Genomic DNA, 72,089 nt, shown 5'->3' on the forward strand with positions numbered 1-72,089 from the left:
GACTTTAGTAGTGTAATTCATTACTGTCATTTTAAAAAACTGACTACTCTGTCATGCTTTTTTATTGACTATTTTGGTAAAGAGAAGAAACTCCAGGGTCCTTTAAAAACTTATAGCCATCACCTTATGGGACAGATACCAATGCAGCGTTTTTCTTCACTGCTAAATGTATACATATCTACTGTATTTTTAGAAGCGGGGAAATAATTGCAGGTGGGTAGAGTGGTCTCCGTGGGCCAACATTGGATTATGATAAATATCCTGTTAATCATTAGCCCCCTAAGTCTTGAACTAGTGCACCCCGGGGGCCCCAGGATATAGTATTAGGTCTGCTTGGTAACACAGGAAGGTCTGGACATTCCTCTTGCTTCGATGCACAGTTACTCTCCAAGCATCTTGGTTCCCTTTGGGGGAGGCTGAGAGAAATATTACCAGTGTACGTACGAAGGATTACCATTGAGGCCAGTGATCGCTTTGGTGAATCTGACTCTGGTGATGGGTTTAGATGAGGATTGTGACATCAGTTCCTGGCTCAAAACTCTGTTTTCAAGAAATAAAGGATTTGTCTTATAAGGTTTCACACAAATCAAGTGTGACTTCAAGAAGGCTGCCCTAGTTCCTCCTGGAGATCCCACAATTAACTGACTATTCCAAACGGGGTCAGATGTTTCTTGTTACCTTTTTGGGGTTGCTTCTTATTATGGTCACCACACATGCCTTTCCTCTAGTGGTTAAATACCACTGCCTCGATGTCCTCCACCACTTCCCTGGTCTCTGGGGACAACCATGGGAGTGGATTTCCATATGCTGGCATGCCACCCTCCAATGTACTTCTCAGCTTTGAAGAAGGAAAAGTCTTCTGGAGGACCTCATCAGCTGTAACTAGGGGCTGGGGATATCTCAAACAGGAAGGGGGTTCAGATGATGATAAACCAGCAAAGAAAAAGACAGGAGGGCTTCCCTGGTGGCGCAGTGGTTGAGAGTCCGCCTGCCGATGCAGGGGATACGGGTTCATGCCCCGGTCTGGGAAGATCCCACATGCCGCAGAGCGGCTGGGCCCGTGAGCCATGGCCGCTGAGCCTGCACATCCGGAGCCTGTGCTCTGCAACGGGAGTGGCCACAACAGTGAGAGGCCCGCGTACCGCAAAAAAAAAAAAAAAAAAAAAAAAAAAAAGAAAAAGACAGGAACCTAAAACAGAACAGGAAGAGCACAGACATATACAACACCCCTGTTACTCTCCTGTCCCCAACACGAGTCATGACACTTTAGGAGAGACAAAGAATGCATTATTTTCTCCCTTGGATGGTCTCTAACTGCCTGTTTTTTTAAGAGCATAATAAGAGTTCAGAACTCAAATTATTGTTTTATATTATATACTGTCATTTAATTATGCTTGCCATTTGTATCAAAGTTTGGAATAAAATACACCTGTGATATGTTTTTTTTCCCCCAAATTTTGCATTGTAAAATCAATTTAATGTCTTGTGACAAGTGTTAACAAAAAAGAAACAGAACAAAATAGAAAATACTAGAGTGCATTTCATTGCATGCACAAAATAAGGGTAAATATTGTTTTGTGAAACTTTTGTTTCATTCATATACAGTGAAATATAATAAAATATTCAATGATTCTTTGGATTTAACACTTTCAAAGCTCATATGGTAGACAGTTTATACTACGCCTATTTATTTTTAACATCACATTTGATTCCTATCTTGGTTGGAGCATTCAAGAGTACATACATGCTATTTTTCTATGAGCCTTGCCTACCTCAGAATAATTTTATTTCTTTAACAATGAAAATATAACTTAACTAAGTATAAAACTATTTTATTACAATATTTTCCCCATTATACTCTTTAATCCATTGTCTTCTGGGATTTGTATTATAGAGAAGTCTAAGCTCCTATTTTCTGATTATTGGATCACTCTTTTTTTCTTTTTTCTGGGTACATGTAGACTTTTCCCCTCTCCTTCTACTGTTTTTTTTTATTCTACTGTTTTAATCACAATGTTTACCAACAAGTGTCTAGAGGCAAGTCTCCTTTCTTTCAATCTGTCTGCACTTTCAACTTATATACTCATGTTTTTAGTTCAAGTGACACCTGTAATTATTGTAACTAGCTCAGTGTTACAGAAAAAGCAGTCCTGATTATCTCTGTTTTTCCTTTTCCTCCTCAAAATTATCAATTTCAAATTAGAATTCAAATGTTGAGTTCAATTCCCTCATGCTTAATATAGCCCTGCAGCTTCTATGCCAAAGTATAACTTGACTACTTCCCAAGGAAGTCTTGCTTACAAGCTAAACTCTACCCAATGAGAAGTGGGCTCCAGGGAGAGCCTGTGTCCTGATGGCAGAACAACAGCTCACACTGGAATTTTCACCACACTGTTCTGCTCCTCTCTCTTATCTGGCTTTCCCTTGGCTGCTCTGACCCTCACTTCCCACACCTCTGGCCTCCCTCCAGCCCAGGAGCCTGGATGCACTCACACTAGGAGTTTTGCACAAGTAGTTCCCTCTCTCTGGAGCCTCTTTTCCCAGATCCTCTCCTGACTGGCTTCTCATCATTCAACTTTTGCTCAGAGGTTACCTCCTCAGAGCAGCCTCGCTTGACCCCTCCTAGTCAAAGTCCTTTATGTCATCCTACTGCGTTTTCTTGGAATTTACCTCCACCTTATATTTTCTTGTTTTTGAATGTTTACTGTCTGTCTCTCCCTAGATACAGGAAACAATCTTATCTATTCCATCCCTGAAACCATGAGGTCTATAACACTTCCTGAATAATAGACTCCTCCCCTTATTAATGAAAAGTTCTAAAATTAAAATTATTTGGGCGTAATACATATTTTGTAGCTTCATAGTCTTAATTCCAAAATGCAATCATCATAGTTTATCTGAGACAGATTACATTTGCCCTTTCTAATTATTTTTTATCATAGAATTTACCACTAAGTTAAATTAAGTATTTTGTCTTATATATATGATCCATACCAGGACTATTTATTTGAATTGTACCTGTGTACATTTTTTTAAAATCATATTTTAAACTCTTAACATTCATTCTAAAAATTCAATGAACATTATCCCATATCTGTTATTCCATATTATACATGAGAAATTTAATAAAAATTTCCTGTACTTAAAAATGTATGTTTTCTTTGCCTATATATATATTTCCCTAAATATGTCTTGCTCCAAGAACTTTAAGGTAAACTAGTTCAAAATTATAATAAGTAGGACCTTTTAGGTGCTCAGAAGCATCTAAGCATTCTTCTTTTAGGTCAGTAAGTCATAATTTAGTGACTTTCAGAATCAATGAATGTGAAGGACCATCTCCATAAAACAAATACACATATGCAAAAATATGCATATAGTGTCAGTGGGTTTATGAAGTCCACTGAGTTTATTTACTAACTCAGATTAAGAACTCTTGCTTTAGATAATTTTTGTTATTTTATCTTCAAGTGATTTCATTTGCATTGTTTCATTTGTAAGCAGTTCGTAAGTCTTTAAGAAAGAACTCAAGAATTTGACTTGAATTCATGTAAGAAATTTGAACTTTTGTGACTCCTTCTTATAGAAATATTTATCATTTAACCTTGGAAATCAAGGTTGAGAAAGTCAAATAATTTATTTTTCGAACTTTATTTGTTTCTATAGTTATGGTTACACACCAAGTAATAGTCCCAGAGGGACAATATATGGTGAAAAGAACTAGATGTCTCTTTAATTCATTATAGCTTCTGTTCCAATATTTAAGATTCCACTTTAAATTTTCTAGTTTGGAGAAATAGATTGTATGCCATGTTCTTTCTCAAAGAAGTTAGCGACTCAGACTCTTGGTAGCACACTGACAAAGAAATCTTTGTTATTCTGTACCCTGACACAATGAGTGTAATGAGAGCTCTTCTCAACCAACATAATGTCCTTTATTATAAGCGAGCATGGTGGACATCACTGGTACAGAGATACATGTCCATCTTGCTTTAGAACTGACCAATCTCATGATCTGAACTTTGGGTAAAAGTAAATTACATGGTGGATTTTCCCAGACTGACTGAATCTGAATCAGTATACTTCTTTATACATGAATGTATGCAATATTTAGAGTCCAGATAGACTTAAGTAATATTTGTCTTATCATTATTTTATGCATTTTAGGCATTAAACTTTGAAAGAAAATAATTTTTCTACATTAATAAAATAGTGCAATCAAATCTTTTATTTATTTTTCTCATTAGACTGAAATAATAAACCAAATGAACAAAAAAAATGTCAATAAGATATTTAGCATGAAACATTTTCTCGGAAGATAATGTCAAGGATATTATGAAAATATGACATTGTTTGTAATTGAATTGCAGAAAATCAATGCATTTACCTTTGAAAAGCAGAGGTATTCATTGCCTTCAAGCTTCAGTCTAGGACCTTAGGCTTGGTGCTGATGGTCCTATAGAGATGAACTTCTGGTTTGTTATGAAAGAAAATGGAAGAATCTCTCTGGAAGGAAAACTTAGGTCATTTCCATCTCAACCATATCTACTCCATAGTGTATATGGAACACATTGCTAGTCCTGCCTATCGTTCTTTGCCAGAGTAGAAAACAGGTTCTAAATAAAATAGTCTGAATTATCATAAAGCCAAAAATAAGAATGGAATATTTAAAGTTATAATTCACTTAACTAGTGAACACTGAACACATTATCTTCTTTAGTCAGGGATCTGCAGTCATCTTTTGCATATTATATTTAGCCAACAACCAAATTTTAATTTTTAATTAGGAGACATTAAAATATAATTAGCAGCAAATAACAGAATGACAAAGCTACAAAAATTCATAAAGGTCAAAGGAAGCAGCATTTTTTAGCCACAGCAAGAAGTGTTCTTCCATGAATTTAGGGATTCATCATGAGCACTTCATCTACCCCATATTCACTTCCAAGGCAAATTTTCTAGGTGCGACACTGCGTTTTGACAATAATGATGATGATAATACAGGAATGGCTGTCAAAACCAGAGAGCTTACATTCTTCAGAGTCAAAAGATCCTCAAACCTCAATAAACACCACATATAAAGGAACATAGCAAATTTCAACACAGCATACACACAGCAAAATTAATTCATTTTCAGAGACCGAAACAATTTTGAATACACATTTTCCAGAAGGAAGCAGAGGGCAACAGAAACCATCTGCAACTGTCAAACCTGTGGAAGTGAAACAATGCATTACAAAATCCCCACAATATAGGAATAAGTGAAAAACATGTTTTATCCAAAAAAAAAGTTGTTTGATGACCCAACATATACTTATTTGTATATATTTATACAGAGAATGATAAAAATCAGCTTGCATGAAGCTCATAGTCTATCTACTTTGAAGTTATATCACACGTACTATAAGCAATTTACAGAATTTATCATTTGCATATACAAGAATGGCAAAATGAATTAAAATGCACTGAAATATAGAACACTCAAAATGTTTTTATATAAACCTCCCAGGATTGACAGGGATTGGCCATAATCAGCACTTGCCATATTGAACAAGAACTACAATCAAGAAAAAGGAGAAAAACCCAAGAAAAGGGGAAAAATTCAAAAAAAATTATCTTTTATTATTTCTTATTTAAAACAATGTTTTCATTGTTGACTCGCAGTGTTGAAAATTTTGTTCTTGCCCCCAGACAGGAATTTTCTTTGATGATAGTTTATGTTCTGTAGCCTTTTGATCTCTGCTTACTTCCTGCAGATAATGGGTCTTTTAGTAGGAAATCAGTGGTATCTGTAGTAAATATTCACTATACCGATGATGGTCAGGCCAACCCCTGAGCAGTCAGTGAGATGATGCTTTGAGTAGCCGAAAGAAAAGTAAAAAAAAATAGATCTTGCTATTAGAAAATGTTCTATCACTTCACACTAATTCTCTTGAAATAAAAGATCAGTGATTTGCCCAAGAAAATGTTATGAACAAAGTGAGATAGCCTCTTCGTTTGTTTCCGAAAGCAGGTGCTCCTTGTGTAGGTAATTAGAGTACAGTGGGTGCAGAGTGGTGCTTGGAGTTTAGGGTCAACTTTGCTGTCCGCTCCGTAGATTTTACAGGCGATTTGCTCTTTGCTTTAAGAAGAGAAAGTGATATTGGAAAAAAGTCAGCACTTTAGACTAAAGCAAAGCACCCTTCACAAAGCCACAGACAAGAAGCAGGACAGAAAGTCCATGGCTTGTAGCTATCCTCGCACCTGCGGAAGAAGTTATAAGATATTCGCTCATCTCGAAGATTTCCAATGCTCCTTATTAGGCTGTTTTAAACACATACATATATATATATTTAATTAGCTCGCCAGCTTGGCTCTGGTGCCCATGAATGTCTTGGCATGCACTGCAAATAACAACACATACAAAGTATTTCAGTCCCGGGAAGTGGTCTTGTTTGCTTTGTCTGTTTTCAAGCCATGCCATCCCACAGTTGGGAAGACTTAGAGTAACAAATGCAGATACTTTTCCCTCAAGTAATTCTCTGAGGATCATTCCCTATAGTCATTTGGTTGTTCCTATATGGGTGTCTAAAACAAATCCCCTGTTTTACCACTGTAAGCGTAAAACCACAGGAGATAAAACCCAAACCGAGAGCAGCAGGCTTCTCAAGGGCCTGCAGAACGGGTTCTGGAGTGGGTGCGTTGGGGTATCTGCTTTTAGAGGAAGATCTTTCTCAACTTTTTAATCCTTAAAATCTGAAGAAAAGTTAGTGCTATCAAGAATTGGAAATTTTTGAAAGCTCTCTGAGACTACATAAGGGAGAGAATGAAATAGTCTTTTTGCATTTTTCTTCACATATTTTATCCAGTAAGCTACAAATGATGTATTTAATACCTTTATTAGTGAGAAAACAAAAATGTGATGGACCTCAAAGCATTTCTTTTCTTCTTCTTTTTTTTTTAATTTAAGAAAGGTTAAAAAGGTTTGAAAGGGTTGAGGGTAGGAAAATTCAATCTTTTGAATATTTCATTTAAATCATGTTCAAGTCCACATTGGCAATGATAGAAATTGTGGTGAAAACACATGCTCTCAAAAAATCTCTGTAAATATTTGGGCTTCTAAAGGGGCTGTTTAGCAGACTCATATTCCTGTTTTCAGTTAGGTTACTTTAGTGTCATCATCGATTTGCCTTCGTTCAGGAGGTGAGTCATGTATTTAACACAGAAACGTAATGACTGAGGACCCAGAGGTTAGTAGTGGGTCTCTGGAGATTGTTGCTTCACTCAAGCTGGGTGACAAGGTTCAAATTGCAAAAGTAAAGTACAGTCCACATGCAGCTCTAAGTACAAAGATCATGCAAGGAAAACATATAAAATCTATGTAGAACCACTAGCATCAGAGCTTTCGAAAATTAAATATATGCCCTTGTTATCTTTTGAAGAGAGACTCTTTGACAGGGATTCAATCAATTAAAAAAGAAAGAAAGAACATGATTACATGTCTCCTTAAATTGCTAACCACACTTGACACAAAGTATGTCTGATGTTGAATAAAGGTTTAAAAAATGTTAAAAACAATAAAACCAAGGAAAATGATTTGCTCTTCAAAAACAATATTTTGTGAAATGGTTTCATTTTCAGCATGAACATTGCAAATGGGCTCAAACTTGCTGAAACTGTGAATTATGCAGCTCATTTCTCGACTAATCAACCCTTCACAGGAGATGCCCATCATTCCTGTGAGATTCGAAGGGAACAGCTATGTCATTCTAACCCAACATTTCCTATCACACTGTGCCCAGTATGTGCAAGTTAAAACAAAAGTTACATGAGCAGTATAACTGGAAACAAACCCAATGATATACTGTAAAGAGTATTTTAAAGTTAAAAATTTGAATAGCCATCAGATATGCAATAAACCATTGCAACACACCACTTTTTTTCCAGATTGTAATCATTCACCCACTCTAGGCACCTGCATTTCCTAGCATATTTTTCATTAAATGAAATTTATTTCTGTCAAGCCAAATATATATTTTTCTCCTGCACAGTAAATTCTAAAGCAAATCTGTTTTGTCATCAAATCACAGATTGTTTTGCTCTTCTTTCTAGGTTTTATTTATGTCTGGAATGAAGGGGTATGTGCTCCTTTATCTTTGTAATCCCAAAGACTTTGACAGTGAAATCTGAGAATCTAACATGCTATAATTTACCCTGTGTAATTTTAACAAATAATCATCATAGTCAATTTCATTCAAATGTACACTATTCTGAATATAATATTACTATTTATCAAACATGTTATGGTCTATTCTAGAGAAAATTAAGCAAATGTTTTTTGTAAAATGCAAACTTTGGCCATGCGTCGTACTCTAGTCTCATTTTTACAAATAGAAACATTTTACTGTTTTGAAACAATGAGATTCAGGATTGCAATCAGAAGCCTTGAGTTTCAGTTTCCTCTGCAGCCACTCATTTCTGAAATCCCAAATAAGATATTTATTTCTTTGATGTTTTCTAAAATGAGCATAATAATTGTTTGCATATTATTGTTTTATATATATGTTTTCATGAATATGCCAGACATTGTGTTTGGTTATCTCTTTTGCTTTATTTGGTTTCCTTTTGCTCTATGCCCAAGCCACACAGGATAACCTGTTATCCCCTAAGACGATCATGCATTTAAGCAACTCTTGCCCTCAGATAGCTGCGTTCCGTTGTGTCTGTTCCCACCAACTAGTTGTAAGCTCTCTCTCCTCTGAACTTCCTCTGTATTCTGGTTTTCCCTCTCTTGTGGCTTTAACATGGCTGACATTGACTTGTAATTCATTATATTCATATCTTACCTCACTGATTACACTATAAGCTCATTAAAGGCAAGGATGAAATTTTAGCAATTTTTTATTATTTTCAAAGTTTAAAACAATGCCTTGAGTTTTTAAACTTTTGTTCCCAACACAAAATACCCTGTGAAGAAGAAAGGGAAATGCTATTATCTAAATTACGGGAAGAAAATGTGCAGATAACATGCCTCGATGAAGATTAGCCTAATAGAACCTAGAGATTTCTCTCTGACTCAGAGTGTGATTTCATGATGTCCTTTGACTTCAACTTAATAATGATGCCTTTCATTTGTTTTTATGCTTATAGGTTTCCTCGGTGCTCTCTCAGGTGTAATTTCTCATGCCTTTGTAAGGTAGGGGGAGGGAGGATTTGCTCCATTTTGCAAATGGAGAAGTCTAAGAAGTCTTCTTAGAAGTTTAATGAGTACAGACACTTAGCTTCCATTTTTCAGCCCTTTTTATACGTCATGTGATAGCACATCACATTGCCCTCAATGGGATGTGGACATCGGGCATGGCCCAAGACAGTGTCTGTGACAAATGAGTTTGGCCAAGGAGAAATAGGAAAAAAAAAAGCCTCAAATATTTTATCTTCAGTATGTATAGTTATTATTTCAGAGAATAACAGAAAATTTCATCTATTTATTAAAAAGAAAAACAAAACAAAACAACAACGAATCACAACAACACAGAGTCGAGATCTTGGCATCCTCAGAGGTCAGGTAGAGAAGGAGACATTTATCACCATTTCCTCAGTCACTGCATCCTCCTGCCTGGTTTAACTCAGCACAGCCTTCCAGCCAGGAAAGCCTGCCTGGCCCTCATCTGTCTTGCCTGATGGAAGAACTTGGCCCACTTTTGTACCTTCCATCTACATTGCCATGTCTTTCCTGCATCTACAGCCATGTGGCTGGAAGACACTGGGCATACTGAACAAAGCTGCACCCTCTTCTCCTTCACATCAATCTGCCAAGTGGCTACAGTGGACTGGGTACCTGCTACATCAGGGAATATGCATACATGTTACATGCATACACTGTCTTAGTTCATCCTCTCATCAGCCCAGTAGAGTAAACATACAAGTCAGGAAAATGTAACTCAGCAGCATGGAATAACTCACCCTAGGTTACACGGTTAATAGGTAGTAAAGCAAAGGTACAGAAATGAAGAAAGAGCAATGCAGTCAGATCGACTCAGAGTCTGGATGTGCTTCTTTCTGAAACTCCCTGAGGCAAGCAACCTTCCTCACTGTCTCCACACCTGTTAGATCAAGATGTGAAGCTATTATTTAAGTGTACATTTATCTTTTCAGCGAAAATGCACTGGCTATAACACACTTGAGAAAAATTAGAAAACTTCTTTTCCCCAAGTCTGAACTGATAAATATTGAATATGAAAACACTATCCGCTTCTCTGTTTTCCTAAACATTAATAAGTCAAGTTTGTTTTCCTCCATATAGTGTGCCAAGTGTCTGATGATATAATATTTTGCACTTTTCATACTGTAGTCTTTTAAATCTTGAAGGTTCCTCCAAATTCTTTAAATATTTGAATGAGGTGGTTCAACCACTGTTCTTGCATGCCCTCTTCTTTCTATGAACTTCTCTTTTCTAAACTTTTAATTCAAATTTTATAGTCTGGGACCAGGAAAGGTTAAGTTGATGTTCAAAGTGCAACCATTAGTGACAGGAGAGAAAGACAACCAGAGCTCTTGGCCACCAGAAAAGATACGGGATATGGGTAATTAATTCAAAGAAGGAGAACGTTAAGACAACTAACTAGACAATTTATCCCAGCTATGTCTTGCCAGCTCTTCAAATATCCTCTTTCTCTTGGCTGGGATTATTTTGTGATGGGTTAATTTTCTCCGTGAGCACAACTCTTGGTTTCGATATATGGAAGAGCCATAATTCAGGGCACCTGTCTACAGATTTAAGTACGATTCTCATAGGTTTTTCTCTTTTCTTGTTTGAGCATCAGGTAGGGTCAAAAGGAACAAGAAAAGAGAAAGAACACAGTTTCTCTCCTGCTGTGGCTCCCTGGTCTGACTCCAGCATCTTTAGTTTGTAGAAGTGAATATTCGTGATGCTTATCATATGAAGAAACCTAAGAATGGAAATTTTCCAATAATAAAAGAAGCAACACTTAAATAATTGTTTTGTCTGTGAAGAGGCTAAGCTTATAAAGAATGGAGTGTCCGTTACAGCTCTAGGGACGGACAGGCCTTTGACTTACCTCTCTTTCATTACAGATGCCAGCTTTAAGATATGAAAAGAGCTGTGTGAGAAAATTTGAGCTAGCTTTTAATGCAATTTTTATTCAGGTTTGCACATACTAAATGATGACTTAAGGGGAAAGGTCAAATAATAGGATGGTTTTATTCTATAATTTTTTGAAAAGAATATCTTTTTATTAGATTCTTATGGGTCCAAGGCCGATTTCTTCCAGAAACCCATTTTTTTTTAGAAGAAACAGGCTCCATTTTGACCTAATACATAAATCGCCTGTTTTACTTTGCCCAGGCATGTCGGCAGCAGCTGTTTAAATTTCCTTTCCTGCTTTCCTTTAGTCAGCAAATTTCCACGTCTATTCAGTTCCGAGGCCTCTTACTGTAGCTGAGGGAGCCAAGTGCAGCTGTCCACATACACAGGGTCTAGGTGACAACGTGCATGGGTGATACCCCATTCACCACAGAATGTTCTAGACTTTTTTGCTTACAGCTAATCGCTGCAGGCTTTCAGGGTTCCTACCTTCTACAGCGACTCAAGAATGGGCAAAAAAATGATGCTGCCTCCTGCCTGCTAAGGCCACAGTGCATCTCTCAAAACAGCACATTTTCACTGTAATTTGACTTATTCAAGTAGGAACTGATCTTGGTGCAGACAGAGTGATGATTCGGACAACAGCAGCTAATATTTCTTTACCTCTGACCATGGTCCCGGGAGGCTGCTATATGATCGTTTTGCTGATTAAGGAAGTGAATCCGAGAGAGATTATATAACACACTAAGTTTGCTCCATGAGTACATGGCGGCCGCTGAGACTCAGAACCAGTTCTGTCTGACACTATAAACTGATTTGCATCATAATCTCAGCTGGAGAGACTTCATTCCAGAAAACTCTAAATTTTCTCAATTCTGCCTATTAGAAATATATGGAAATATGAGTGGTTTTGACAAAATGGGAGAATATAAATTCATGGAAAAACAAAATATTTTCCAAGAATTAAGTTTAAGGCTACATATATTTAATCACTGCTTTAACGCATAAATAAGAATGATTCATTAAGGGCACTCCATTTACTGGTGTATAAATAAATGCTGCTAAAGTGCTTGAAACTATTTACTCACAGTTTAAATATGCCATCTGTGGGTATGTTTTCATTAATGATCAAACTCTTTATTCATAATGGGAAGGTAGATATTCATCCACACCTTGTTGGAATGATCACAAATCCACATTATGGATCGCACACATGTGTAGCCTTGTTGCACTGACACTCTCGTTGAAGTATCGAGCTTGTCTGAGGGCTTAAAGAAGCACATTCAACTCAAGAATAACTATGAGGGTAAGTGGTGCCAATGTGGGATGGCTTTGCTGAGGGGCTGTGATCCAGAGCACTTATCCCATCACACGTGTGGACACTGTCCTAAGGAAGCTGATAAGAGGTGCTCCTATCTTTTACAATTTGCTTTAATTCAAGCATTGAGAGTGTAACATATATTTCTATGCAGATAGGATGCTGAATTCATGAAGAAATGCTCTCAGACTTTTTCGAAGCAGTCATATGAAATAAAACATAATAATCATTTATAAATCTCCCAGTGTATTGATTTATAAATGATGGTGCAGTCATCATCTCCCAATGACCGCACCACTGCTCATCACTTTGATCTCCCTCCAAACTGGGGGCTCAGTGAGTCACACAATGGAGAGGAAAATGATTACATGACATTTTATTTATGAACGTTATACGTGCTTGATTTATTTTATCAATATATTTATCAAGATCACACCCATTATGTTTAGAAAAACAAAAAGAATAATTTGATGGTCAGATTCTCCACCCAGCTCCCAGGAAATAAGATATAATGTTCTTAATTTCAATGCTACTAGCAATTTCTGAGGACATCACTTTCATAGTAGTGCTTTCAATTTTCATATGCACACATGTACATGCATGTATGTATATTTTGTCATGAGCTTCACCATCACACAACACCTTTATTATACTTTGTCTCTCTTTGTTTATTTGTTGAATATATTTTGTTTGTTAGTTTGTTTTCTCAGGAGCTGTCATTGGCCTCTTTTTAAATTTGGGAAATTTGAAATAATATTATTTTTTTCTTATAACAAAAGTAATGCATTATCAATGTACAGATGTTATCAATACAAACAAAATAATCAAATAATTAAAAATTGTAAGGTTATCTTGACTTTTGATGGACATTTTCATATATTTCTTGTCATTTTTATATGCACTATCTGAGGTTGATTTAAAATTTAGTATTCTTTATTTTTTCACTTTAAAGTTTTGTATCCTATATTTTTTCACATTATATTATATATTCTTCATTTTTTCACTTTAAAGTTTTGTATCCTATATTTTTTCACATTATATATTGGTTGTTTTCTAATTTCATTAAACATTTTTGAAAACATGATTCTAGAAGGTGCTTAATACTCATTGTATGGTTTTGTCACATTCACTGTGACACTTCCCTACTACTCTTGGCCCTTTGAGTATTTCCGGCTGTGGGCAGACCTCTGTGATATGCATGCCTGTTCTTGGGTCTGGGTCTGCCTCTCTCCTGAGCTCCTTGGAACTTCCTCCCAGGAGCATCATCTCAGGGACAATCTCAAGTCCTGTGACTTATCTTTCCTGCCAATTTTCCTCCAGAAGGGAAGTACCATTCACCTTGCAAGTAATGATACAGCAGAATGCCTGAATCACTGTAAGCTTGACACATGTTGATTTTTAAAATCTTTGCCAAGATTATACATGTCAAATGTTTTTAAATGACTAGGGATTTGACTGGGACTGCAGTAAGTCTACAAATACTTTTGAAAAACCTGACATATTTATAATGGTGAGCTTGTTCATCCAAAAACACCATATTTACTCATTTATTCAAACCTAAACTCTTAACAAATTGTTCTAATGGTTTTCATCTTTATACTACTTATTTGCTACTGCCTTAAAAAATAAGATATTTCATACCTTTTTCTTGTTCATACTATTGAGGATTATATATTATGCCACAAATATTTTGTTTGGTTATTGCTGTCATATGGAGAATTGATTAAATTTTATCTTTACCTTGATTTTGTCAATATTATTTGATCACATCTGATATTTCTAAGTCATTTGGAGTGGATCATATAACCACTGCATCTGTAAAATGGACATTTTCCCTTCTTTTCCTGAATATTAGACACAAATATTTCCTTGTCTGTTATACCACTTATTAGTTACACTTGATTTAACCAAACAAATGTTGAAAATTATTTATAGTAAAATGTTATTTTCACTTGTATATTTTGTAACTTTAAATCTTCAAAGTCTCAGACCTCTAATTTCATGCTGATCTTCATATGTCGAATATTTCTTTTCTGCTCAGCTCTTTAATTAATTGACGTTCATTTGGATATGTGTTGTAAATTGTAATAATATGTTTCTATTTGTTATTTATTAATTGAATAAATCCTCCCTTAGTTATTACATGTTTAATTCATCAGATATTATTTTATCTTACCAATTTTAGAGATTCCACACTTCTTATTTTCTTTCATTTCTATTCATATTTCTGTTCCTTTATGGCCCCCTTAACTCATGGTTATTTGCTAATATACTTTAATATCTGGTAGGTAAAGGGGAAGAGAACTAATAAGGGCCAAGCTCACTCACGTGCCAGGTTTACTCTGCTAGACATTTAAAATACATCATGTCACTTAATGCTAACACGACCCTTGGGGCACATGTGTCACTGCCTCAGTTTTCCATATAAAGAGCCTGAGATTCTGTGTGCAGCTCACTCAACAAACGAGCTGGTAGAGGGTGAATCAAGGAGTCAAATCTGTATCTATCTACCACCAGAAACTATGCCATTCTTAGTATAAGGTTCTAAATCCATTTTGTTTCTCTCTCTTTTTAGAGCTTTTAATAATATTCTCACATGTTTATATTCTCACATGTTTATATTTTCAGTTACACTATCTATAACTATTTTGTGATTTAAGAAATTCCAAGGGTCTTTTTGGAAAGCTTGAATTTAATTATGGTAGCAGCCAGTGTGTATAACTTCAGCTTCCTAAGACACATTCTTTATTCAGGTCACACAGTTCAAAGTCCTAAAAATCCTTTGGAATTTTATTATTTTTTACCAATAAAGTTAACCATCTAGTTAGAGCCTTAGGCAAGACAGCTGGTAGCTAGTATCGTATGTAGTTATGTTATGTAGGGGACAATTTATCATCAATTAACATCATTGTGATAGAAGGAAAAAAGGAAGCTCTGAAATTATGAACAATAAAACATAAGTCAAGGATGAAGACCCAGTCTCCTTTCTTTAACTCAGTCACCTACACACAGCCAACCAGGAAAATATTCGCCACAGTAGAGCCAGGTGGTGGAGACCATTTACTCTCATCATTTCATTGCTGCTGCTAATAATAATAGTATATAAGCACATGCAATAATAGTCATATTAACAGAGCAGCTAGTTGTCACTTATTGAGAATTGATTGGTGACATGCTCTCTATGTATGTAATTTCATTGAGTCCTCAAAACTCTGTGAGAATCATACTACAGTTTCCATTAAATAAACAAGGACTTGGAAGTACACGCAGCTCTGTGTGATGGCCACGAGGTGTGAACAGTCTCTCTCCTTAACAATTGTGCCCAACCCCTCTACTGGTGAGAGGCCCCTGCAGGTCTAAGGAGCATCTTCCAGTGGATTTCTGCTCCTTTGCAGCTGAAATGAATGCACCTGTGTCAGGCTATAGGTGGCAGCAGTGTTCCCTGGGAGAAGGAGACTTTGCCTTTCTTTTCTCTTGGAGGGCTCTTGTTATTTTAACCAACAGAGTGAGGTCTTTCCAGCAACTTCTCAACCCGTTGGTCATCTACCCAGAAAACTGCTCCTCTGGAAGCTTCCTGAAATCTCAAGGATCATGAAATCATTCGAGACAAGACCTTAAAACACTGGCAAATTCTGCTTCATGGCTCCTCGATCACAGAGCTCCTAGTAATCACAAATGAACCTGAAGGAACCCTAAGGTGGCCACGCACTGAAAAACCCCTCTGGCACACAGCGGAGCCTTGGTTTTACAGACCCAGCCAGTTACTGAATTTCAATGAGTTAAGATAAATACAGCTTGCAGGAGAATTTAGCAAGTATAGACTCCCAATCTACGTAATTCCGTAAATCCGGTTCAAATATAGCTCTAGCAGATTCCTTAGCCTGTATTATCCAAAGCATTGCCTCAAATCTATTTTTCACCTTATTCATAGATGCTTGATTTACATAGCAGCCATTTAACTGATAGAATTACAATGATCAAATTAACTAGCCTGTGTAAACAGCCAAGCTGGATCATTTAAACCCAAATCAACATTGAGGTCTGGATTATACAAGTGGCTCTCTACCTGGATGCCGTGCACCATTTCCTCATATTTTAAATCAGGAACATAATTTCCAGCATGACGCTCAGCCCCTTATCTCCCTCCCCTCAGCAGCTCTGAAATCTGTTGTAAGATCCTTCTTGCTAACTTTGGCCACTTTTGGAAAGCTGCCATGTTTGTCAGCCACAGAGGAGCTTCGGAGCCCTTGGCTTCTAGCAGCTGTAGCAGCAGCTGCCTCTGAATGCTCAGGTTCACATCATGTTGAAAACACAATCATCATATTTCTGAGTTCAGAGAATAAGTATTCCTGCTGAGTGACTACACGTGGAAACATAACTACACCTTAACCATGGCCAGTTTTCTTATGAGTGCCAGCTGTTGATCACAGGAGTGAAGAAAAGTTTCACAAAAGTCCATCACATTACTGGAAAATATAATAGCAAAAGACCAGTTTCTAAAAGTGTATTTTGTAGCATCACACACATGCACACACATCTCATAGTAAATAATAAAAATTGTTTTTCTCTCACCCATCAGACCTCTTTAGAGACAACGATTCTCATAATTTACTGCACATAAAAATGCACATTTCTGCTTCTAGACTCAGAAATTTGTCCTGGGATACGAATTTTTAACAAGCTCTCTGGTAAGTCTGGCACAGGACATCTGCATTTTGAGAAACACTGTTTAGGAGTCTTGATCATTTTTGCAATAGTGGCAATATTATCTATTTATGCAAATATAATTATAAGAAAAAGAAGATAAAAGCAGAGACATACTGGCCCTCACTCTTTTCCTTTTCTTGCCACACATGAGCTCCACGTGTTCTAGGCACTTAGAGGAATGCAAAAGGAAGTGGTGACCTTGGTAGCCAAGAAGTTATCTTTAGGGTGATCACCTACCCTATTTTGCCTGAGGGTCAGGCCTCCCAGAAAGTGGGACTTCCAGCATTAAAAGGAGAAAAGCCCCAGGGAAAAATTACTATAAGACACAACCAGGGCTTTAAAGTAAGTGTAAACAAACTGCTGTGGGGACCTTAATGAGGAAACAGGCAATTCTAAGACAATAGGAGAAAGAACATTTCTTTTTGATGAGAAAGCTAAGATAATAAATTTGATTTTGAATATTTGAGTTTAGGGGCCTGACCTGAATATTTATTGCTGTGAAACAAGCCCCTATAAAACCTAGTGCCTTAAAACAACAATTTATTATTATCTCTCAGGAGTCTGGGGGGGCAGTCAGCTGGGGCTGAAGTCAAAGGCTGGCTTCAGTCAGCAACGTGTCTTAAGGCAGCTGCACTTCCTACTCGGTGGCTGGCTCTAAGTGGCCACAGCAGAGGCTGGCTGTCCCCTTGCAGGGTAGGTCTGGAATTGGTTGGGGTGGCATTACTCCTTCCCATCTCACTGTCACAGTGGTCACAGGCCAGCCCAGGCTCGGGGTGGGGGGTGTGTGGACAAGAGGCACCACACGTCAATGGCTGGTGTCAATAACATGCAGGGGCTCTGCTCTGCACTGTGCTCGTGGGACAGACATGGGGAGCATGACGGGGACAGCGGGGTGCTCTCGTCCGGCTCTCTAGAGGGAAATCGGAATCGGAATACCAACTGATAAGTTTTCTAAGGAAACGTTAGCGGTCGAAACCACAGAAACAGATGAGATCAGGGCATTGAGAATGGGAAAAGAACTACATTTAAGAAAGGAATTTAGGAGGAGAAGCCCACAAAGAGAGGGGAACACTAACAGCCAACAAGTAGGGTCCAGAGGGGAGTTTAGGAGCCCAGCGACTGGAGAGCTTCCCCCCTGCCCCCCAGGACACGGGACACGGGAAGGGGAGATGGGAGGTCCAGGGGTGCAGGGGGAGGGCAGAGGTGTGACCTTTGGGGGGTCGGGGCTGGGCTGTAGTCACAGTTTTGTTGGCCTGTTGGCCAAGGTTGGGGGAGAGGACCCATAGAAGGAACGTAGATGGGGGGAACAAAGGGAGGGAAGTGGGGTGGTGGTGAATGGAGAGGATGTTTGGCTTCTGTAAGGAGTAGATGTTCTCCATGAGAAAGGAAGAAACACGTAGAGAATGGTGTAGTTTATTGAGGTATTTGGGGATCTGTTCTCTGTGCAGGTGGAACTAAACCACTTCATGCTAGAATCAGGAATTGTTACCCTCAGAGCACCTACAGGATACTCTTCAATGTCAGTTATGGGTACAGACAAAGAGCTGGAGAAAAGAAACATCTAAGGGATGGCAAAAGCCAAGTTCTACCTGTTTGCTTTATCATTTTTCTTCATTGTTTTGGTTCTAATTGCAGATTATCAACTGGAGGTAGAATTAAAAGAACTTAATGAGAGATATCATAAAGATACAGCCCAATGGGATAGGCACATGCTCACTAGCTTTTGGAAAAAATCTGGGAAAAGTAGATATATTGAATGATAGTTAAATCTTTTCTTTATCTTGTGATATGTAGATGGTAATAGATTATTTTTTCCATCTTTTTTAATGTAAATTTCTGCTTTAGGAAAACTGGGTAATTCTATGACAATTTGAACATTATATATGTGTATACATACAGAGTTATTTTCAGCTAATACTTTTCCTTCATAGAGACACAGAAATTCTCTGACAGAAAAAAGTATGAATTAAGAGTTGAGTATTCAATCTAAATAGTTCAGTCAACTAAGCCGAAAACTATGATGCAACTAAAAGGCTGACAGACCAGCCTTTGGTAACTGGTTGTATTACAGTGTCATATATACCACAGATGACGCATGCCTCCCTGTATGAAGTGAGAATAACAAAAGGCTAGTATAGCTTTTGGCCTGTAAAGGCAAGATTTTAATTTTTGTGTCTTCATCATGTCTTGCTTTTAACAGAATAAGAAAAGAAAGATGCATGGTTAATGGAATTTACAAATACTTTGTTTCTCACAAATGAAAATAGAAAAAAATATAAACCCTTTGAAGAATGGAAGTATGTCTTCCATTTTTGTGTCATTGTGCCTGGCATATAAGCTCTTGAAAGGATGGAGAGTGAATAAATGAGTGAATAAATGAAGCGTGGGTATTGAAATCAGCTTTATTTGAATATAACCTGAAAAATTATAAAGTGAAATTATAAATCAGGACGTGGGTGTTACAGGAAATATAATATTACATAAATATCCATCCCAAATATGGTATTTTATGCAATAATTGTGCAAGCACAGAAACTTACACATGAATAAAATTGGTGGCTGAGCCACCCTAGCTTCTGCACTAGAAGTTAGAAAATGTTAAATGTATATAAAATATTTTCCAGTATTCACTGGTAGGAAAATATAGAAATGAAAAATGTTGCTGTATTTCCAATTAATCTTTGCTATAGCAGATAATTTTTAGTGGAAATTACTTTGGATGGATATGGGCTTCCATGAGTCAGCATCCCCTGTCTCCTTTCACTCTTCCTCTAGGACAAGCAATGAGTGAGGCTGGTGATGGGGTGGAAAATGAGCAGTGATTTTTAGTTGAAAATTGTTAGAAGATGTGTAGAGTTTACCACTTAGCACCAATCACAATACTAAGAAAGAGACTAAAGTAAAACAGATCTTCTTAGAGTATGTTATTCAATCCAAAACGTAAAGAGTTTAGAAATAGAACATTTCATTCTATGCTTAGAATCCTTCAGTTGGGACAGGTAATCTGTCTGTTTGATTCCACAGAATGGATTTATGATTTCTGGCCTGGAATATTCTATGTAGGCTAATAATTTCAATTCCATGATTTGGAGTCCTCACCAGTTAGGCTGTAAACTGTCGGCTGAGGGGACTCTGTAATTTTGCATATAGTGTCTAGCTTCTTCTTTTGATGGTATGAAAGGGAGGAGGGCAATGTCTCCAAAGATATAAAATCTTTACCAAATAATGGCTACAAAAATTATAACTATTAGGGGTGTGTGTGTGTGTGTGTATATATATGGGTGTGTATATATATGTGTGTGTGTGAATATATATACATGCATATTCTAGCTATGGTTTTTTCTTTACTTTGGGATATAAAAGAGATGATAAAGAGGAAAATAAGGCAAAGTCACACAAATTTGGGTTCAGAGAGGCTAAGCTGTCTATTCATCAGACTGACATAAGTTGCCGTGACCAAGTCATGCTGGGATAGCTGCTCACCTACATTTAAAGGCAGGACAAACTCACAGAGACCCTGAGTTAAGCTCAGGACAAATCATCTCCATTAGTACGTGAAGCCCAAGGAGGAACCTAGAGCGGCACACATTATTATAAAAGTGTTGTTTACAAATAAGGATTTAAAGATATATGTACATATACATATTTCTCCATATAAATGTAAATATATAAAGATTTAAATATATATATATATATAAATATCATCCTGATAAAATGATGAGATTTTTTCAATGTAATGGCTAAAAAGAATCTGAATGGTAGCAATAGAATTTTCTATTACCAACAGTAGTGTCAATAATTCTTCAATGATAAACTATAAAGGGAAAAACTTAAAAATGAGAAATTATAGATTTTATGCTCCCTTCATCCTATAATATTACGTCAAGTGTGTTAGCGAAATACAGAACGGTCTGGGGTGGTGTTAAGTACTGCCTATCCCAAGGTTAAAACCTCAATGAGTTTCCACTGGCTGAATGAGCGCATAAATTAATGCTATTCAGAGCAGCTTTAACTTGCACAGCTGACTTAGGAAGCGTGTGACTAAGCTTGACTAAGCTTCTAAATTGGCATCGGAGCCACACTGACAGGAGCTGCCTTATCTCTGCACCACTTTCTGCCTTTCACCCCACCCCCCTCATTTCCTCCCATTATCATCATCACTTTCATCACAGGCAGCTGAAGTTTCTCCTTCAAAATCAGAAGCCCTTGGAGCTTGGTCCTGCTTAAGGCTACAGGTCCCTGAAAATGTGGTGTGTCTCTTTCATTTACATGTTGATTAAGTGAAAGTCTCTTAATTTGGGCTATTATCGATACATAAATCTGTAGAGAAAATAAACATGCATTTATAATGCAACCAAACATTACGTGATTTATTGTGCTTATAATGTGTAAACACAGAAGGAAAAGAAGTCCAGCTCTCAGATCCCCTGGACATGAAGCACTGCCAGCGACTAATGGGCAATTCACATCCTCTGGGAAGGCCAGCCTCCCTGGCTCTCATAGCTCATCCTCATTTCAAATGAACTAGGTCTCCAATTTTAAAACCGTCATACATAAATCTGTCTACTCTGACCATATTCCTGCGGAGGGTTTGTGAGGGGTAAAATGGGTTTCCATACCTGATTGTGGACTTTGTTTGGGGATTTTGGCTACCGCTTGAGGGCTGGAAGTGGAGAGCACTCGCTGGTTGGCAGAGCTGTGCATGCTGCCGGGAGCGGCCGCAGAGACATTCTTGCGAGGCTTCACATCCTGCAGCCACATGGGTGAGGCCTCGAAGGCCTGCATCCTCCGAGCATGGCTGTTGGCGTTGACTTTTAGGTAGGCCTGGGCTTTGTGTTCCTGAAGCTCTCCATAATTGGCGTCGGTCACCCTGCATTCATATAAGCCTTCATCCTTTTTCCTCACTTTGGAAATCTGAAGCTTGTGAGAGATGTCATTGCCTTGGACTTTCACTGTCTGAAAAATTGCAAGTAAAAAAATAAAGTGCTACATCAAGAGACTGGGTTCCAGTACCTTGTCCCAAGCTTGCTAACGCTGGAAAATTAAAGGGTCTCATTATTCTCACAGCCATAGGCTGAAAGCTTTTTATTTTCTCAGCAGTCAAATTGGAAGACCTTATTTATCCTATTTTACTAACACCTGGATTCACAAGATCATGGAGACATTAGTTCAATCCAGCTGGACTAGATTCCATTAGCCATGTGGTTCCCATTTCCCAGGCTGTGGGACCAGCTCTGCCATGTTCCCATCATGGGACTGGCCTCTGCCTGGTGAGCTCAGCTGAATGAAGCACGACTTAATGAGGCTGAGTGTATAGTTTACACAGCCTCTCTCACTTCTTCACTGCTGGCGACCGCTCTTGAGAGATCAAAAAGACATGTTGTTGGTCACGACTGAGTTTAAGTGAGAATGTGCTTTTTTCCCCACTTTGGGATGATTACTAAAGGGAGTGACAAAATAGACTTGGACAGTAATGTTTTTTTCTCAAATTGTTGGTGCAGTCTGACCTATAGTTATGGGGTGGCATGATTTAGGGAGCAGATTAATGTCACCTGAAATCCTATGGCTCAGAGTACATACCTCCTGCTACCATAGGGTCTGTGGGCTACTGGAAATTGAGATGCCATCAGTTAAACACTGCTTTGATTTTCAAAATAGAAATTGACTCTCGTTTCTACCAATAATTTATATGCCAGATTAACAGCAAGATTATATATAAGGTTATGTATAATATATAAAATTCTATAATATGTAATATATATATATATATATATATAAGCATCTTTATCAGAACTAGATTTGATATATATCATCCATGATTGACAGAATGATGGACTTCATAAGACATTCAAGATTTGAGGATTTGAATAATCTCAAAAGATAAGAAGTGAGGAAGGCATAAAGTTATTTCTCTACTGGCCCTTACACTTTCAAATAGCCATAAGTAATTAAGAAAATTTGGGAAGTGTTCATCTGGCTTTTACATATAGAGTTGTATATACAAATAGTTTCCAACATCTGAACCATAAGTATGCATTTATGTGTATGAAAAATTACATATGAATATTACTAATACTGTAAAAATAAAGGGAATCGATAGTTTCAAATATATTTTCAGCTGGGTCTCTGATTAAGGTTGGGGCAGAGTGCTTATATTATTATTATCCCACTTTACAGTATAGTAAACTGAGGCTTAGGTGGTTTGGGTCAGTGATTTTCAACACTGACTGCCCACTAGAATCATCTGAGGAGGTTTAGAAAATGCTCTCATTTGGATTAATGCAGAAACACTGTGTGCATCTCTGGGGGGCAAAGCTCATATCAGTATTTTGTGAAAGCTCTCCTGAGAATTCAAATTAACTGCTGGTTTAGGACATACGTTCAAGGTCACACAGCGGGTAAACTGGGAACACATTGCTTTCTACCTCAGTTTGTGTCTAGAACTCTTTCCAGTTTACTAGATTATATGAACTCTGGGCATAGATAATACTGTTAGCAGTTGTGTGCATGGCTACGCATCTGATTGCATGCTTCCCTAGGTCAAGATGTGTGAGGCTGCTTCACCACTGGTCTTTGGAGGGTTGGGGTATGGGTGAAGGATGAAAGATGAATAGGAAATAAACAATCTATCTAATTGTATGTGTATGTGAAAAATGAAATATTTAAGAAAAACATCGTTAATAATGGATCTTACCAATAAAGCTTTTCTAGCACTGTCAGAAAACAAGAGTTTCTGTGATATAAGAATAATTGAATTGAAAGATTCTAAAAAGTCCATGAGTTTATGAATAGAAACTGGAGTTTCTGGTTTGTATCTTATTTTTGTTTGATATTTTCTTCCATGTTGAGATTATACATTTAGATTGGAGAATCTGATTTTATTAGTATAATACATTTTTACACTTTTAGTTATAATAGCCTCAGAATAAATTTCTTTTTAAAATGTGGGTCACTGGATTTTTAGATTCTTTATACATATATTATTTCTAGTAATGGTAACTTGTTTACTAATTATCAACAAGCTGAGCAGTTGTACAGTATAAAGTGATTCTAGATGGCTTCATCTGAGGTGTAGTAAAAAAGATTTTTTTTCTAATTTCACTCACAATTATGAAAAGTAATAACCAGCAGAGTAGAAATACACCTCTGTATTATCAACAGGTTAACCTCCTCCAATAATGCTTTTATATTTATATTGGCTTTTGGTTTTATATTTACATTTATATGATTTTGAACACTGGCATTAGAAATACGTTGCATGCATTATGAATGACGTTGAAGTTGAGCCGTTTTCATTACAACTTCAACACTCTGTTGGATGCTCTAATTTTTTTCAGCCTGGGAAGATTTTCGTACCGTTAGTGTTTTACTTGCTATTGAAGGATAATTACTGGTATAATTTTGAACGGATATTATTAGCATTGCAGCCCTTTAACAGTTATGTAACTGTTAGTAAGAGCAAGAATAAAGTCTCACACACTTCTTTGGGTGGCAAAATGACTCCCTAGTAATTGTTCAAATATCTACGTCATTAAGATAAATAATTTTATTGTATGAACTCTGCTTCAGTGTGTATGTATCCAGTGAGGTAAGACACGACACAGACAGCGGGCTCTCATCCTGTGTATGCAAGTTGCCTGTTTCAGGGGCAGTAAGTTAATAGACTTTTGAAAACCTGAAATTCCTAACTAGTGCCCCCGGGCCCGAGGGCAGCCGTCGTGGTGACACTTACGCTGATCTTGGTCCCGTCGCCGTCGGGGTCCCGGTATGGCAGCAGCTCCGTCTGCGGGAGGAGGAGGGGAAGGGGGGTGGACATCGACGCTCAGACCGGGCCCGGCCTGAGCCCTCGGCCATGCAAACCTAGCGGGGGGGCGCTGCCCCGGGCCGCCCGGGGGCCGGGCTCGGGGACTCGGGAGCGGGGATAAGGGGCTCCGGAGGGTGGGGACTGGGGGGCGGGGGCTCGGGGAGCGGGAGAATTAGGGACTCCCGAGAGTGGGGATTCCGGGGTGGGGACCGCGGAGGCTGGGATTCCCGAGGGTGGGGAATAGGGGGCACCCGGGAACTCGGGGGGCTGCGTTCGGGTCAGGCCCCCGGGGCGCGCCAGTCTGCGGGACGGGACTCTGCGTCGTTCCCGGCCCGCGCCCCCTCCCTGCGGTCACTTCTACAGGCTTCCTCTCGCCCCCGCACGGCCGCCGCCTCTTCTGCAGAACTGTCTGCACCTCCGTTCAGACCCTCGTTTCCCCGCCCCTCCGCTCCTGCTCTGTTCTCCTCCCCTCCCCGCCCCCTCTCCACTTGGGTCTCCTCGGGTCCCTCCGTCAGTCCCCATCCCCTTCTCCCCTGTCACCCTTTCTTTCCTCTCTCCCCGTCTTCCGTCTCCCCCCGCCTCCCTCTCTCCCCGTCCACTTCCCCTCCTCTCTCTCTCTCTCTCTCCCCCTCCCTCCCTCCCTCCTCCCCCCTCTCTCTCTCCCCCTCCCTCCCTCCCTCCTCCCCCCTCTCTCTCTCCCCCTCCCTCCCTCCCTCCTCCCCCCTCTCTCTCTCCCCCTCCCTCCCTCCCTCCCTCCTCCCCCCTCTCTCTCTCCCCCTCCCTCCCTCCCTCCTCCCCCCTCTCTCTCTCCCCCTCCCTCCCTCCCTCCCTCCTCCCCCCTCTCTCTCCCCCTCCCTCCCTCCCTCCCTCTCTCTCTCTCTCTCTCCCCCCCTCCCCCCTCTGATTACGGCGGAGGTGAGAGAAACCGACGGGGGTGGAGGGCGGGGGTGATGGAAACACCGACATAATTCCTGTCCTCACACCACCGTCCCGAAAGGGACATTGAGTGTCCGGGGATGTATCAACACGGCAGTGCCATCACGGACAGCTCACAATGACCCGTACGAAAAGGAGGAGGCTATTCCCGGTCTTTAACCGGGAAAGACTGGACAACATGCCTTCCCTTGGTTTTAACGTGGTGTCACCAGGGCACGCGGCTCACCCCCTGGCATCCCTGGGCGTCCTCCTTGCCGAGAGAGCCAGGGGGCTCCCCATGGGCGCCCAGGCATCATCTTGGGCCCGACCCCAACTGGACACTCAGAGGTCTAAGTCAGTGGGTGGGACGGACGCGAAGGCGACGGGACTCCGCTACCTGTGCCCCGGGTACTTCGGCCCCGGGGTCCAGGTCCTCCGGCCCCCGCAGGAACCACCACTGGATCTCCAGGTACACCGAGGCGGAGCCGCTCTGGAAAGCGCAGGACATCTCCACATTCTGCCCCTCGGTTGCCGTCACGTTTCGCGGAAACTCGGTAAATTTTGCTGCAAAACAGAAACGCACCCTTTTGGAATATGCACACCACTGTTGACAGCGTCTTTTGAGAGCTCACTACATTTTCCTTCGACTTAAAAATAAATAAATAAAAACCGCAACAAAAAGCCCTCTGTGACATCCCAGAGGCTCCCCAACCCCCTTTCCTTTGCCTCTTTCTTGTCTTATTTTTGGTATGGTGCCTAAATCATTTTGTTTTTGATCAAGTCCAGATAATGGAAAGGTTAACAAGCTTGCCAATAACTCCCCTCTGTTAGCCAAGATGTCCACAGTTAGATACAAATACCTTTTGTCAGACTGCAGTATTCCCCAAAACTTACTGAGGGTTTCAGTGAAGTATATTTTACTTATATTTATATTTAAGTGTATTTGACAAATCTGTCAAGCTGATACAAGAGGAGAGCCTCCTGCCTCCAAGTTTCTAAACAATTTATGACTAACTGGACGTTTCATGTTAATAGAGAAGGGATCATGATTATCCGTCAAAATTTACATTCTTGATATATCATGACACTTTTTAGCAATTGTGATTCAAAGGCTACAGCAGTGAAACAAGTTGCACACTTTCTAAGCTGTGGATATTTCTTTCCAAATTAACCTTCATATTTGTTCCCATCAAGCAACTGTATTGTAAACTGTCATACATCGTGGGATGTAAGAATCACACACCTGGGCTTGGTTCAGATTAAAGATTGTTCTGAAGTTACTAGAGACATTTTTTCCCAGCCTTTTCATTACCAATCTTGACACTGCTAGTTTGCAAGATTCATGGAGTCATGGTGAAACTCACAAAAATATGTTTCCTCTCTCCCAAAGGCACTTCTCCAACATGGAATGCTTTGGATGGTTGTTCTTATCCTGTCTAAGAAATATTTTGCAAAGAGCTGATGATTCCCTAAAAGTCTTGGAGAGATTTGTGGCTGAAGGAAGTGCACAGCTACAATGCGAACTCATGGGGAGGAGGGCTGAGGGGGCTGCAGAGCCGATTCAGGGTGGATGGATGCACTTTGCCCCCACTTTTCAATGCGAGGCACCATCAGTGTCTCTTTCCAAAAAATTTTTTAATAAAATCCCAACATGACCTCTATTGAAATTGAACTGTATTTATACTTAGAGGAAATGGGAGATGTTAAGAAGACATTCTGATCCGAAAAGGACTCTTCCGTTCAAGCTGGAAGGAAGAGTGTGGCATTTCTGTTTGCAGAAGCGATGCAGTCCTCTGACAGCAGAGGTGTGATTTGCTCATGGTGCTGAAATGATCACTGCAGCCTGCGAAGTCCTAACAACTGGATTTAGCAGGCTACTGCTGCTGCTGCTGCTTGTAATGCAAGTCGTGCCTTTTTATGGGTCCTCAGAGGAGTCTGTCCTTTGATAAACACACAGGCAAACGAAGTCACACGGACCCAGAAAAAGGAAACTCTAAGCTCATACTGCCTACATCGAGGAGGAGAGCTGGCCATGGAGAGTCCCCAATCCCCAGCTCTGATTGCGATGATTATGTATGCACGAGTGGTCACCCTGTGCATGCACACAGATAGAAGGGACACACACACACACACACGCACACACATTCACTTATAACCCTGTGTTTGTGCTCACCAAGGAACCCACCTCGTTGTCGGGCACCAACTAGATCTGCTCTCAAATCTAGCAGGGCTACTATTTAATAAACTTTAAAGAATAATGCCAAACAGAACATTATTCCTCTGTTACTTGCTAAGCACCTCACCACATCTGCCTGGCCATTCTTTGAACACAGAGAAGACACACAAACACACACAGCGCAAGCAAATGTATATTTGCCAGTGAGCACAGACTTACCTTGAGAAGAAAGCCCTTGCTGTACATATAAAACGGAAAAGAAAACAAATCCAACATACGCCAAAAAGATCCCCATCGTTCCAAAAAAAAAAAGGGGGTGGGGGTGGGGGTCGTCACATTAGTGTAGCCAACAGCCAAAAAGCCCTAAAAGAAAGGGATGCTACTGTCTCGCGGGCTCGGTCTCAGCGCCCGGGGCGCGGCGCCGCGAACATCCTGCTGCTCGCCGGCGCGGACTGGCTCTAGGGATGCGGAGCGGGGAGCCGGCGGCGCAGTGCCGGGCTGGGCACCGGGCTGGGCTCCGGCGGGCTGCGCGTGCACACCCGGATCGCGGCGCCGGGCAGTGCCTGGCCACTCGGCCGCCCGCCTTCAGCTTCCTGCGGCGGGTCCGGCGTCAGCCCGCGGCGTGGGGCGCGTGGCGCGGGGACGGGCGAGGGGCGGGGACCTCGCGGGCTCGCGCCGGCTCCCCTCTCCGCGCCGCGGCGCCTTTAACTCCGTGCGCGCCGGGCCACGCTCCGTCTACGCTCGCCTTCCGGAGAGCGGCGGCATAGTTCCTTCGCAAAGTGCTTCTTCCCCGTCGACTGACCCTCTCTCGCCTCGGCGGAGGCTCGGCGGGCGGACCGCGGTGGAGCAGGAGGTTGGGGCTTTGCTGAAGACGGGAGGGATGGGACGGGGCGAAAGACACTGCTCTGGGGCGATGAAAACAGCCATTGGAGGGAAATGTCTGTTAACCAGTTATTAACTGCTAACTGGAATGAGCGCAGGCTATTATTTCACACGAATTTATTGCTGAGCAGCCTCTAGTGGAAGAGAAGCAGCTCATGCAGGGACCGTACCACTCTCGCTGGTGAATGGAAGAGACGTAAAGTACAAAAAGTCACGTCTTGAGAGAATGTTCCAGAGAGAAAACCCAGAGCACGTTTACTTTTATTTTTATTTTTAAATTTTTTTTGGCTGATTCGTATACCGCTCCGCCTTCCCAGCCTCCATCTCACGTGTATTTTGTATTGTGGAGTGGAGGAAGGGTTTCAAACACCATTAAGGTCTTTATTGCAAGGTCTATTTTTGTTTTGTTTTGTTTATTTGCTCTTTTTTTTTTTTTTGCCTGACACAGTAATGATTTAATGTTCCCTAAGATTATATTAATAAGGAATATTGTTTTAGGATGAAAAAGCCCAGTAAGTTTTAGGATTTGGAACAAATCTAGCTATCTTCCCTAGAGAAGACTTGAGAAGAAGAAGACTTCTATTTCTTATTAAGAATCTAAAAACAGTATCTGTCTCCTTAAAGACCCTATTTGTGCATATGAAGTCTAACCGTTAGTGCATTTAAATCTTTTTAACAAAATTAAAATCATTTGCCATCTAGGCACAGTACCAGATATTTCATTCCCACGCTTACTTCTATGCAACTCTGCCACAGATCTTTGGTATTATTTAGAAATATAACTCAGTGTTAACAATGCTGTCAGGAAACCAGTGCAGTATATGCATTTTCATCTTGTTGATATAAAATTTGTAGTTGGCTAATTCCTTCACTGACCAGAAAAAAAATTACCGTCAGATTATTAAACCGTTTATCCTTCTGCTGAATACAGCAGTAACTTAAATGATCAGAAAATTAAGGCACAGTAGCTTCATAACAATATTATTATTTTCTGAAGATATGTTTATTTTTCACTGTGGTGTGTGGCAGAATATAAGATGTGGAGAAAGTCGTGAAGGACATTTTATATCTGTTCATGTTTAGGCCAGCAAGACTCCATATCCTTCTATTGAGCAAAGGATTCTGAAGGATGTCATTTCAAGAAAATAAATCTTTTTATACCCAAACACTCTTTCATGGGGAATGTGTTCACAATATAGGAAAAAAAAATCTAAGTGAATCCCCCTACCCCATATTAAACACTATCTGAAAAGTAAACAAAACTTTGCAAGTATTAGGTCCTCAGAGGCTAGTCACCTCCAGCTTTAAATTGTATGCCTAACAAGATGTGTTCAGTGTTTATCGCAAGGTTTTAGCTTTCTTTGAACATTTGACATAAACATGAGATTAATATGTCATGAATATGACCTGACTTGAAGGCTATCTGCTTTTAGAACAGTGTCCAATATAAAGAAAAGGGCATCCATTTTAAGCAAGGGAAGTTCTGAATTAATTTAGCAAAGCACTTCAGTTCCTTTTAAGGGGAACTTGTCACTGTGACTGCAGAAGTACAATAAAAATAAGTTGAAAAATGTGAAAAGTAAAATGTGAGAAAATTTTTATAGGACAGATAAACCATCAGGCTACTTTAAATAGAAAATTATAAGCATTTAAGCAATGAAAGAAAGAAAAAGAATGATAGAAAGGAACAAAGGAAAAAAGGAAAAAGTAAGAAATTAAGAAAGAAGGAAGATAAAATTGGGAAAGGATTTATGCTCTTTTCCTTACGAAAAGTGCCAATACATATTTTTTTTAAGTTCTGCCAGTGTAGACCAAAATTTTTATCTTAATACCTGGTACATCATCTCAAGAACTGTAAATAGTGCTTCTAAACACATTTGTATTATCTCCTTTAGAACATTTGCCTTATTAAAGACAAAACGTCTCTGTATAAACAGTTTGAAATAAGAAAATTGAATTAAAAACCAAATACATCCAGTATATCAAATGACACAGTTCTGAGACTAAGGCCCATTATTTTAAATAAGTCCTTGTAAAACACTATATTCGCGGCAAGATTGGAAGTAACATATGAGGAAAGACAACTTGTCTGCATCCAGTTGTGGGAGAGATGTTCCCTGCCCATTTCTTCCTACCCGAAATTATTGCTGATGCCTTATCCTATAAAAATGATTGCATATCTCTTCTTTAAAAATACTTATTTATGGGCCTTCCCTGGTGGCGCAGTGGTTGAGAGTCCGCCTGCCGATGCAGGGGACACGGGTTCGTGCCCCGGTCTGGGGGGATCCCACATGCCGCGGAGCGGCTGGGCCCGTGAGCCATGGCCGCTGAGCCTGCGCGTCCGGAGCCTGTGCCCCGCAGCGGGAGAGGCCACAACAGTGAGAGGCCTGCATAGCGCAAAAAAAAAAAAAAAAAAAAAAAAAAAAACTTATTTATGAAATAGATGCTCCAAAAATAAAATCCTATGATCTCATTTTTATTACTGTGTTCTTGCCCTTTAAATTAGCTTTTGATTTCTTATTTTTCTTTTTTTTTTTTTTATTAGTTTCTGCTTTATAACAAAGTGAATCAGTCATACATATACATCTGTTCCCACATCCCTTCCTTCATGCATCTCCCTCCCTCCCACCCTCCCCATCCCACCCCTCCAGGCGGTCACAAAGCACGGAGCTGATCTCCCTGTGCTCTGCGGCTGCTTCCCACTAGCTATCTACCCTATGTTTGGTAGTGTATATATGTCCATGCCTCTCTTTCCCTTTGTCACAGCTTACCCTTCCCCTTCCCCATATCCTCAAGTCCATTCTCAAGTAGGTCAGTGTCTTTATTCCCGTTTTACCCCTAGGTTCTTCATGACATTTTTTTTTTTAAATTCCATATATATGTGTTAGCATACGGTATTTGTCTTTCTCTTTCTGACTTACTTCACTCTGTATGACAGACTCTAGGTCTATCCACCTCATTACAAATAGCTCAGTTTCGTTTCTTTTTATGGCTGAGTAATATTCCATTGTATATATGTGCCACATCTTCTTTATCCATTCATCCGATGATGGACACTTAGGTTGTTTCCAGCTCCGGGCTATTGTGAATAGAGCTGCAATGAACATTTTGGTACATGTCTGTTTTTGAATTATGGTTTTCTCAGGGTATATGCCTAGTAGTGGGATTGCTGGGTCATATGGTAGTTCTATTTTTAGTTTTTTAAGGAACCTCCATACTGTTCTCCATAGTGGCTGTACCAATTCACATTCCCACCAGCAGTGCAAGAGTGTTCCCTTTTCTCCACACCCTCTCCAGCATTTATTGTTGGTAGATTTCTTGATGATGGCCATTCTGACTGGTGTGAGATGATATCTCATTGTAGTTTTGATTTGCATTTCTCTAATGATTAATGATGTTGAGCATTCTTTCATGTGTTTGTTGGCAGTCTGTATATCTTCTTTGGAGAAATGCCTATTTAAGTCTTCTGCCCATTTTTGGATTGGGTTGTTTGTTTTTTTGCTATTGAGCTGCATGAGCTGTTTATAAATTTTGGAGATTAATCCTTTGTCAGTTGCTTCATTTGCAAATATTTTCTCCCATTCTGAGGGTTGTCTTTTGGTCTTGTTTATGGTTTCCTTTGCTGTGCAAAAGCTTTGAAGTTTCATTAGGTCCCATTTGTTTATCTTTGTTTTTATTTCCATTTCTCTAGGAGGTGGGTCCAAAAGGATCTTGCTGTGATTTATGTCATAGAGTGTTCTACCTATGTTTTCCTCTAAGAGTTTGATGGTTTCTGGCCTTACATTTAGGTCTTTAATCCATTTTGAGCTTATTTTTGTGTATGGTGTTAGGGAATGATCTAATCTCATACTTTTACATGTCCCTGTCCAGTTTTCCCAGCACCACTTATTGAAGAGGCTGTCCTTTCTCCACTGTACATTCCTGCCTCCTTTATCAAAGATAAGTTGGCCATATGTGCGTGGGTTTATCTCTGGGCTTTCTATCCTGATCCACTGATCTATCTTTCTGTTTTTATGCCAGTACCACACTGTCTTAATTACTGTAGCTTTGTAGTATAGTCTGAAGTCAGGCAGCCTGATTCCTCCAGCTCCGTTTTTCGTTCTCAAGATTGCTTTGGCTATTCGGGGTCTTTTGTTTTTCCAAACAAATTTTGAAATTTTTTGTTCTACTTCTGTGAAAAATGCCAGTGGTAGTTTGATAGGGATTGCATTGAATCTGTAGATTGCTTTGGGTAGTAGAGTCATTTTCACAATATTGATTCTTCCAATCCAGGAGCATGGTATATCTCTCCATCTATTTAAATCATCTTTAATTTCTTTCATCAGTGTCTTATAATTTTCTGCATACAGGTCTTTTGTCTCCTTAGGTAGGTTTATTCCTAGATATTTTATTCTTTTTGTTGCAATGGTAAATGGGAGTGTTTTCTTGATTTTACTTTCAGATTTTTCATCATTCGTGTACAGGAATGCCAGAGATTTCTGTGCATTAATTTTGTATCCTGCTACTTTACCAAATTCATTGATTAGCTCTAGTAGTTTTTCGGTAGCATCTTTAGGATTCTCTATGTATAGTATCATGTCATCTGCAAACAGTGACAGCTTTACTTCTTCTTTTCCAATTTGGATTCCTTTTATTTCCTTTTCTTCTCTGATTGCTGTGGCTAAAACTTCCAAAACTATGTTGAATAAGAGTGGTGAGAGTGGGCAGCCTTGTCTTGTTCCTGATCTTAGTGGAAATGGTTTCAGTTTTTCACCATTGAGGACAATGTTGGCTGTGGGTTTGTCATATATGGCCTTTATTATGTTGAGGAAAGTTCCCTCTATGCTTACTTTCTGGAGGGTTTTTATCATAAATGGGTGTTGAATTTTGTCGAAAGCTTTCTCTGCATCTACTGAGATGATCATATGGTTTTTCTCCTTCAACTTGTTAATATGGTGTATCATGTTGACTGATTTGCATATATTGAAGAATCCTTGCATTCCTGGAATAAACCCCACTTGATCATGGTGTATGATCCTTTTAATGTGCTGTTGGATTCTGTTTGCTATTATTTTGTTGAGGATTTTTGCATCTATGTTCATCAGTGATATTGGCCTGTAGTTTTCTTTCTTTGTGACATCCTTGCCTGGTTTTGGTATCAAGGTGATGGTGGCCTCGTAGAATGAGTTTGGGAGTGTTCCTTCCTCTGATATTGTTTGGAAGAGTTTGAGAAGGATGGGTGTTAGCTCTTCTCTAAATGTTTGATAGAATTCGCCTGTGAAGCCATCTGGTCCTGGGCTTTTGTTTGATGGAAGATTTTTAATCACAGTTTCAATTTCAGTGCTTGTGATTGGTCTATTCATATTTTCTATTTCTTCCTGAGTCAGTCTTGGTAGGTTGTGCATTTCTAAGAATTTGTCCATTTCTTCCAGGTTGTCCATTTTATTGGCATAGAGTTGCTTATAGTAATCTCTCATGATCTTTTGTATTTCTGCAGTGTCAGTTGTTACTTCTCCTTTTTCATTTCTAATTCTACTGATTTGAGTCTTCTCCCTTCTTTTCTTGATGAGTCTGGCTAATGGTTTGTCAATTTTGTTTATCTTCTCAAAGAACCAGCTTTTAGTTTGGTTGATCTTTGCTATCGTTTCCTTCATTTCTTTTTCATTTATTTCTGATCTGATCTTTATGATTTCTTTCCTTCTGCTAACTTTGGGGGTTTTTTGTTCTTCTTTCTCTAATTGCTTTAGGTGCAGGGTCAGGTTGTTTACTCGAAATGTTTCCTGTTTCTTAAGGTGGGATTGTATTGCTATAAACTTCCCCCTTAGAACTGCTTTTGCTGCGTCCCATAGGTTTTGGGTCGTCGTGTCTCCATTGTCATTTGTTTCTAAGTATTTCTTAATTTCCTCTTTGATTTCTTCAGCGATCACTTCATTATTGAGTAGTGTATTGTTTAGCCTCCATGTGTTTTTATTTTTTACAGATCTTTTCCTGTAATTGATATCTAGTCTCATAGCATTGTGGTCGGAAAAGATACTTGATACAATTTCAATTTTCTTAAATTTACCAAGGCTTGATTTGTGACCCAAGATATGATCTATCCTGGAGAATGTTCCATGAGCACTTGAGAAAAATGTGTATTCTGTTGTTTTTGGGTGGAATGTCCTATAAATATCAATTAAGTCCATCTTGTTTAATGTATCATTTAAAGCTTGTGTTTCCTTATTTATTTTCATTTTGGATGATCTGTCCATTGGTGAAAGTGGGGTGTTAAAGTCCCCTACTATGAGTGTGTTACTGTCGATTTCCCCTTTAATGGCTGTTAGTATTTGCCTTATGTATTGAGGTGCTCCTATGTTGGGTGCATAAATATTTACAATTGTTATATCTTCTTCTTGGATCGATCCCTTTATCGTTATGTAGTGTCCTTCTTTGTCTCTTCTAATAGTCTTTATTTTAAAGTCTATTTTGTCTGATATAAGAATTGCTACTCCAGCTTTCTTTTGATTTCCATTTGCATGGAATATCTTTTTCCATCCCCTTACTTTCAATCTGTATGTGTCTCTAGGTCTGAAGTGGGTCTCTTGTAGACAGCATATATATGGGTCTTGTTTTTGTATCCATTCAGCCACTCTGTGTCTTTTGGTGGGAGCATTTAGTCCATTTACATTTAAGGTAATTATTGATATGTATGTTCCTATTCCCATTTCCTTAATGGCTTTGGGTTCGTTATTGTAGGTATAGTCCTTCTGTTGTGTTTCTTGCCTAGAGAAGTTCCTTTAGCATTTGTTGTAAAGCTTGTTTGGTGGTGCTGAACTCTCTCAGCTTTTGCTTGTCTGTAAACGTTTTAATTTCTCCATCAAATCTGAATGAGATCCTTGCTGGGTAGAGTAATCTTGGTTGCAGGTTTCTCTCCTTCATCACTTTAATTATGTCCTGCCACTCCCTTCTGGCTTGTAGAGTTTCTGCTGAGAGATCAGCTGTTAACCTGATGGGGATTCCCTTGTGTGTTATTTGTTGTTTTTGCCTTGCTGCTTTTAATATGATTTCTTTGTGTTTAATTTTTGACAGTTTGATTAATATGTGTCTTGGCGTATTTCTTCTTGGATTTATTCTGTATGGGACTCTCTGTGCCTCCTGGACTTGATTAACTATTTCCTTTCCCATATTAGGGAAGTTTTCAACTATAATCTCTTCAAATATTTTCTCAGTCCCTTTCTTTTTCTCTTCTTCTTCTGGAACCCCTATAATTCGAATGTTGGTGCGTTTAATGTTGTCCCAGAGGTCTCTGAGACTGTCCTCTGTTCTTTTCATTCTTTTTTCTTTATTTTTCTCTGCATCAGTTATTTCCACTATTTTATCTTCCACCTCACTTATCCGTTCTTCTGCCTCAGTTATTCTGCTATTGATCCCATCTAGAGTATTTTTCATTTCATTTATTGTGTTTTTAATCGATGCTTGATTCATCTTTAGTTCTTCTAGGTCCTTGTTAACTGTTTCTTGCATATTGTCTATTCTATTTCCAAGATTTTGGATCTGGGAAATAGAATCTTGGATCAGCTTTACTATCATTATTCTGAATTCTTTTTCAGGTAGACTGCCTATTACCTCTTCATTTGTTAGGTCTGGTAGGTTTTTATCTTGCTCCTTCACCTGCTGTGTGTTTTTCTGCTTTCTCATTTTGCTTATGTTACTGTGTTTGGGGTCTCCTTTTTGCAGGCTGCAGATTCGTAGTTCCCGTTGTTTTTGGTGTCTGTCCCCCGTGGCTAAGGTTGTTTCAGTAGGTTGTGTAGGCTTCCTGGTGGGAGGCACTGATGCCTGTGTTCTGGTGGTTGAAGCTCGATCTTGTCTTTCTGGTGGACAGGTCCACGTCTGGTGGTGTGTTTTGGGGTGCCTGTGGCCTTATTATGTTTTTAGGTATCCTCTCTGCTAATGGGTGGGGTTGTGTTCCTGCCTTGGTAGTTGCTTGGCATAGGGTGATTTCTTATTTTTCTTTTTAAAGTTTAAATATGTGTATTGTCACAGCTACTTTTCCCCTAAAATTTATAATATAAATGTTTATATACTCCTTCCTCAGTTGGAGTTCATTCCATTGCGTTCCTTTGGTATCTTATTTTGATTTATTCTTTGTGTGTGTGTGTATAAAAACTTGTTTAACTTTGTCTTTCAAATACTGCTCCCTTATGATATCTGTAGGCATTTACAAAGGCTTTCAGAGCCATTGATCCATCCAAGAGCTAACTGGAGAGGGGTCTCTTCAAGTTCTGTGATTATAGACTATATCATTTCTTTCTCCTAAGAAGGCTTTGGGGCATTTTTGCATCTTGGACTTAATGGGGAATCACCATATTTCACCTGCATAGGCTCATGGTAGAATGATGCTTCATATTACATTTTCATCATCTCTCCTAAATTGGGGCTTAAGTGCCCAAGGTAAAAAATTTTCATTTTCTGAATAATTGGAAGACACAAAATTAGGTATTTTATTTAGAAATAACCTTTACAATAAAGCCAACTATGGAAGATCACCCTTAGGGATTGGAGGCATCAGCTTCATTTCTTCACCTCTTTTGCAGGCATCTCACTGGGTTATGGAGCTGAACATGCTTTCCCATTCCTGCCCCTAAAGTGCATCCCGCTGTGGTCTTGAACACATTCTTTGGAGAAGCTCAAAACTGAGTAGGAGAGAATATTTCAGGGTATTGAGGAAATTTTTAATTTGTAACCTAATGCCTTTATTATTTCTTTCTCACTTGGGGAAATAAGAGGAATTATTACAGAGTCTTTAAATATGGAAGCAATATTAAAAATCCAAAGAAACTCTATTTCAACTGAAGAAAGTGTCCAGGAGAAAGCCACTAACTCATATCAACTAAAGATGACCTTTTAAAATTTGCTTTCCACTGAATTCTAGAAGCCTTGGTAATGCTGTGTTTACCAGTATCCTCCACATTGTTGAATTTCCAAAGATTGACAGAGTCAAGGACACACAATAATGACAGAAGAAACAGCATGTATAATATTCTTTTCAGACATGCACACAGCGTTTCTTCACAAAATGAGTGAATTTCAGAACCGGAATGGAGCTCAGTAAGGAATTAATCCAAACCACTCATTCTACATGCGAAGGACTAGGGCTGCTGGTATAGTCACTAGAATCACAAAAACCAAATCAGGACCTTATTTCTTCAGGTTCTCAGCTCCAAAATGCTTAGAGGGCAGAGGATTAAATATTTTAAGGCAAACAAACAAAAAAACCCTTGTTGTTCATGCTCTAGGTTCTACTATTTATACTGAAAAAATGACCATCAAAAACAAAATTAATTGCACCCAAGCTCTTTCCTAGACACTAGTGCACAGGTCACATGAATTTTCAGGCTCTGAGAATAGTCTTTGAATCTCCTGTATACAACCTCTTGTTGCCTCGTATCTCATGTCTTATAGAGTAAACAGAGAGAGAGGATACTGATGGTTGTTGGAAGTGATTTACCATTTCAAAGAGCCGGGTGGCCTATATGGACTCTAACTGTCCATCATATGACTCCTGTTCATTTTACACTTCTGCGTGGGATTTCTCCCTTTATCTTTTCCTTTTGCACATGACTAAAATGTAAATTACTTAGATCTAACTTATATTCTGTGGAGCTCTATGTAACTTTGGAACTGAAGTTCACGAAGTTAGAATTCATGTTATTCATGAGGTCATGTTATGTCATTTTAAAACTGTAATGTGTGGCCTAGAGGTGACCTCTGGAAAGAACAAAGGTAAGCTTCACATTTTCTCTAAAAGTTAATATCATGACCCAGTTAGATGCCCTCTACAAACCCATGAACACTTTTATTTTTATTATGATATAGTTGACGTACAATGTTATATAAGTAACAGGTGTACAACAAAGTGGTTCACAATTTTTAAAGGTTATACTCCATTTATAGTTATTCTAAACTATCGGCTATATTCCCTGTGTTGTACAATATATCCTTGTAGCTTATTTATTTTATACATAATAGTTTGTACCTCTTAATCCCCTACCCCGATCTTGCCCCTTCCAAAACTCATGAACACTTATATCCATTTTTTTCTCTTAGGAGAGTTTAAAATGGGCTAATAATCAAATATAAGTTGTGTCTGTTAAGTTCTTCATTAGCAAAAACTTAACATGAATGGTATGTGTCCATCCTATAGTAAAATATCTGTAACTAGAAGCCACGAGGTAAAGAAAGCTCAGGATCTTGTAACTGAATCTACTACCTCCAGATTGTTTCTTCTTGTTTCAAAGTTATGCTGCAGTAGAAACACAGCGTTTATGATGTTAATTTTAACATATGCTTTTTATTCATTAAAAATTCTGTGGGTTTAATTAGACATGAATAACTACCTTCTACACCTATTTTTGTACAACGGATAATTATTTGGGGAAAGAAAACCAAAATACAAGAAAACCAGCAATTTTTGGTAGAGTCTATAATTTTCAAACTTGTCCATGGTTCTTTGCCTATATTTACAATTTGAAGGAAAGTTAATAATAACTTATAATAATGCTGTTGAAAAGCTTTCAAGAAAAAAAGAAACATAAACATTTAACTAGCCTTACATTTTTAAGTATATGTTTCCCAATTATTGAGTGTTATAGACTGAGTTCAAGGTTCCCCTCAGTATTGATTATCTCTACATCCTTAAGCAAGTGAAGTGACTTGTCATCCCTAGATGTTACCCAGTTTTCCCATAAATAAGAGTTCCTGTTTTGTACCTTGTGAGGAAAATGCCATGTACACAGTAAAGGCTCAGTAAAAGCTAGCTATTATTTTATTGTCATTTATCCCTATTTTTGACTCATGAGCCTTTTTATAAAATTCAGACTGAATGAAAAGGGAAGTCTTGTTAAACCTTACAATGAGTTTTTAAGAGGAAAGTATTGGAGTATTCTGGGCTCCTCCAAAGGCAAACAGTAGTAAATTAAAATCATGTTTCTGGGATAAAGAGCCTGATGTTTGAGAGAAACACTGGAGTTAGTTCAAAATGTCAACACTAAATAAAAAATACACTAGGGCCTTGAGGATGTATTCATGAGATGCGTATGAGGAGGTGCCAAGGCAACAGTCCAGAATTCTATATTTGATGGAGCCATGTTCTATCTAACACAGTTACATCAGGGAAAGGGCTTGGCATGACTTCAGTGTGTACCGAGGTCCCATCTGTGATCTAACCTGTGTCTGGAAACAGAGGATTTAAAAAAAATCTTTTGATAATGACCGAAGTCATGTTTCTGTTCTTCAGACATAAAGGTTTTTTTTTTTTTTCTCCCGAGTTGTACAGATTGAGTAATGCTTTCAAAGGGTGGTCATCTATTTTATTTCTAGTGCTCTCATGATCAATTGGCGACAACCAGAGATCCTTAGAGGTCAAGACCCTTTGACTACCATTGCATTCATTTGGCTTATTATCGTAGTTTTGTGGTTGAGTGCTGCCAGCAAGTAATTATTCCCATCAGAAAAGGAGCTCATTACAATGATGCCCTACAGAATATTGACCCCATGGCGCTGGTTTCATGGAAGCTGGTGACACTTCACTAAGGTATTTGCCAAAGTCTTCATGAATGAGGTGTCTTCCTATCTTTCATAAGGAACAGTGGGAAGGTTAATGTGTTTCATATAATAAATACATACAGCACTCCTATGTTTCTAAACATTTAGCTATCTTCCTCCACATTATACTAAGGAAATTTATCATTTTTGACTTTGCTGAGTGTAAGCCATCTTTAAATCCAAGTTTTAGTTACTGAGTCAAGTCAATTCTGAAGGTTACTTTCAACTTCTAATGCTACCACCTTAAATCTTGAATCTCATTTAGTGAGCCATTTTGATAAATTAATAAAAATATGATAAAATTAAATATCCATTTATGATTATTGTAAAAAATCCTTTAGTACACAAAGAATATAACAGAACTTCCTTAATCTTATAAGGAATATCTATTAGATATCAGTACTAAGCATCATATTTAATCACAAAGTCTTAATGCATACTTCTGAGTTTGTGAATTAGACAAAGATTTCCACAATCTTTACTACCACCCATCGTTGTACTGAAGGTACTAGCTAATGCATTAAGTTAAGGAAAATAAATAAAATAGGTAAGGATAAAAAAGGTTGAAACTATTAATATTTGCAGTTGATATGATTATATATGTAGAATATATAAAATATGAAGGTAATTTGTCAGAATTTATGAGTAAGTCCTGAAAAAATTGTTGGACAAGAGGTCAATATATCAAATCAATTGCATTGCTATATTCTAGCAATAAAGATTAGGCTATTACAATTATAAAAAACATATAGAATTTACAATAGAATAAAATTATCAAATACCCAGGGATAAACCTAAGGAAAAATATCAAGTGTCTTTATACAGAAAACTATAAACGTTTTGGGGAGAAATAAGGGAAGACCTAAATAAAATGAATGTACTTCCAACTTTATTGATTGGAAGACAAATGGACATATGTATCTATGCAATTCCAATCAAGATCTCAAGAAGTTATTTGCATTAGTTGATAAACTAATTTGAAATTTCTTTTGGAAATTTTTGAGTATAAAAATAGGCAAGATTAGAAGAAAAGAGAAATGAAGACTTGGTCTACTAGGTATATCAAGACAGTGTCAAGAATTTTTAAGATATTGTCACATTAGCATGATTACAAATGGACAAATGAAATGAAAACAGATCTATTCTACGGTAGATAGACATCTAGTTTATTGCCAGTTTTGAGTTATTAAAAGTAGTGCTACTGTAAATATATTTGCACAAATTTCTCTTGTATATATAGATATATACACATTCATATGGTATATACACATGGGAGGGGAATTACAGTTTGTAGTGTTAAGTACACCTTAGATTTAATAGATATATCAAACTCTGTTTAAAAATGGTAGCACCGGGGCTTCCCTGGTGGTGCAGTGGTTGATTGTCTGCCTGCCGATGCAGGGGACACGGGTTCGAGCCCCGGTCCGGGAAGATCCCACATGCCACGGAGCGGCTGGGCCCGTGAGTCATGGCCGCTGAGCCTGCGCGTCTGGAGCCTGTGCTCCGCAATGGGAGAGGCCACAACAGTGAGAGGCCCGCGTACCGCAAAAAAAAAAAAAAAAAAAAAAAAAAAATTGGTAGCGCCAATTTGCTACTCCTGCTACTACATAACATGAGTTTTCCTATATTGCTACACAGGCAGGCCAACACTTGGGAATATCAATTTCTTAGTTTTAGCTATTCTGATATTAGAATAAGAATGTGTATATATGTATTCTAAGAGTCTTGTGCAAATATATTTACAGTAGCACTACTTTTAATAACTCAAAACTGGAAATAAACCAGAGGTCTATCTACAGTAGAATAGATAAATAAATTGTGCCATGTTCATATATCAGACATCAAAGAAAATTAACAAATACAGCTATAGACAACAAAATTGACACACCTCATACACATATTGAGCACAAAAATCAGACACAGAAAAATATGTACTGTATTGTACTATCAATACAATTACAAGAAACCCCAGATATCACTACACCACACAACTAGAAGTCAATATTGAAATTGTAGGAAGTGGCACGAAGGAGGCTGGTCGTATCTATTTTTTGACCTGGGAACTGGTTCTATGGGTAGCCTCAGTGTGATAATTTATGGATTTGAACATTTATGTTTTCTGTAGTTCTCTTTAATAAAAAGTTAACAAGAAATTCAAAATCATTACCATTAAATTGACATCATTAAACATTCATTTTCACCAGCCTCAAACGACCCTCAATGAAGCCTGTAACTATGTTATTTTCACTGCAGCAATAGCAAATCTATTATTTTCTTAGTTGGGTCGCTCCACATTCTCCACAGTTACTATTTCAGACTTTTGCCGGCTTCTTCACCCTTCAGCCTCAGAGCTCCCCTTTTATGATGTGCAGATACCCTCTGTTCTCACTCCAGATATTAAATAGAATCTCTCAATCAGAAGAAAAGCTCATCTAACTTTCTGTCACCAGACACACAAACTTACCTGCAGGATTGAAGTTAATTATTTAAAGAGGACAGATTTATCAGTAAGAATTCAGTTTTGCTCAGAGTGATTAAAAATAAAAACAAACCCAAATAATAATAACCTTAAGCAAGATTGAACCTCATCTCTCAGTCCCGTAAACAACAGGGTCAGTGGAAGTCCGTGGTTCTGGGCCCATTAAGCTTTCTACTCTTGGGAGCCTCAGAAGGGCAGAATGTGCCTTTGCCTTCATGGTTCAGCACGGCCACATGTGCATTCCAGACAGCAGCATAGGAGAAAGGAAAGGACACGGGACAAACACGAAGATTGGCGGGGGACTTGTGATGGACAATGCACGTTCCTCTAGGTCTGCTTTTCTGTTTTACTGATTTTCTATACTTCACTCCACACTCACTCTATTGGAATCACTTTTTCCCTGACCATCCTCATGGGCCAAATTTAGAATGGTTCTAAACTGGCTCTCTCTCCCATTTGTAATACATTTTATCCATAAGAGCTTCTATAAAGTGCAGCCAGCTCCAGTGCAAACAACCCATCCATTTGCACAAGTAAAAAATGACATAATATACTCACTCTATTCATTACTTAATCCAGTGTAATCTAGATTTTGCCAACAAAAATTCCCTGAAATTACTTCACCATGATGATTTAAATCTCTCTTGCAAAATAAAACCCATAGACATTGTTCACGTCTTATCTACTTTGATTTCTTAACATCATTTCATCCTGAAGGCTACCCCATTCTTCACCAACTGTCTTTTCCCTTGATTTCTGAACATCTTTCTCTTGATTTTTTACCTCCAATCAAAAAACCCACACTCCCTGATGGTTTTCAGGGAACTGTTTATAAAGGCAACATTTGAGGTGAGGGCTGCATGACTTTCTTCTGATTGTTTGGTAGTGAGATAACAGGAATCTTAACTGTCAACCTTCTGGTTCCAACCAGTCTGGGGTCTACATGCTTGTGCTCAGCATGTAGTCACCATCCTCCACATGGGTAGGGGTCTTCTTAGTTTCTGCAGAACAACCCAAAGATATGCATCAGATTGTTATGTTTATCTCTTGAGGAAGAACTAGGACTCTGTTTTATCATTGACTATTGTTTAACCTCTCATTACTTTTCTGATTGGATTGCTTTTCCTTTGTTTCTGCATTCCCTCACTTCCCTGATTAGTAACTACTTAAGTCTACTCTTTGGAACTAAGGGAAGACCTAAGAGACTAACACCTTTTACTACAAATAAGAAACAGAGAACGCCTGGGAGAGCCCTGGAGGATCCTGCTCAGTTTCACTCAGTATCTTGTTTTCAAGACCCTGTTTTCCACCCTCCACTAAATGTCAGTACTGCTAAGAACTCTGTTCCATGCCACCTTTTTTTTTTGTTCTTTATCTAATTCTTAACAGTTTTAGTTACTTCAATTTCATTACACTATTGATAACTCCCGAGCCTGCAATTTAATCTAAAATGTCTTTCCTGAGATCTAGGACCACTTGACTGTTGAAAATATCCAACTCTAATGTCTCCCAGACGCACTAAACTCAGCATGTCCAGGACTTATCTTGTGATCTTCTCTCCAAATCTGTACTTATTTTGCTTTCTAACTCAGGAATGGCCTTAGATTGTAAATCACTCTGCAATTAAAAGAGCTGCGAGTCATCTCGCTTCCTTCGTCTTTTTTTCTTTCCCAGTGTTCAGCGAGCCAACAAGTGCTGCTGATTTTACCTGCTATTATTACTCAAATTTCAATTCTTAGCTTCAACACCAGGTCACTAGAATCACCTACCTGAATCACACACAAATTTCGAATGTGATCGTTTCCCTCCACTCTTCACTACCCATGTCTTTTCCACTCTGTAGTAATAAGGTTTTTCCAAAACTGCAAATCAGATATTGTCACTATCTCAACATGATCACTGGAATAATTGCTGCAAAGTCTTAGGGTGACTTCTATGACCAGATTCCTGCCTACCTCTTTAGCCGTATCTCTTGCCACTGACACATTTAAATGTTACGTTGCTTCTCATACTTGGTGAAGAACTATGCTTTGTCAGCACAAAATCTTCTCTCCCTGAACAATACCTTCCCTACTCCCACCCCTGCCATTTCTAGTCCCCACCCCAACCCTACGACTCTAAATCAACATAAAAATAGTACACTCCCAATCCTTTCATAATAGAATACACTGTCCTATGATTCCTAATCATCCTGTATTTCTCTTGTAAAACTTGTTATACTGTTTGGTAATTGCTTATTTAATATTCTGTTTTTCCTGACAGACTATTAGCTCTGTTGATGCAGAATCTGAGTTATTTTGCTCAATATTTTTTCTTCAGTTCCTAACTTGGTGTCTGTCAATAAAAAAGTTGTTCCTGGGAAGGAATAGCAAACACAACTCAATAAAACATTATATACTTAGAAACTGGATGTATTTTTTGTTCAATGCCTGGACCATTGCTGAGATAAATACTTGCTCATTAAATAATGAAACTAGTCAAAATCTATTATCCTTACTTCAAGAGATTTTGGAATATGTGCCCATGTCAGTGATTAAAAATACATTAAGAGGCAAAGGCACAAAGACAACTCAATGTAGAAAAGATAGTATTCAACAAATGGTGCTTTAATAATTGGACTTCTGTATGTAAAATAATGCACCTAGACATATACACTATACTTTTCACAAAATTTATCTCAAGAAAGGATAATAGACATAAATCTAAAATGGAAAATTATGTAACTTCTAGAAGAAAACAGGAGACAATCAATGTGACTTTGGGTTTTGTGATGATTTTGTAGATACGAAGCCAAAAGCATAATCCATGAAAAAAAATAGTTAAGTTGGACTTTATTAAATTTAAAAATGGTCCGGGAAGATCCCACATGCTGTGGAGCGGCTGGGCCCGTGAGCCATGGCCGCTGAGCCTGCGTGTCCGGAGCCTGTGCTCCACAACGAGAGAGGCCACAACAGTGAGAGGCCCGTGTACCGCAAAAAAAAAAAAAAAAAAATGTATACCATGTGAAAGACAGTCTTATGAGAATAAATAGACAAGCTGCAGACTTGGAGAAAATGTTTGAAAAACATATTTGATAAGGAACTTAACAATATTTGATCTCAAACATACAAAGACTCTTAAATATTAACAATAAGAAAACAACAAAATTAAAATATAACAAAGGATTTGAACAGACACCTCACCAAGGAGATGAAGATGCCCAAAGGGGATATCTGCAGACAAGACACGCAGAGTGAAAACAAGCATGTGAAGAGACACTCAGCATCTTTGTCATCAGGGAGATGAAACTAAAATTATAATTATAACCCTATACCTATTACAATGGTTAAATCCAATAAACTAACAATACCAATTGCTGATGAGGATGCAGAACAAAAAGAACTCTCATTCATTGTTTGTGGGAATGCAGTATGGTACAACCACTTTAGAAGACATGTTGGCAGCTTTTTACAGAGCTAATCATGGCCTTGCTGTATGATGAGCAATAGTGCTTCTAGGTGTTTACCAAACTTATTTGAATACATATGTCCACACAAAAACCAGCATGCAAAAGTGCCATATAAAACTTCATTCATAATGGCTAGAAGCAAGTAAGATATATTACAATAGGTTAATTGATAAATAAAATATAGGACATCCATGTAATGGAATACTCTTAAGCAATGAAAAGGAATTAACTAATAAATCCATACAACAACATGGATGAATCTTAAATGCGATTTACTAAGTGAAAAAAAAAATCAGTCTGAAAAGACTACATACAGTTTGATTCCAGTTATATGACATTCTGTAAATAGAACAGTGGTTGCCAGGGGATCAAAGAGGGTGACAATGTTGACTAGATGAACATTACATTTTTAGGGTAATGTAACTATCCTGTATGATATTGTGATGGTGGATATATAATATTATGTTTTTTTGAAAACTCATAGAACTTTACTGCATGAAGACTGAACCTTAGCATATGAACATTTAAAAAATCAAGTAGAAGTTTGAGGGTTCCGGGATGGGATGCAGAATATAACAAAGGGATCTAACTCTATCACACGTGTGTGAAACAAATTTGCTGAATGTAGTGGGGGAAAGGTGCTGACCTCAGTAACTTTGGAATGGAGTGGAGTCTGCAGGAAAGTCTAACGAGAAGAGGAAATGAGCACAAGCACTGTGCTCTAGTTGATAGAGCTGTTTTCTATGAGGGCATGAATTAACAATTCACAAGCCACTGCATGTTACATGAATTAATGTGAACAGGTGGTAGGTGGTTGGGAGCCAAGTCACTGTTGGAGTGGGAAGTTACAGACAAGTAATGAGAGGAGGCTAGAAGGACCATGTGGTCATAGATTATAGTTGGAGACATCAGTATGTACTCATGTCTAACGTAATTTAGATGCAGCTGGTTACCCACAGAAATAAATATATATGTGTGCACATATTGATATATGGTTAGTACCTACTTATATTTCCGTTTCCATCAGCTGAGAAGACCTAGATGCAGTACCAATGAGCACACCTACCTCTCAGAAGTTGGTTTCTAGCACCCTTCTCCAGTAAAAGTAACCAGAGATCCTTGGAGAAATGGCTGATTCTAGGACAGTGGCAGGATATACACAAAGTGAGCCTGGAGTGTCTTGTAGTGCCAGAAAGTAAGAAAGTGCTGAAGACAACAATAAACAGTGATGGGGACATTTCAAAGGGACACCAGGGCCAACAGAAAAAAATCTCAGAGGTCAAGGCTGGAACAATTTGAACAAAACGTAAGTGAGGTAGTATTGTATTATAACCCAAAGTATAAAATAAATATATATGAATCTATACTTATATAGACCTTTGGTATGGTGTAATGAAAATGGCATTCAGGAGTCTACCTCCCCAAAACCGATAATCTAAGTCTAATCATGAAAAAAGACATCAATAAATATCAGTTGAAGGGCATTTTACAAAACATGTGACCAGTACTCTTCAAAACTATCAAAAATAAGGAAAGTCTGAAAAACTGTCACAGCCAAGAGGAACCTAAGGACAAATGATGGCTAAATGTATTGTGGTAACCTGAATGGAATCCTGGAACATTAGGTAAAAACTAAGAAAATCTGAATAAACTATCAACTTTAGGTAATAATAATTTATCAGTATTTGTTTATTATTTGTAAAAAATGTACCATACAAATGTAAGATGCTAGTAACTGGGGAACCTGGGTGTGAAGTGTACAATATAGGAATTATCTGTATGATATTTCAATCTTTCTATAAATCTAAATCTGTTCTAAAATAAAAAGTTTATTTAATAATACATGAAGATTTTACTTTTAAAAATTATATATCCATTGTAAAAATTCAGAGAATCATTGACAGACACAAAAAAGAATTTAACCACTAGTAATTTTTACTGTTTTCTTGTCTTGAATTTGATGGGCCATTCTATTCTACATCATTGTTTTTCTTCAACTAAATGTTTTTTTCATTTATAACTTTGATTATTAATTGAGATCCATTTGATTTGTTCCCTTTATACAGTTTATCACTATTCTTCTGTCTTCCTTATTACCTCGTCTTTCATTATATTCTATTCTGATTTTTTCTGCTGCGTTTTTGAATAGCATTTTTTTAAACTAATATATTTTAAAATTTTATTTATTTATTTATGGCCACGTTGGGTCTTCGTTGCTGCTCGTGGGTTTTCCCTAGCTGCGGAGAGTGGAGGCTACTCGGGGGCTACTCTTCGTTGCAGTGCGTGGGCTTCTCATTGTGGTTGCTTCTCTTGTTGCAGAGCACAGGCTCTAGGCACATGAGCTTCAGTAGTTGTGGCTCGCGGACTCTAGAGGGCAGGCTCAGTAGCTGTGGCACAGGGATGTAGTTGCTCCATGGCATGTGGGATCTTCCTGGACAAGGGATCGAACCTGTGTCCCCTGCATTGGCAGGCGGATTCTTAACCACTGTGCCACCAGGGAAGTCCCTGAATAGCTTTTTAAGATCCACTTACAATTGCTAACTCAGTTCTCCGAAATGCCTCCTAGGCTGTCTTCAGTTCCTAGTGCGATCTTCAGTTCTGCTTTGATGTTATTGTGTTATCACAGCCTGCTCCCTCTTTCATCTTAGGCTATTGTCTTACAATCTAGTTTTTATATGTTACACACATTTTCTTTAATTTGTAATTTAATTTGAATGCACAGAATGTAACTATCTAAAAATTGCTTATTTCTTATGCTATATCTTTCAAGCTATATATTCTTTTATGAGCTAGAATTTGGGGGTTACCTCCAAAGTTTTTTAACCAAATTTCTCTATAGTTGTTTCATTTTTTTTTTTTGCTGGTTTGTTTATTCAATTTGTTTGCATAGAAATCTATTCAGACATAGCTGTCCCACAAATGTACGATTGCTTTCTTTACAGACACTTGGGGTTGATTTGTGTAAGAGACTCAGCAGTCCAAGAATCCAGTTCAGACCTCTTGGTATAAGCACTCTGTCTCCTATGTATTTCCAGAGTATATCACAATGCCAGATAAGTAATTACTCATTTAGTTGATTTAATATTTTTCTTTCATACTGGACTATAGGACCCAAGAGGGCATTGGCCACATCTCTCTTATTTACGATGGTGTTCACTGCACCTAACTCGATGGCTACAGTAGATTCTCAACATTATTTGTTGAATGAATGGAACTGAGGAGTGGGTGAGCAGCTAAGGACATAGGAAACCCCAGAATAAACTATAGTGCACACGGAAAGAGTCAACTACTTTAGGTATCTGTTTGTTGAAAATATTTAAAGTGTATATTCTTTTGATTCATAAAATTAAATATTCTTGATGGTACTCTATTATAGATGAATTTATATAATGGTTATTAATATAATAATTCACTTTAACTCTTCAACATTTAGATTTATTTTCCTTTATTTGGGTTGGAAGTAAGTCATATAAAATTTGGTTGTTTTGTGTGAAATAAAGTTGGTGAGGTTTTTCCGATTGTTTCTGTGAGAGGGATGTATAACAGTTGTAGGATGATTTAAACATGTAAAAAATTTAAATATCTTGAAAGAAATACTTCAATGGTCTTCACAGAGAGCTAACAACAAACTGGAAGATGCTATGTAATTTACTTTGTTTTCTGTCTTAGTTTTACTTGGAAAACTGTGATCTTGCCAATGGTGGTCTAAAAACACTTAATTTGTTGACGAATACGTGAGTGTAATAAGAATATGATAGTGCAATTGGGATTTTTTTAAATAACAAAAATTCCCACTTGCATTTTACTATTTTTTTAATGAGTGAGTTTTTAGTGTGTTTATGGGCTTTCACTGACTTTTGTGCCCTGTTTTTTTTTTTAATGTAGAAAATATTGTAACAAATGCTGAAGGTTACAAAAATTGTACAACTTGAACATTTACATCAGAATTCTCCATGAATTTGTCACATTTGGGACAGATTTTAGATTATGTAATTTTTTGATTTTTTAAAAATACGTTTGAGTAATTTGGAGTGTATTAAGCAACATGAAATATATGAATGTATAATAAAGAATCTGACAGTGATATTAGGATATAATCAATGTTTACTAAATGATCTAAAAGGTGTAAGGTATTTGTTTAAATATATATATTTGTAATAGTAAGGGTACTTTATGCCAAAACAGATGGAATTTTCTAAAGCTGTACTGAGAAAAAATTTTTCTCAACTTAAATGTTTTTCTTCCCAAGAAAATTAAAAATGAATAAATCAAACATTCAAATAAAGAAGTTATCAAATTTAAACTTCATGAAAGTGGGTGGAGGGATGGAATTTTAAGGGGAGAAATGGTTGCATTAGCAAGTAGAAAACACTGAATTGGTAAGTATGTTCAGTAACTAGCTCTTTTTTATTTGCTTAATACATTTTTTAATGATAAAATATAGAAAAATCCAGAAAATAGTAAAAAAAGCAGCAACATATTTGTCAGCCAGACAAAACATACTTTATCATAGTTGCTTCAACTCTCTTTTTTATCCAAGAAATGTTACAGAGAGTTAAAAAACCCTGTATCCCTATCCCATTTCTATTTCTGCCTTTCATTAGTTAACTAGTATTTGAAGGTCATAATTTTTATTTATTTCCAGTATATTTTCCATACGTGTTTGTGCCCAGAATATAATTTCATTATTATTTTTGAATATTCTTAAATATTATTATATTGAATGTATCTTTTTACAACTTGCTTTTTCAATCCAAACCCATAATAATATAAAATAGAGCCAATACAAATATTAACTCTTTTGAGATGAGTAGATTGAATGGATATTACTGGATTAATAAATCCCTAAAAGTTTAACAATGATTCTCTTTGGATGTTTAAGGTTAATAGTGATTTTTATTTTTGTAATATATTTTAAAATTTACTATGATAGAATTTAATGCTTTCACAGTTAAAGTACATATGCAATATGTTTGAGGACAATATGTACAAACCATGTAAAAAGAAGAAAATACTAATAATATAGACAACTTTTTTTAAACAAAATTATGGATTATAAATTATGGATTAAAAATCAGTAACTACTCACTAGTTATACCCTTCTGCTTCTCTCTCCCTCTACTCTTTGGCAATACCTAGCCATGTAGCTTTAGGTCTGTTATTAAAGTACCAAGATTCAGAAAATTTCTATTGCAGAGAATAGAAAAAGTTGAGAAAGCATAAAAATTGTTTTCAAAGTTAAGCTAATCTTGTATCAATCTAGTGTGACAGTTACTATAAACAATGCTGCCACAAACATTGGGGTGCATATATCTTTTTGAATTAGTGTTTTTCTTTTCTTTGGCTATATATCCAAGAGTAGAATTGCTGGGTCATTAGTTTTCTGAGGAACCTCCATACTATTCTCCATAATGGCTGTACCAGTTTACCTTTATATCCCACCAACAATGTAGGAGGGTTCCTTTTTCTCCACACCCTTTCCAGCACTTGTTATTTGTAGACTTTTTGATGATAGCCATTCTGACAAGAGTGAGGTGATATCTGCATGTCTTCTTTGGAAAAATGTCTATTCAGGTTTTGTGTCTACTTTTTAATTGGGTTGTTTCTTTGATATTGAGTTGTTTGAGCTCTTTATATATTTTGGATATTAACCCCTTATCAGACATGTCATTTATAAATATCTTCTCCCATTCAACAGGTTTTCTTTTCATTTTGTTGATGATTTCCTTCACTGTGAAAAAGCTTTTAAGTTTAATTAGGTTCCATTTGCTTATTTTTGTTTTTGTTACCTTTCCCTTAAGAGATAGATCCAAAAAAAAATATTGCTATAATTTATGTCATAGAGTGTTCTGCCTGTTTTCTTCTAGGAGTTTTATGGCTTCAGGTCTTATATTTCGGTCTTTAATCCATTTTGAGTTTTTTTCTTTCTTTATGATATGAGAAAATGTTCTAATTTCATTCTTTACCATATAGCTGTCCAGTTTTCCCAGCATGACTTATTGGAAAGACTGTCTTTTCTCCGTTGTAAATTCTTAACTCCTTTGTCATAGATTAATTGACATTAAGTGTATGGATTTATTTATATAAAGATTTTGAATTGCTATATTGTACACCTGAAACTAATATAATATTGTAAATCAACTATACCTCAATTAAAAAAACTTAAAAATCTAATCTGAGAATAAAATTACATTACAAATTATTATAGTTTAATTACAGTAACTGCTCAATGTTAAACAACATTTTATAATTTACTTTGGCAACAAAGGTATGGTTTCAAGGAGCTTTTTAAGCTTTGCACAAGATTGTTCTGTAGGTTTTATGTAATATTAATGTTTACCTCCTGTTTGATGAGCTGATGTTGGACAATAAAAAAAGCATGTCTGAGCGATGTCTCCTGCAGTAGGAGCTGCATAATACAATTTAATATAAATGTAACACAGTTCTCAGTTTGATTTCTTTAAAACAAAGCTTTACTGTAAACAGCCAATTATTCTTCGACATGGTGATGGCAGTGAATTGAATTAGGAAGGGAATGTAAATGACTTTGAAATGTTCTGGGGGCTTGTACTATTGAAATGTTTCAGGAGCTTATTCTTGTGAACTGTTGTAAGGTTCTTGATTTACTTGGAAAGCTTTTACAAGACTCATTTAAGGTCATTGTAACAGAAAAAGCACTAATATTCTGCTCCATAGAGAACCACTAAATAAAATTTTTAAATAGATAACTAAAATGTAGGTAAGATAAATAATAATTACTCCAAAAGAAGGCAAGAAAGGTAAAATAGGGAAACACAGAACATGTGAAAAATTAGAAAATTAATAGAAAGACTGTAGAGTCAAAAATTACATAAAAATTAATGTAATTACTACATTAATTTTAAATGGACTAAATTTTCCAATTAGAAGATAAAGGTTGTCAGAATAGATATTAAAAAACAAACATGATTCAACCATTGCTATTTAAAAGAGATACAATTTACATATAAGAAGACAGAAAGATTTAACTTGAAAGGACAGAAAAAAGATATATACTTGATCCACATTGTTCACATATTCAAATTCACCTACTAGTTAACATTTATTTGTAACCCTGAAATCAATGCTCCTGTGCTTTCAAGTCATGTGTGAATCTGTGCAGAGTGGTGAAAAATCTGAGTCTCCCAACACACAGGTTTCCAGAGGAGGTTGAAGAGGGTGACATTCTGCCTTCTTGTTTCCACTTTCATACTGTAAATAAGTGTCCTTTTTGCAGTCTATTTAGTGCCACTTTTTTTTTCACATTTTTGTGGGGTTTTTTTTTCTGTGAATTTTTGTGTTTAAATGGCTCCCCAAAATAGTACTAAAGTGATGTCTAGTGTTCCTACTGGCAAGAAGACTGTTATGTGCCTTCTGGAGAAATTAGGGTAAGCTTCATTCAGACATGTGTTATAGTGCTATTGCCCACATGAGTTCAATGTATATTAAATAAGGGGTCTTTAGCCAGAAATACATATAAAACAAGGTTATGTAGTTATCAATTGGTGAATATGTTGTGACTAGGGGCTGACAGGTACCAACTATGTTGGCTATGTTACTATCAGAAAGATCAGGTTTTATAGTAAGAAATATTTCTAGAAATAAAAAGGGAGAGTTTATAATGATAAAAGTGGGTGGGATAAATTGGGAGATTGGGATTGACATATATACACTATTGATACTATGTATAAAATAGATAACTAATGAGAACCTACTGTATAGCACAGGGAAGTCTACTCAATTCTCTGTGGTGACCTAAATGGGAAGGAAATCCAAAAAAGAGGGAATATATGTATATGTATAGTTGATTCACTTTGCTGTACAGTAGAAACTAGTACAACATTGTAAAGCAACTATACTCCAATAAAAATTTTAAAAAATTAAAAAAATTAAAAGAATAAAATCATAAATTTGTATGCATTTAATAATATCAAAATATAGGAGACAAAAATATAAGAGAAAAAAGGAGAAATAAATAAATTCAAATCATAGCTAGAGATTTTAACTCACTCCCTCAATAACAGAACAAGCAATCTCAAAACCAATAAACAATATAGAAGATTAGAGCAACACAATTAACACATTGATCAACAATTTGGCCTAAATGACACACAAAATGCCACTTCCTACAAATGTAGCATTCACATTCTTTTCAAATACATTAAGGCACATAGATTCTTTGCCAAAAAAGAAAAAAACTATTTAGAGAGCCATAAAGCAAGTCCTGCCATATTTTGAAGGAATAAAATAATGAAGATTATAATCTTTGACTACAGTGTAATTAAACTAGGAATTAACAACAGAAGGATAATTAGAAAATCCCCAGAGGGTTGAAAATTAAGCAACAAACTTTTTTCAATAACCTACAGTGTACTCAAGTAATCACAATAAAATTTTGAAATATTTTTAAATGAGAGATTAAACAAAAACAAGGCATCTCAAATTTGTGGGATACAGCTGAAGCAATGCTTGAAAGGAAATTTATGGCTTTAAATGTATATATGAGAAAAGAAAAAATGTTGAAAACCAATGATCTAAACTTTCATTCCAATAAGCTAGTAAAAGGTGGCAGAATAAATAATCAAACTGCAATAAAATATAAAGATATGAGAAAAAAAACAGTAAAACTTGAAGGAGACATACAACAGAGCAACTCAACCAAGAAACTAAACCTTGATTTTTCAAAAAATTTAGTAAAATTAATAAATCCATAACAAGACTGGTAGAGAAAAAAACGGAAAGAAAATGTAAGACAAACCAATAATAAGAGGATGTTATAAACAGCTACGTGCAAATAAATTTGAAAGCATAGATGAAATGAAAAATTCCTTGAGGACACATTTTATCAAAACCAACACAAGGAGAAGTAGACATTTCGAATATACTATCTATAAATAGATTGATTCTGAAGATATTATCATGTCCAGATGTCTTCACTGGTGAATTTCTCCTAACATTTAAGGAAGAAATAATGTTAATTTTATGCAAATTCTTCCAGAAAGTAGAAAAAATGGGAACACTTCCATCTCATTTTATGAAGCTAATGTAAACCTGATACCAAAACCTGACAAAACACAAAAATCACAGGTATTCAATATCAGAAACATAGGGATAAAATTTCTACAAAAATCTTTACAAATTGAATTCAGCAATGTATGAATAGGTTTGCATATCACAACGAAATTAATGGAGAATTGTTTAAAATTTTAACATCAATTAATAGTCAATAAAAAAATGATTATCTCAATAGATGCACAAAATCTAAGAATAGAAGGAAATTGATCTGATCTGATCATCAGGCTTTTTACCAAAGATCTACTGCTAACATTATACTAAATGGCAAAGCACAAAGGCTTTTCCCTATCTTTGTCAGCATGACACATGTTTCCTTAAATTTTTGATATTTTGTTCCACATGGATTTTTCTCATTAATATTTGTTTTTTAAATTATTGAATTAAAATATTATTTATCTTTACTACTGAATTTCTTGGTGTCCTCCCTCCTAAACATTGTGCCTGAGGTAGAATTTTACTTGCCTACCCTAGTCCTGGCCCTGCCATCAGGAAAATGCACACTCACCAGGATGATTAAATTAAATTAAACAGTGACAGTACCAAATGCTGGATTCAATGTGGAGCAATGGGAATTCTTATCTACTGTTTGTACGGGTCTAAAATGGAACAAGCAAGTCAAAAACGTTTTCAGGCTCACTGAAAATAACTATACACTTACCCTATGATTCAGCAGTCTTACTCTTGGTAAATACCCAGTATTAATGCATAAATATGTCTGTTAAAAGGCTTGAATTAGAATGCTCATAGCAGCTTTATTCTTAAGACCTCCAAATAAGAAACAATCCAAATGTCCATTAATGTAGAGTTGGGTTTAAATAAATTGTGGTATATTCATATAATGGAATATTACACAATAAAAAAGAGCAAACTTCTGTTACACAAACTAACATGAATGAACCACATTGCTGTAATGTTCAATAAAAGAGATTAGACATAATAGCTTAATAATGAATGATTATAACTCAAGTACAGAAAAAATTAATCTATGCTGATAGAAGTCAATGACAATTTTCTCTGGTGCGAGGTGGGGGTACTGATGGGAGAGAACTTGATGCATCTTTTGAGATGATAGAAATGCACTGTATCTTGTTGCTGTGTTGTGTAGGTTGAATGAATATACATTTTTCAAAATTCATAAATTGTAATTAAGATTGCATATTTTCCTACATGTAAGCAATGCATCATATATTTAAAAGGCAACCCATATTTATATTTTATGAAGCTAGGAATTTATTGCTTAGATTGGGCCATTCTTTAATTTTATTAAGTTAAATCTATCAATTTTAGAGAATACAGTATTGATTGCCAGGATTTTATTTTCAATCTTTGTCTCCAGGAAGATTTTGACGGCTCCTAAACATGAAAACAAGTGCACAGGACTTCATTCATCTTTTTAACTGCTGGTTCTACCCTATAATTCCATAAACTCTGGACTTAAAAGTTGTACATTTAATTTAGAAAAATAATGACCTATAAAAGTAGCTTTTACACCTATTTGTGCTGACATTCTAAAGCATAACAGAACAAATGGAAATTGTAAAAAATCTATTTCAGCTCTATTAAAAAAAAAAGGAAGAAGAAATGCAAGGTTCTATGGAAACTGTGAGCTACATTTAATGAACCATGACTAAGAGAAAGGAAGAAAGAAATTTTGAGAATACATTAAAGATGAGTCTGGAGTAAATAAGCACCCTGAAACTCATTAAAATGTGCATATTTCACCATTAATGTTCTGTGATTTAATTACTTTGAAACAATAGATGGAATACTCATGTTTTTAGCCACTTATTTATAGTCCCAGCTTTTCTCAAAAATAATCATCTCTCCTTCCGTTTGCACTTACTTCACAGACCTCAGAAGGACCTCAGAAAGGTCCTCAGCTGGTGCCCTGTGTTCTCTAATGAAAACAAAACAATGGCAGAAAGAGACCCAAGTTATTCATCAAACATATTCCTTGTCGTTACTATTTATCATAAAATATAAATTAACTTTGAGATCTCATATTGTTATAAAGATTTCCACCACTTCTGCAATGATTCCTAGGTTTTGATTAACAAATATATTTTTAAGTGGCTCAACATAGGCTTTATCAAAATGAGTATGTTTCCTCATTTTTGTATACCTGTCTTCAGCAATCATTAGGCAAGACATAGACTTTTCTTAGTAAAATAAACCTATTTCTAATAAGGACAAATAATTAATAATGGAAAACTGGCTGAATATATTTCTATCATACTGTATAAAGTTTAAAAAATTTACTGGCTGTGTTTTAAAATCTATTCATTTATGATTTTTAAATCCCTTACTTATACATTTAAATGAAACATGAATACTAAAAAATGTGAGTGACTTGATTCTCCTGCATACCAGTGTCTTCCTGAATGATGTCCATAAGACTCACCATCTCCACAATCCTGTATCTAACACTGTTCCAAAAATGTTTTCATTCTTATCCACCCACATCATCTCTGACACTGACACATCTGCAGTCCTAAGATAACTGAAGTATGTTATTTCTGATATTCTTATGAAATACAACTTAGTAGGATGAGTGTCATATTTTCAAACTTCCCAGTCTTTGAATATTCATCCCTAAATTTCCTACATTCTCCAGCATGACCTCTTCAATACTTTATCCCATCAAAATCTCCAATCCATTAACCTAACCACCTTTTCTTGGTCCATCATCCTAATTATCTCTTTATTTCTATTCTTATCCAGCTTATGTTCCATTACCTGTAACACAATCAACTTCTTTTTTCCTTTATCCCTTGCCTGACAAGTTGATATGTCACTGACAAAATAGAACAAAGAACCTACCTATAATCCCATGATTAAATCTATAAACTCACCTACCTCTAGACTGATAGATTTTGTCTTATCTTTCTTTCAGTAGATTAATTTTCTATGCTCCTAGAAAATGGCAACTCCTGCCCTCCTGCCTGAATCCCACCCTTCTCATCTATTCAAGGGCTTTATATTCAAGGGCCACTCTACCCTTCTTTACACAATAATAGATTTTCATTCTCTGCTGTATCACTCTCAATAGCTTACAAACACATTGGATATACCCAATACCCAGCTTAAGATAATCTTCAGCTGATTTCACCTTTCCCTTGAGCTATGGTATTTTTTGTTTGTTTATTTGTTTTGCTAGTTTTATAGACATATATCTTGGTCTGTACCTGCCATCTTTATTTCCATTTTCTCTCTTTTTAAAAATTTGTTTGCTTTGAAACAATTTCAAATTTGCCAAAAAGTTTCAATAATAGGACAAATAATATTTTTCCTGAAGCATGAGAGAGTATGGTGCTGACCTGAAGCCCGTGCTACAAGCAAAGATATTCTCCTGCATAACCACAAACAACCATCTAAATCAGTGATACAGTACATCCATCTGATCCTCAGACCCCAACCAGGTTTCACCAGTTGACAAACTAATGTCATGTACCACAAAAGGATCAAATCCAAGATCCTTTGCTGAGTGGATTGTCATATCTGTTAGTACACTCCATTCTGGAGCAGCTCTTCACTCTTTTCTTGACTTTATGACCTTCACAAGTTCACAAGTCTTCTTGGAAGGACGCTAATTCTATTGAATCAGGGCCCCACCCATATGACCTCAGAGTTCAAAGAGGTCTCAGCTCCAAATGCAGGCACACTGGAGGTTAAGCTTCAACATATGGATTAGGGATGGGGGACACAAACATTCAGTCCATAACACCCAACCATGGCTCTGCCCTCCTCACCACACTCTGCATCCCTTCCTGGACCATTGTAGCATCCAATCTCTCCACCCCTCTAGGAACACCTATGTTCACCAGCCCTGCCTGTAGGGTTTTGAACTGAATTTTTTCAGGAGGAAAAGAAAGGAAATTTTCTCTTCTAAAGGAATTTTTAGAATTGTTTCTCCCTCTTCCCCTTCTCACGTTTTCTCTCCCCTACTTAGCATCCTGAAATTACCACCTAACACATAGAGAGAATATTGACAGTAACTTACATCTAAACACACAGTTCTCCTCTGTTCTGTCCTATTGCAACTCCCACCAGACATAACAGGCATACTGAATCTTGTGTCCAGTGTGTAAGAAAAAAAATATATTTTAACTACATAAAAATGGTATTATGCACTATTTAATCTTTCAGAACTTAACTCTCCCACTCACTTTTATATTGTAAATTTTTCTTTACATTACTGTGTATAGCTGCAGTTCATTTACATTTACTGTTGATGATGTTTCATTGACAATACCATAATTTATTTACCCATTTTCCTTCCAGTGGGCATTTGGGATTTTTCTATGTGTTTCTATTGAACTTTTATGCCCATTACTCTCTAATCAGTTACATGCCCTCTTGATCACAGCACTTCTAACTACTTCACAGAAATACATATAAAATACTCTGTGTGACAAAATGAGATACATACTTGTGTGTATTTGTTCATTGTTTCTTTCTTCACTCTGTTGTCTCCAGTGCTAAGAACCATATCTGGTACAAAGCAGGTACTTAATAAATATTTTTTGAACAAGGAACTATTTTGCAATGTGTGATCAAAGTGAAGATATTGGAGCAGAGCCTCCCTCCTCCCCTTCCTCAATTGCCCCCAGGTGAGCATGGAGGCTGGGCTTGCCAAGTGTTGGGGGACTCAGTGCTGAGGAGACTGGGCAAGCCATCTGGGAGCAAAATCAAACACACATGAGAATTGAGGGAACTGAGAGGAAAGAGGACAGAGCTATTCCAGGAGCAGGATGTAAGTTGAGAAACAGAACTAGAAACATGGGACCAAAGAAGACAGTATTTCCACAGTTAAGACTTTATCAGACAGTGCTCGATTTGCTTTAAAAAGAATTAAAAAATAAAAAAACTTTCAGAGATTGGTTTAAGGAAAAATTGAAATCAAAGTATTAAAAAATACTTTCAATCAGGGTTCCCCAACCCCCAGGTGCTACTGGTGCGCAGCCTGTTAGGAACCCGGCGAGCACAGCAGGAGGTGAGTGGCGAGCTAACGAGGGGAAGCTTCCTGTGCCGCTCCCCATCTCTCTCATTACCACCTGAACCAACTTCCCCTCCCTTCCATGGGTGGAAAAACCGTCTTCCAAGAAACTGGTCCCTGGTACCAAAAAGGTTGGAGACCGCTGCTTTAAAAGATAAAGATTTAATTTAAGAAGCAGAAGAGAACTAGAATAAAAGGAAGAAAATATGAAAAAAAAAATGAGTTGAAGGACATGACAATATTATTTAGTAAGAAAACAAATAAATGACCAATAATTTTAGGATGCACTCTTCAAGTCAGAAATCACAGAAATGCATAGTTAATATGTCAGATGTGTCCAGTTTGATGGAAAGGAGACAGCAAGGGGAGCTTACTGCTGGTGACAGTGGACTGGCTGAAGGGCAGTTCCAACCTCACAGCCGAACCAGTACTGAGTCTTGGGGGACTTACATTTTTACCCATTCCACCAGTTAGGATCCAGTCCGGACAAAGAAACCATGCTAGTTGTTTTAACAGACAAAGTTTAATATAAAGGATGTTGAGTATTGGAGACTGAGTAATAGGATGTGAAGGTATTATGATGGTACCACTTCCGGGACAGCGGGGACAGAGGAGCTGGAGATAATTGAAATTCGACGCTTGAGGAGCTGGGAGTCAGGTCTCTGAAGAGGGCGCTGCTAGGCTGGCGTAGATGCTTCAGAAATTCCGCGGAGGGTCCAGTGCATGTGGGACCAGAGCTCCCGGGAGCTGATCCGGGTCTGGGAGGAGCAGAGGGCAGTGAAGCTTCCTCACTGCAAACCCTGGAGCGCTGCAAACGAAGCAAACTGGCACCAGCGGCTGCGCGCAGGGCAGCCACTGCCTGGGGGAGGAAGCCTTGCTCGGGAGCCTGCAGGGGAACGAAGCAAAGAAGGACTGAAAGTGCGCAGGGCAGAGCAAGTCCTTGCCCCCTCTGAGCGTTCCAGAATCCCTCTAATGTCCCAGTGGGCCGAACCGCGCCAAGTGTCTGGGAGCGAAAAACTGAAACGTGTTTTGCAGAAAGAGCCGGCAAGAGTGGGTTAGGAGCTGAGAGACAAACGGGCAGCCGCGCTAATTTCACCTTTAAGATATGGATCTTACGAAATCATCCTTCTTATACAGGAGGTTAAAGAGTGACACTACCATTGTTGAAACATTATGCAATCATCAATATATTTACACATAATTTCGAAAAGGTAGCATATTGTATTAAATGAGCACACTATATATGGAGCATGATTCGTAATTGCATTTCATGCAGAAAGACAATAACGAATGTGCTTTTAAACAGCAATAGGAAATACAGAGATAAAGTAGCAATAACAATAATATAAAGTAATAACTAAATAATAATAGTAAAAATAATACTGTAATGAAAGCCAGAAATTTTTGCTAATACTTACTAAGATACCTCTCACTTTTTGCCAGGCCTTTTGCTTTTTGCTCATTAACTCTTTCAGTACTTATAACAAACCTGTTAGGAAGCTGCTGTTCTTAATTGAGAGTCAAAGGGAAAAAATTAATTCTCAAGGTAGCAGGTGAAGACACAAACGCAGGCATCTGAATCTAAAACCCATGCACTGCATATCTGATAAATTTCAGTATCATACATATTATATATATCACATGTATGTGTATTAAACATTAATATATACTGAAAATAATAGATGTATCTCACAAATATCACAAATCTATCTTTCCATACAGTTGGGAAGAATTCTTGTTAGCAATCTCATCTCTGGTTTTAAAGTTATAAGATATAATTTCTTCTTTTTTCTTTGAACATTTAAAATTTTTTCACACTTTGAGAATGATCCTTCTCATTATACATAGCATTTATACATTCTCTTGTGTTATTAAAATGTGATTTTTTTTAACCTAATATCACTCTGCCTTAGCATGGTTCATTTAACTTCTTTCCTATACTGGACATTCAAGTTGCTTTAATTTATTCACTGTTGTAAATAATATTGTAATGAAATTCTTTTTTAGAGCTCTGCATGAATATCTAAAAATTTCTATAAGTGAAATTTCAGTCTCAATGATATGATCATTTTAAAGGATCATGGGTGAAAACAGACCAAATTTTTCTGAAACCTTTTCCATCCTCACTGTCATTAGCAGTGCATGATATAGCAGGATTTGTGAAGTGTGTTTCCTAGAGTTTTACATTTAAGTATGATGTTGGTTGTTTATTGAGGCTAATATTCTTGGTCTTTTATTCCTTTACTTCTTATAATTATGTTTTATTTGCACAAAAATGGAGTTTGGAAATTTAACAACTATTTATAACATCTATTAAATGAGATATGGTTGTTATTAATCACTATGATGAATAATTTATTAGAATTCACACTAATTAGCATGAAAGAATAAACTTATAACTGCAGGCACTAAGGAGGAATTTTCAAAAATGAATGTTGATAAAAATAAACAACCCAATTAAAAAATATGTGGGCATATCACTTGAGCAGACATTTCCAAAAAGAAGAAAAACTATCCAGTAGGTACATTAAATGGTGCTTATTGTAATTAGACATTAAGAAATGCAAGTTAAACCCACAATGAAATGCTACTGTATAAAGATTAAAATGGCTAAAATTGATAAGACTGACAATACTAAGTGTTGGAAAAGATGTGGGACAATTGGAACTCCTACATGGCTGGTCAGAAGTAAAAGAGTAAAATCATTCTAGGAAATTGGTTGGCACTTTCTTTTTTAAATAATAGCTTTATTGAGTAACAGTTCATATACAAAAAAACTGCATGTACTTTATATATACAATCTGACGAGTTTGGACATATGTAAACACCTGTGAAATTATTACCATGTCAAGGTAATGGACATCCATCACCTCTAAGAGTTTCTTTGTGTCCCTTTGTGGGTTTTTTCTCTATGATCCAACAGTTCTACTCCTACATGTTTATCAAGAAATATAAACACATGTGTCCACCAAAAGACATGCACATGAATATTTATGTCAGCTTTATTCATAATAGCTAAAACCCAGAAACAACTCAAATATCTATTAACAAGAGCACAGATGAACAAATTGTGGTGTATTCCAACAATGGCATTGTATTCAGCAATTAAAGCAATTATTATTACATGTAATAACATGCATAAAGCACAAAAGCATTACATTGAGAACACACACATACACATATTCCATGTGAATCTGATTTATAGTGATATAAATCAGAAGAGTGTTTGCCTGGCAGCAGTGGGGACTAACTGTAAGTGTCACAAGGAAAGTCTTGGGGGTGATGGAAATATCTTGAGTATTGATTACACAGGTGTTTACATCTGTCAGAATTTTGAACTATGTACTTGTGCATTTTATTTTACATAAGTTATATCTCAATAAGCCTTATGCTATTTTAAAAACAAATTATAAAAAGATTTTTAAAAGAAAGAATCTTAGAAAAAAACAGACAAAACAGATTATTGAATGCAATTCTGCTCATGAATTTGGGGATAAGAACTGGAATTGTCCCAAGCAAGAACTGAGAAACTAGATAGTTAAGAAACATGGCAGAATTTGAAGAATCATGTAAGAATTCAACCCACATATCTGAGACCAAGGACTTATTTCTAAAGCCTCCAAGAACCAAGAATTCTTGTGCTACTTTAAATGTTCTAGAGCACAAAATGTAAAGAACATACCTAAAACCAGAACTATGATTACTTGTCTCCAAAACCAACCAACGAAACAAACAAAAAGCAGAAAAAAAACTAGAGGATACAGATTTTAATACTGTAGATTATGACATAGATGAAAAATACAAATATGACAATAACAAATGAAATCCCCAAAAGATTGATATATCATTACCAAGAATGGTTTATTCCCATAATTAAAAAATAATTCAACATTTTTTTATATAAGAATAACAGCAAAGAAATTTAAAGGACAAAGATAACCAACTTGAGCCTCTGTTTAATGGATGTGGAAAAATCAGAACATGAAATACAGCGATCAACCTGGAGAAGAGAGGGAGCCAAACGCTAACCAGGGAAAGTCTGGGAGATATACACACATATTCCTAGACTTTAAGTAAGATACCCTGTATAACTTGATGCCAATGTCATTTTCTTATTCTCCCTTTAAGAGTCAAAAGTTGAGTTTTATGTATTTTTCTCATTTTTAATGATTCCTGCCAGATGATTAACTAATTTATAGATTAAAAATAAAACTTGTTATTGGATTCGTTTGTCTATTGTCCTGTCTTTCTGTTTTTGAATGTATCATTTTTTTGGCTTCTATTTGTATTCATTTCCTTCTGCTTTTATTATGTTTATATATTTTTTCCTTTGAACCAGGAGTTATATAAAGCAAAATGTTAAATATATCATTTTTCAGTAATTTATGATATTCTTAAAAATCTATAGATACCAGGATTTCTTGCATTTTAAGAATGTCCTTCTGTGGTACTTACTATGAAGAATATCTTAGCTGTGAGTAGAATGTTTCCATTACATTTCAATATGTAGACAAGATTTCTCTATTGTCTTGCATTGCAAAGTCTCATTTCATTCTTTCTGAATGTTTCTTCAATTTGTACTCTATTCCTGGACTAGGAGAAAAAAATAAAAGGGGGGGGGGAAGAAGAGAAGGAAGAAAGAAAGGGAAGGAGGGAGGGAAAGATCAGGAATGGCTTAAAGCTCTGGACAAATGAGCAGTATAATCTGAGAACTAAATTAGGAACTGTGGGGACTGTCTGGGACTCAGGAAGCAGTTCTGATCAGATCTTTGGGGTGAGGCTATCCCCAAAGCTCTCTGGGGAAGTATGGGCAGGTCTCCATGTTCAGGAATTAGGCTGCAGAAAGTTTTCTCTCGACCCCACGTGCCCTTAGGGGCTCATTATTTTATTTTATTTTTTTGTTTAGACATGTGAGGCAAGTTACCTGGGATGAAGTTCTGGGCAGTCCTAATAACCTGCTGGGGTAAGGAACAAACAAAAACAACCAGCTCCAAGGATCCCCTACTCCTACATTTCCTCACCTGCTTCACACCTCCAGGACAGGTAGATTATAAGAAAGGAAACCGTCATTTCCCAGAGCTGCTTTCTTTAGAGCTTAAAGTGAATCTCATATATTCTTGTTGATATGGGGGAAGGGCAGTCAAAATCACAGCACTATTGTGCCTCTGGTTTTATTTAGGTTTTGGTGCACATCACTTCCCTTCTTAAAACTCATTCTTCTTCATGCACATTTATTAAATCTCCCAGAGAAGAATGTTCCTACCCAAGGAATGCAACTATGATAAGAGCCAAGAGAATACATTGCATAGTCAATGTTGCATGATGAAGAATAAATGAAAGAAGGAAAGGATTAGTATTTTTTAAAAGTACAATACATATCCCTTGCAAAATAAGGGCAGGCTTTTGTATTTAGAAGCAATGAGTCATAAAAAGGAGCCATGTAGAAACATTGGTTATAAAAGTGTAATAATTCAGATAAAGAACACACATGTTGGGAAAAATAACAATGTACATTATTGAAGAAAAACTTAGTGAAGTGAAAATCGGGTTGATAATATCTCTAGATCGAAGATACATTAAGAAAGGTCATCAGAGAATGATAACATTCTGCTAATAAATTTTAAATTTAGACTAAATGGACAAATTATTAGAAAAATAGAGCTTGTCAAAACTGACACAAAGAGAAATAGACAATCTAGTCCTATTACCTAGTAAAGAGATAGAATCTTAATAATTAAACCTTCACAAAATTAAGGGATATGTCTTTATAACTTCACAAATGAAGTCTTCTAAGCATTAGAATACTAATAAAAACAGAAATATTAAAAAAATTCTTTCAGAAACCAAAAAAAATTGGAATACTTCTCAAGTGGTTTCATAACCTTGATAGCAATATCTGATAAGGTTATAACAAGAAATGAAAGCTGGTTGTTTAAAAATATAAAAGAAGGTTTCTAGAAAGACTGCCCACAAAAAGACTGACAAAAACCAACCAACCAACCAACAAATAAAAAACCAGAAAATGTTTCTAGAAAGACTGATCACAAAAAAGGGGAGACAAGAAATAAAATACAGAATGAAAAATAGGAAATAAATAAGATAAACTCGTTTTTAAAAAGAATTAGAATATTATGAAAAGTACAGCAATAAAGTAAAAAACCCAGAAGAAATCGATACATTTATAGAAAATATGAAGCACTAAAGTAGCACAAATAGAAACAGGAAATTGATTAGATCAAACTATACTGAAGTAATAATTATAACTATACTGAATAGTTCTTACTATTCTGAAGTAATTAGAGTTTCTTTCACCTTCTAAGAAACGCTCCCACCCCGGCACGCACACACTCTTGTCCAGTCTCATCGTCACTCACCTGAGCACCATCACCTCCTGCCAGGTCCCCCACATCCTCTCAAGCGTGAGGGATCCAGACATCCCATGTCCTCACGTAACTGCTGCGCAAGCAACTGGACCAGCTTCCCGTCGCTCTTAAGTGGCCTCCAAAGTCCCGCCAAGGTCTCCAAACTCAGCTCGTGCCGCTCTCCTCCTTACTCTATGTGCTCTGCCATATCTGAAGAGTTCTCTGTCCCTCAAAAGTGCATCCTTTACCCCACTTTAATGCCTTCACCACATCCTCTCTTCCATGTGGAACACTTTCCCCCAGCCAACGCCTCCTCTTCAGCCTCAGATTTAACTCCGAGTTTTCCCTGGACTTTCAGCAGCATCATGTCCCTACACGTCATGCTCCCCAGACCTGCTGTCACAGCACAGCTGCACCTGTGGACCCCAGTTCAGTGTCTGCCTCTGTCACCAAGTGGTGAGCTCTGCCAGGAGGGGACCGTGCTTGTCTTGTTCCCAGGATATCCCTGTGCCTCGCACTGTGCTCAGCATCAGTTAAACTCACACGAATGTTTTCAAAATGAGTGAATGGCGAGTTATATAAAAGACCTGGAGGAAATACAGTAAAATGCTACCAGGGTTTAACACTCAGTGTTGGCATGTTGAGTGACTTTATTTTCTTATTTTTTACTTTCCCATGTTTCCCAAATTTGAGGAGGGTTTACTGTATCACTTTTACAATTTTATTGATGCATAATTAGCAAATAAAATTGTAATACATTTAAGGTGTACAACATGGTTATTTGATATGCATGCACATTATGAAAGGATTCATATTTTTTAAAGTAATTTTTCACCAAACTTTCATAGAACAGATGATTTCTATCTTATACAAGTAAATGTAGTAAGTTTGAAAAAGAGAGAAAATCTTCCCAATTCATTTTTTGTGGCTGGTTCAACTTATGTTTTCAAATCAGATAAGAACATAAAATAGGGACTTCCCTGGCAGTCCAGTGGTTAAGACTTTGCCTTCCAGTGCAGGGGGTGAAGGTTTTGTGATATAAAAAAACCCAAGGAAATCATATCTAATAGAGAAAATTTAGTCATTTCTTTTACTTTAACAATGTCCTATTTCTGCTGTTTAATACTGTACCACAATCCAAGCCTATTCTACAAAACAAGAAAGAAGAATAAGATTTAGATGGAAAAGGTAAGCATCTGTACACAAAATTAATAAAAAGTTCTGGAAATGTTACTGTAGATAATTGATTAGTTTTGAAAAACAGTTACATTTTTCTAGAGCTGAGTAAAAACCTAGAAATTACAGAAAAAAATGAAATAGTTACAATAAAAACAAAGACAATAGCTAGCAATTATTGTAGTTTAATGTATGCACAAGACTCTTCAAGTTTTAAACCATATATGAATAAGTAAAGATATACTCCATGCCAATGGATAGACAATTCAACATTATAGAGATGCCAATTCTCTTTATTTTAATGGTTATATTTAATACTAATTCAATTAAAAAGTATGATTTAAACAAGCCTCCAGGGAATTCTGATGCTAGTTCCCAGGCCCCATCTGAAGAGACATTCTCCTAGGAAGACCTGCTCAGCCCTACACCCAGCTCTGTCAGTGATGCTTCCTCCTTCTTGCTATTTACTCATATTCACCCTGATGGGTAATAAAGTGAGCTATAGATGCTGTAGATAAGTGGTAGCTCTTGGATTTCAGGTTGTCTTAGAGAGGAAGAGAGTTCAAATGTAATTTCTGTTAAACAAAATGGGGACACAGTCCATGACCAAAAATATGTTAGACCTATGAAGGATCTCAGATAACAGAGACTCATTACTGGGGATTGCATGACACGTGGATTTGCAGGTGGGCGCCATTTCTTTCATAAGTTTTACTAAAATCTTGAAGTACAAATCAGCATATAAAGTAATTTGATGCAAAGTATTTTATATTTAAATAGCTAATTACTACTTAAAAATTCTTAGTTAAAATATTTTTTAAGGCTCACTTCAATTTTAAAACATTTCAATACTATGTAAGTTACTGTTTTCTTCAGACATTACTTAAGACTTTTTTTTCTTTCCTCTTTTAAACTCTTTGTAAAAGTAAGTTTTGGCTTAAATTACTTTGGTATTTATCTCAGTCAATCTCTCCCTAGAGTTACGGGGTTTCTCTTTGTTTTTTGTATGATTAATTCAGATGAAAGAGGAATTTAAAAAAATCTTGCTTATTTAACTGTGTGGGAAGTAAAATAGTTTATTTTCTCACCAATTGGTCCAATTTGGTTACAGTTTATAAAATTGCACATTTTAACTTGATTAAATAAAACCAAAACCTCCATCTTGCTAAAACTCCCTTTTTTGTTGAAAATTATTCATATTTAATGATAATATATATTTCACTAAGACATAAATTTAACAGGATGGCATCTGTCTAATTTTGCCATAATTCTTGTAGTAGCTGAGGAGATAAAGCCATCCAGAAGCTTCTGTCTTTTGACTGTTTTCTATTTAAACTTTGAAAAACTTTTCCTAAAATTTGTAGGAGAGAAAATTGTCTATAAATGATTTAAGTAGGCTTCACTTTCAAGCTGCTTCAATTCTGTTCAAGTTTATTGGTAGATGGTCTACTTTTTACTGACGAAAGCTGTAGTGATAATTTGCAAGTCAAGCCATGAACGCAACTGTGACACTTTTCAAGTTCATAGAAGAGAAACTTGAATTTGAACATAACACTTTACATGGTATACTTATGTTAATTATTAGTGAATCAGGCAATTGTATAGGCAGAAGGGAAATAAAATATAACTTACTCCACCTCCCCACCCCCATATATTTACATGCTCAAAAAAGCCCAGAAAAATTAACAAGTGTTTAGGTTATAAAAGTCCAACATGACAGATAAGAGATTGGAACTCACTTTTCAAACCTGCTAGCCCTTCAAGCCTAGGGTTTTTTCCCAGTGTCTGGTGAGTGCACACTTCCTGGTTATCTTATTCTTTTTTTTTTTTTTTTTTTTTTTGCGGGCCTCTCACTATTGTGGCCTCTCCCATTGCAGAGCACAGGCTCCGGATGCGCAGGCTCAGCGGCCATGGCTCACGGGCCCAGCCGCTCTGCGGCATGTGGGATCTTCCCAGACTGGGGCTCAAACCCGTGTCCCCTGCATCAGTAGGCAGACTCTCAACCACTGCGCCACCAGGGAAGCCCGTGATTCATGATTTTTAAAGGTTATGCTCCATTTATAGTTATTAAAAATTATGGCTATATTCCTTGTGCTGTACAATATATCCTTGCAGCTTTTTTATTTTTAGTGTTTGTACCTCTTAATCCTCTAGCCTTATCTTGTTCCCCCCTTCCCTCTCCCCACTGGTAACCACTAGTTTATTCTCTGTATCTGAGAGTCTGTTTCTGTTTTGTTATATTCACTAGTTTGTTGTATTTTTTTAGATTCCACATATAAGTGACATCACACAGTATTTGTCTTTCTTTGTCTGACTTACCTCACTTAGCATAATTTTATGGCTGACTAGTCTTCCATTGAATATATATACCACATGTTCTTAATCCATTCATCTGTTGATACACATTTAGGTTGTTTCCATACCTTGTATTATAATAATGCTGTTGTAAATGCAATTGTAAAGACCAGTGCTGTTGTAAAAAACAATGTAATTATAAATCATACTGCTATGAACATCAGGGTACATATATATTTTTGAACTAGTGTTTTCCACAGTCACTGCACCAATTTACATTCCCAACAAGAGTGTACAAGGCTTCCCTTTCCTCTACATCCTAGCCAACCTTTGTTATTTGTGTTCTTTTTGATGATAGCCATTCTGATGGGTGTGAGTTGATATGTCATGGTGGTTTTAATTTGCATTTCTCTGATGATTCACCATGTTGAGTATCTTTTCATGTGCCCGTTGGCCATGTGTATACATATCTTCTTTGGAAAACTGTCTATTCAGGTCTTCTGCCCATTTTAAAATCTGGGTGTTTGGTTTTTTTGATGTTAAGTTGTATGAGCTATTTTTATATTTTGTATAATCATTTACATATCTTTTCTCCCATTCATTAGGTTGTCTTTTCATTTTGTTGATGGTTGCCTTTGCTGTGCAAAAACTTTTCCATTTAATTAGGTGCCATTTGTTTATTTTTGATTTTATTTCCTTTGCTTTAGGAGACAGATCCAAAAAAATATTGCTACGATTTATGTCAGAGTGTTCAGCCTATGTTTTCTTCTAGGAATTTTATGGTTTCTGTTCTTATATTTAGGTTTTTAATCCATTTTGAGTTTACTTTTGTATGTGGTGTTAGAGAATGTTCTAATTTCACTATATTACATGTAGCTGTCCAGTGTTCTCAGCATAACTTATTGAAGAAACTATCTGTTCTCCATTGTATATCCTTGCCTCCTTTGTTGTAGATTAATTGACCATAAGTGTGTGGGTTTACTTCTGGGCTCTCTATTCTGTTCCACTGATCTAAGTGTTTGTTTTTGTGCCAGTACCATGATGTTTTGATTACTGTAACTTTGCAGTATATTTGAAAGGTAAGAGCATGATTCCTCCAGCTCAATTCTTCTTTCTCAAGGTTGTTTTGGCTAATTGGTGTCTTTTATGTTTCCATACAAATTTTAAAATGATTTGTTCTAGTTCTGTGAAAAATGCCCTTGGTGTTCTGATAGGGATTGCACTGAATCTGTAGATTGCCTTGGGAAGTATGCTCATTTTAGCAATATTAATTCTTCCAATCTATGAACAACAGTATATCTTTCCATTGGTTTGTGTCTTCTTCAATTTTTTTCATCAGTGTCTTATAGTTTTCTGAATACAGGTCTTTTATTTCCTTAGGTAGGTTTATTCCTAGGTATACCTTGTTTTTAGCATACACAAGTGCAATAGATTTTTGTATATTAATTTCTTTTTTTTTTTTGCTGTACATGGGCCTCTCACTGTTGTGGCCTCTCCCGTTGTGGAGCACAGGCTCCGGACGTGCAGGCTCAGTGGCCGTGGCTCACGGGCCCACCCGCTCCATGGCATGTGGGATCCTCCCGGACCGGGGCATGAAGCCGTGTCCTCTGCATCAGCAGGTGGACTCTCAACCACTGCGCCACCAGGAAGCCCTGTATATTAATTTTGTATCCTGCAACTTTACCTAAATCATTGACGAGATCTCGTAGTTTTTTGGTGGCATCTTGAGGATTTTCTATATATAGTATCATGTCATCTACAAACAGTGACAATTATACTTCTCCAATTTGGACTCC

At 37.1% G+C, this 72,089-nt stretch overlaps 1 protein-coding gene across 1 annotated transcript; it reads right to left on the reverse strand.

Annotated features, from left to right (window-relative positions):
* Positions 1-6,029: 6,029 nt before the first annotated feature.
* Positions 6,030-28,295, reverse strand: VSTM2A (V-set and transmembrane domain containing 2A; the record flags this gene model as incomplete). Its single annotated transcript, XM_079712003.1, has 5 exons — positions 6,030-6,118; positions 21,725-22,061; positions 24,838-24,888; positions 26,222-26,388; positions 28,220-28,295. 5 exons carry the CDS (start codon positions 28,293-28,295, stop codon positions 6,030-6,032), a joined length of 720 nt encoding a protein of 239 aa, XP_079568129.1.
* Positions 28,296-72,089: the final 43,794 nt, after the last annotated feature.

Source organism: Hyperoodon ampullatus, assembly GCF_949752795.1.
Source record: "Hyperoodon ampullatus genome assembly, chromosome: 9".
Classification (NCBI taxonomy): Eukaryota; Metazoa; Chordata; class Mammalia; order Artiodactyla; family Ziphiidae; genus Hyperoodon; species Hyperoodon ampullatus.